At 32.4% G+C, this 71,814-nt stretch overlaps 1 protein-coding gene and 2 long non-coding RNA genes across 3 annotated transcripts in view; 2 read left to right on the plus strand and 1 right to left on the minus strand.

Annotated features, from left to right (window-relative positions):
• LOC128158707 (beta-1,4-N-acetylgalactosaminyltransferase bre-4-like) overlaps positions 1-17,005 on the minus strand; it is an 80,708-nt gene extending 63,703 nt beyond the window's left edge. The window contains exons 1-2 of the mRNA XM_052821649.1: positions 16,931-17,005; positions 16,562-16,791 (exon numbers count right to left, since the gene is read on the minus strand). Of these exons, the coding sequence (XP_052677609.1) occupies positions 16,562-16,747 (186 nt within the window). The 5' untranslated portion in view covers positions 16,748-16,791; positions 16,931-17,005. The remainder of the gene's footprint in view (positions 1-16,561; positions 16,792-16,930) is intronic.
• Positions 17,006-22,091: 5,086 nt separating this feature from the next.
• On the plus strand, positions 22,092-23,913 carry LOC128158710 (uncharacterized). The gene is made up of 4 exons (XR_008240033.1): positions 22,092-22,191; positions 22,466-22,606; positions 22,997-23,083; positions 23,447-23,913. It is a non-coding gene; the product is annotated as an uncharacterized LOC128158710 (long non-coding RNA).
• A 32,498-nt stretch (positions 23,914-56,411) lies between these two features.
• On the plus strand, positions 56,412-60,406 carry LOC128158709 (uncharacterized). The gene is made up of 3 exons (XR_008240032.1): positions 56,412-56,594; positions 59,339-59,390; positions 59,925-60,406. It is a non-coding gene; the product is annotated as an uncharacterized LOC128158709 (long non-coding RNA).
• Positions 60,407-71,814: the final 11,408 nt, after the last annotated feature.

Genomic DNA, 71,814 nt, shown 5'->3' on the forward strand with positions numbered 1-71,814 from the left:
TATTTAAAAATCTTCTTCTCAGAAACGAATCAGCCAGATGATTCTTTATAATTGTTAAGACTTTGGCCCCAGGACAGTTCTTTGGCCTCACAAGAAGGTTCAGAGTTTGATGTAGGTTTATATCCCATATATAAACTATTGTTAAGGATCTTTTTGAGAACTGCAATACTCAACATGCGATATGACTATAAAATCAATATAAAATCATCCTTTTAGAAAAGGAACTAATGATTATAAACATAAGAATATTTAGGGGGTAAAATGGATTTTATTTATACAGGATCTACATGTATTATTGTACATTGTCCAGGTAGTTTGCATTGTGACCCCATTTAGCTGATTTTATCATACCTATTGTTCCTCAGGTGAGCGATGTGGCCCATTTGTCTCTTGTTTTAGTTTTTATTGTTTTTCAATATTAAAAATTAAACATATGTAACATACGGTAATTTTCATGATGAGTACAAAACTAAAATCCGTTTTTAAATCGGACGATGCATAACAGATATCAGGGTTTAAAAATTAATTTTTAGAAATTTTGATTCTGCGTTTTTGGTTTCAAAAATAGCGTAAAGTTCAAACTCATACCAAAAATAATTCGAATTTTGTTAAGTACTTTGACACCTTCGGAATTATTTTTTTGTTAAGTCGTTCTTAGAATCGTTAAGGTTTTTGTTAATTCGTACATAGTACCATTCGTATTTATTTTTATCTTTTACTTTAAGTTGCTCTTGTTATTGATTTTAACACTCTGCTTCTTGCAGGAACATCAAGCTTTACTCTTGACATTAACGGAAGACCCACTCGTTGCTTTGCAACGAGCTTTACTCTAGTTCTATTGTTTCTTTTTTTTAAGGTTTCTTTTAAGGGTCTTCCGTCCTCGGTGGAAGACCCTTCTATTATTCTATTGTTTCTTTTTAGGGTCTTCCGTTTCCAACGGAAGACCTTCTTGTTTTTCTTCGGTTTCTTTTTATTTTTAATTTCTTTTTTATTTTTTTTCTGACTCATTCTCGGCTTTATATCTCAAAAAGTTTTCATCTGATTTCATTGAAATTTTCAGAGCTTTTGTAAAGTAACCGTGCCTCAACAATGTCAATGGTTCAGCATTTACGTCACTTCCGTTCATATTTGGCGGCCATTTTCAATTTTTTAAAAAGTGATTTTGTCCAGAAGAAATCTCCGTAAACTTTAAAGATATCGCTTTGAAATTTTTACTGATGATAGATGTATCAATTCTGTAATGTACTGGGGGGTTTAAAATTTTATTCATCAATTTTGCTCAAAACTGGAAGTTGTTCCAATTTTTGGAAATTTTAATTTTTTTTTAACAAAATTCTACAATACTCCAGTATTATAGAATTTGCCATGGTGAATTCAAATCTGAAATCTGTTTTAAAATCGGACGATGCAATGCAGAGATATTTGGGATTAAAAATCGATTTTTTTGGAAATTTTGATTTCGCTTTCTAGGTTTAAAAAATAGCATAAAGTACAAAGTGAAATTAACTCTTACCAAAAATAATTCGATTTTTGGTAAGTCTTACTTTTACATGTTCGGATTTTTTTGTTAAGTCGTTCTTGAAATCGTAAAGGCTTTTGTTAATTCGTACTCAGAACAATTCGGATTTTGTTAAGTCGTACCAAGAATTATTCAATTTTTTAATTTTTTTTTTGTTTAAGTTACCATTGTTATTGGTATAAGAACTCTACCCCTTACATAAACCTCTAGCTTTACTTTCGACATTAACGGAAGACCCACTCGTTGCTTTGCAACAAGCTTTGCTCTAGTTCATTTTTTAATTTATTTTTTTTATTACCGATTTTGTGCAGGCGATTTCTCCGAGATGGCTTGCCCGATTTCAGTCAAGTTTTCAGGGATGATGCCTCGTCATCTAAAGTTTGTACCGCCGAAAGTTTTTTTTAAAACATTTACTTCCGGTCGGAATTAAATCAAAATAACACATCTGCAAAAGATGTTTGTTCTAATCTCGCCGGAGCCAAGAATTGTCCTGTCTCTCCTTTTCTCCAATTTTTTGATTTTCTGACAAACATATTCATCACAAAGGGGTTGTTGGAATGTAGTAAAAATTGAAAAACAATCTTTCATTTAGATAAAGACACAAGACCCTACTGTTATTCCATTGTTTTCTTTTTCAGGTCTTTTTGTTATTAGGGTTATTATTAAAATTTTCTGCACGCAATTGCTTGAAAACCTTTTGACCGTTATCAATCATTTTTTCACAGATTATTGATTGTCATCTAAACTTCATAAATTATTTTCTTTTTTGTGTCGTCACTTCCGGTACCGATTTATCGGCTATTTTGTATTTTTTTTAAGACCTATTTTTTGCAGAGCTGATCTCAGAAACTATCAGATCTGACTATTAAATTTTCAGGATAGGTAGTCAATAGTTTGAAGTTGTGCACTATTATGTTGTTTTACGCTAGTGGCGCCATTTCTTGGAGCTCGCCTCGGCACGAAAATTGGGTACGAATTTTCATTCAAAATTGTCATACTTTTGATCTGTATCTTCTTATCAGTTGATATTTTGTTAAGATATATATAACAAAAATAGTAGATTATCAAAAGGTCTTTCCAAGAAAAACAAGAAAGAGGGGCTGGTCCCTTTTTTTAGGGGCCAAGCGACTCGTAAACTCTATTACAAATAACTTAAAAATGATAAAGATTTTGAAATGCATTATAGATGCAAAGTTGTTGATCGCAACAATATCTATAAGAAAAAATCATTGCCACGCCCATTTATTACGTAATTAGGAATTTTAAGGGGCCAAAGTACTTAAACTTTGACGATATATATTTAGATAAGTAGACATATTTTGTTAGACATCATAGAAGAGAAAATATTTGCATTAACGGTTTAAATTGATTTCACTTAACAAACACCAACGTCTGTCCCCATAAGGGATCTTCAGGGATGGCCTTTAAAATATTAAATCATTTCTATCTCAAAAATGAACAACAATTTTAGATTTGCGTAAGAACAAAACATATTAGAATTCTAAAGACCTTTTCAAAGAAATCATGAAAAAGGGGCTGGCTAATTTAATTAGGGGCCAAGACACTCGTAAACTCTATTACAAATTACTTAAAAACAATAAAGAATTTGAAATGCATTATAGAAGCAAAGTTGTTGATTGAATTGATTGTTGGTTGATTGAAACAATAACTATCAGAAAAAAATCTTTGCCACCCCATTTATTACGTAATTATAGATTTTTTGGTGCAAAAGTACCTAAATTTGGACGCAATATATCTAGAGAAGTAGACATATTTTGTTACACATCATAGAAGAGAAAATATTTGCATAAAGAGTTTAAATCGATTTCACTTATCAAAACACCAACGTCTGCTGTCAAGAGATCTACAAGGCTGGCCCCTAAAATATTCAATCATTTGTATCTCAAAAATGAACAACAATTTAAGATGGGTGTAAGAACAAAAAATGTTAGAATCTTAAAGACAATTTCAAAGACATAATGAAAAAGGGGCTGGCCCCTTTTCTTAGGGGCCAAGACACTCGTAAACTCTACTACAAATAACTAAAAAACAATAAAGATATTGTAATGCATTATAGAAGAAAAGTTGTTGATCGTAACAATATCTATCAGAAAAATCATTGCCACGCCCATTTATTACGTAATAAGGGAATTTTAGGGGCCAAAGTACTTTGAAGCAATATTTCTAGAAAAGGAGACATATTTTGTTAAGCATTGTAGAAGAGAAAATGTTTGCATTGATGGTTTTAATCGATTCTATTACTCAAAGCACCAATGTCTGTCCCGATAAGGGATCTACAAGGCTGGCACCTAAAATATTTCATCATGTGTATCTTAAAAATGAACAACAATTTTAGATGGTTGTAATAACAAAAAATCTTAGTATTCGTGTGACCTTTTGAAAGACCCAAGAAAAAGGGCTGACCATTTAAATTAGGGGCCAAGAGACTCGTAAAAATGCTTACACATACCTTAAAAAAACGATCAAGATTTTGTAAAACATTATAAAAGCAAAGTTGTTGATTGTAACAATATTAGTTTGTAGAACTCATTGCCACACCCATTGATGACGTAATTAGGGATTTTAGGGGACTAAAATCTTAATTTTTAAATGTGCTGTATGTGAAAAAGCAAAACACATTGTCAAGCATTTGAAAGGATATTGACAATCGTATACATTATCTGAAAGGGAGGGGTCGAGTGCAAATTCTAAAATTTCATTGATATTTTAATGGAATCGTATAAAAAATTGAACGGAAGACCTACTCGTTACTCGTAACGAGATCGTATCTAGTTTACTTGTCTCATCATTAAGGTCTTCCGTTTCCAATGACAGATCTTATTGTTGTCGTACTGTTTATTAATAAGATCTTCTCTTTCCAACGAAAGACCTTATTCTTTTCTTAACGTTTCTTATTAAGGTTTTCCGTTTTATTGTTTTCGTACTGTTTCTTATTTTTTCCCACAAATTTTGTGCACGCAATTTCTCAGAAAATATTCGGCCGATTTCGACCATTTTTTCACAAATGATTGCCAGAGGTCATAGTTCTAGACATTTTTGAAATCGTCACCATCGGTACCGAGTTATGGTCGATTTTCTATTTTTTTACGATATATTTTGTGCAGAGCTGATTTCAGAAGATATCAGTGTTATGAATACAAAAGATTCAGGAGAGGTAGACTAGAATTGAAAGTTGTGCACTATCATGTTGTCTAACGCCAGTGGCGCTATCACTTGGTGTTTGCCCGTGTGCGAAAAATAGTGAGGAATTTTGAAATTTTCCCCACCTTTTTTTTGAAAGATTTCTCAGAGATGGCTAAATAGATTTTTTAAAAATTTGCAGGGAAAATTGAACATGATATCTCAAAGTTTTTGTTTCATTTTTTTTTTTCAAACTTCGTTTCTTGTCGTCCGTTTCCTGTCCCTCGACAAAAAGCTTGTGACGTCAGGATAAAAAAAAATGATAAGAACTGGAGCATTCAGGCTTTGTAGGATGTATTATAGACCAATAGTTGTAGATGTCTTTAACCTATTTTGTTTTGTTCGCCAAAACTTTCCGTCATTACCACAAGTAATTAAAAAAAATATTTTTTTTTTTCGCATTTAATATGTTTCATATAGAACTGAAATTAAAGTAATGATCCTTGCATATGTTTTGTATCCGATGTTAAATAAAAACAAAAAATTCTACTTCCGACGAGATATCTCAATAGCTTTCCTTTTAACAAATTTGATAACAGTAAGCGATTGAAACACGAGCCTTTTATGAATGATAGACATTTGATTGAAAAATCGTTTAACGGGTTTTAATTTTGTCAACCATCAATTCCAGTACTAATTGGAATGGTTTTAAAAATTCATATTTTTTTTAAGGTTTAACCGACTTTCTTGGGTGTTTCATATAGCCTGACAAACAGTGATATACACTAGGAAAATGTACAAGAAATACCAGCTTTTATTTCCATTAATCACTTCCGTGCGTCTGTTTTCGGTCCCGAGACAAAAAACCCAGTTTCAACAAGATTTCATATTTCGCAGAGAATATCGATATTTCATCGTATCATATAAAACAAATCGGACGGAAGACATACACGTTACTTGTGACGAGATCTAGTTATTAAGGTCTTCCGTTTCCAACGGAAGACCTTGTACTGATTCTGATGGTAATTCTTCATTATTGTTATTCTTCTTTTAGCTTCTTATAGCTTATAGTGTTTAACCTTAATAACTTTTTTTTTGTTTTTTGTATGTAATTTGATTTCATTCAAATTTTCAGGGTGTATTGTAAATTAGATGTAGCTTTTAAGCAAAAAAAATGACAAATCGTAACTTCTGGGTTCGAGTTATTCCCCTTTTTTTTAATTTTAGGGGCATCCGTTTCCAGACAAAGGCTCCGAAATGGTCCGTAGCAAATAATCCAAACTTAGAATTTTTTAAAATGGACATTTTGAATGTTGTCTTCTGATTTTAGTATTTTATTTTTTTTTTTCAATTTTTCCACTTAATCTATATAATCGAAATCTATATCTCGAAATTGCTAGTTTTAACTCATGTTTTTGCTCCGTAACTTTTTGGTTTGCAATTTTTTCTAAATGCATACAGAACAAAAGTTGTTTATAAATTTAAGGGCTTTCATTTGAGACCAGAAAAAAGGGGCTGGACCCTTAATATAAAGAAGGGATCTAGGCGCCTTGAAAGTCTTTGCTGGATAACTAAAATACGATACATGCTACGATAATGATGTCGTGAAATAGTTGTTTTTCATTATCTTATCAATCTAATTGTAATATACTGTTGTTTGGATATTGCGTAATAAAAGAGTTAAACGCTTCACACGAGAACATTCATACCCGCTTTCATGTTGCTTGTGAGGAATAGCTCCCTGTGCGTAATAGTGTTTTAAAGTTGCAGTAAAGACTTTTCTTGTCTAAATATATACCCAACTTATCACAGACATGCCTTTATCTGCTTTACGAGAGATCTAACTATTCAATACTCTGCAGTCTTGGGGTAACATTTATACAGTACCCGCAACGTTATTTTTTACAATCCCATCCTATCGTATCGTGTATCAATCCTATCGTATCGTGCGTGTATACTGTTCTATCGTGCGTTAATTCTATCCTATCGTGTGTGTATACTGTTCTATCGTGCGTTAATCCTATCCTATCGTGCGTTAATCCTATCAGGTTTATCGTTTAATTTCAACAATTCTTCCGTTTATCCTATCGTGTTAATCGTTTCGTGCCTTTTCATAAGCAAGTACATTTATTACTAAGTTGCAACTCCTTCGGTGCGCCGTATACGAATATTTATCGAACAAGAATTATAAAACCCTATGCAACATTCCGTCAGGATGCAAATTTTTTTTTTTTTTTAGATCAAAATTAACCAATATTATATGTAAATCATATCTATTAACATTGAAAATGAAAAACGAAGTTCTTAGGAACAAGGTAACATATTTACCTGTATATCGAATATATTAAATCGTACGCAGAGTGCATACCTGCGTAAACATTAACTTTTATGCAATATAATATTTTACAGAAACAAAACTATCTATGATATAATTTACCGGTATATTTAATTAAAACCCGAGTTGTATTTTGAACCCGTTATTTTCCGTGTGATATTTTATTTCAGGCTGAAATGTTCTCGGCAATCAGCTAGGGTGTGTGGTAATGAAAACAATGTTAACAAATCGAACGCGGAATGTGTATCTGCGTAAATATTTATTTTACTTGTCTGTAATAATTCGTTTTTAATGCATCATTTTCTTATACAGAAAGAAATGTACTTATGATAGATTTTATATTTACTTTATACAAGAGTTGGATTTATATAATTAAACCCGCTATTTTCCGAGTGATTTAATCTCGGGCTGAAATATTCGCGGCGATCGGCTAGGGTGTTCGGTAATGAAAACAATTTTAACATTACAGAAAATTTATTGATCATTAAAGCTCATAATCTTAGTTGGAAAAAAAATTAACTGGTCATTTTTATAATTCTATAAATTTTGCAGCGATGATTAACAACTCGGCAATTGTTACTAAAAAGAAATTCCACGTAAAATAACACATTCTGCCATTATCAGTTTGTTCGTAAATATTGTTTTAAGCGTTCATACGTTTATCATGAACATCGTTTATCCTTTCCTATCGTGTATCAATCCTATCATATCGTGCGTGTATACAGTTTTATCGTGCGTTAATCCTATCCTTTCGCGCGTGTATACTGTTCTATCGTGCGTTAATGCTATCCTATCGTGTGTGAATCCTATCCTATCGTTTATCTTGTAAAAAATAACGTTGCGGGTACTGTACATAGAAAATAGTCAATCATGAATTAATTTTCAAGAGTTCAAATTGATTTTCTAAAGCCCTGATTGGTCAGAAATTAGAGTTGTGTGAAAATGATCTCCTATCAATATATGTCAGGCCCTGACAAGTGTAAGTAGAAGGGGATGGTGTTATAAAGACTGATTGACAATTCTTTCTTAACTTTAAGCTGTAACAGAAGACATCCTCGTTGCTTTCTACGAGCTCAGCTCTAGTTATTATCCCCTTTTCCATACGTTTTGTGCACGCAATTTCTCAAAAACTGTCCAACCGTTTTACACCATTTTTCACAGATGATTGGAAGTGATCTGAATTTATTTTGTTTTTAATATTTTTGCCGTCGTCACTTCCGGTACCGATTTATCGATGATTTTGTAACTTTTTTGTGTACGCTTGGTATAGAAAAAAATCAATGATATGAACATGAAATTTTCAGGATAGGTAGACCATAGTCTTCAGGTGTTCCTATTGCTTTTTTTAACGCCAGTGACGCAGTTCCAAAGAGCTTACTATGGCTTGAAAATTGGGTACGAATTTTGTTCCCCCTTTTTTGTACAAAAGATTTTCAGGAGTAATAGAAACAATTTTTATCTCGAGTATCCATGTTTCATTTTTTCAAAGTTAATTTCCTGTTGTCCATTCCCTGTCCCGCGACAAAAAACTTGTGACATTGAGATCTCAAAAATGATAAAGACTTGAGCATTCATACTTTGTAGGATTATAGACCTATAGTTGTAGATATCTTAAAACTATTTTGTTTTGTTTGTCATAACTTCTGGTCGTCACCGGAAGCACTTCAAAAAAATTATTATTATTAATTTTTTTTTGCATTTAATTTGTTTCATATAGAATTGAAATCAAAGTAATAATCCTTACATATGTTATGTATCCAATGTTAAATAAAAACAAACAAAAAATTACTTCCGGTGAAAAATCTCAAATATCTCCGAAAGCGTTTTTGTAATGAATGTTTTACCCCAAGATCTCAGAAAGTCAAGTGATCAATACATGAAACTTATAGAGATAAAAAACATTCGATAGAAAATGCGTTTAATCGCTTTCATTTGTCAACCGTCACTTCCGGTTCTTACTTGAAGGGGTCAAACAAATCAAACTTTTTGAAAGTTTAACTGTTTTTCTTTGACAATTTTAGTAAAATTGATAAACAGTAAAGTACAAGTGTCTAGTGTTCACGAAATGCTTTTTACTTTCACTGAGCATTTCCGTTTGTCCGCTTTCTGTCAAAAGAAAAAAAATAACCACTCCACGAGTTCTCAAAAACAGTGATGAATTGAACAACACAACTTTGTGGGATGATAGCCTTAATTATGTATTTGTGTTTACATTATTTTGTTTGAATCGTCGTCACTTCAGGTCGTCACCGGAAGCACTTTTTTCCTTATCTTTTTAACATCGAATGAATACCGGTATATCATTACACGATCTTATATCTGTTAAATAAGCAAACATATTCTACTTCCAGTGAATTTTATCAAATACCTTAGGTACCTATCTTTTTTACAAATTTGATACCCGAGAGATTTTAGTCACTGTAAGTGATTGAGACACGAACTGTTATCAATGATAGACAATTGATTCAAGATGTGTTTAACGGGTTTTATTTTGTCAACCGTCTCTTCTGGTACTCAAAAGAAGAGTTCAAACAATTCATGTTTTTAACAAGTCTAACCGATTGTCTTTGGTGTTTCATTTAGCATGATAAACAGTGATGTACACTAGACAAATGTATAAAAACAGCCTTTAATTTCATTAATAACATTTGTTCGTCCGTTTCCGGTCTCGTGACAAAAAACCTAGTTTTACCAGGATCTCAGATTTGGCAGAGAGTATTGATATTTCATCTCATCATATAAAACAAAATCGGACGGAAGACCTACACGTTACTCGTAACGAGATCTAGTTATTAAGGTATTCTGTTTTTAACAGAAAATCTTTTTGTTATTGCTTTGATTCTTTTTCCCTATTATTATTATTTTTTTGTTACATTTTCTCAAAAATGCCTCAGCCCATTTTTATGAAACTTTCAGATCTTATTTATGACAAAATTTGTAAGAAAATTTCACAAGTTTTTTTGGTCGTCACTTCCGGTCCGGAGATAATAAAGATTTTATGTTTTTTGCTTGTTCACGACTTTCCTCAAAAAGTATTTAAGAAAGAACCTTCAAATTCTCAGAAATGGTAGAGAATTAACGGCTGCAGCGCGTTCACATATCCAAACCTCCGCCGTAACTTCTGGTCGTCACTGGAAGGAAATAAAATTTTTGAATTTTTTAAACCTGAATTTCTTTTTTAGTTTTTATTCGATAGAGACGCTCTCAAAACTTCCGAATATGAAATTTGTTTTAAAAGCGATCCATACATTCTCGAAATGTTGGGCTCCAAAGTCCTGAAGCGAGATTCCGCGTACCTCAGTCGTTAGAGTGTTGGACTTGTGCCCAAGCGAGCCGGGTTCAGTCCCCAAATGTCGATTATTTTTTCTTCCTTAATTGTTTTTTTTTTAACGACTTTATCTTTAAAATGATGGATTTTAATGTTTTCCGTTTCATCTTTAGTATAAATAAAAATAATAGCGGTTTTTTTAATACAAATATAGAGCTCGTTTCTGTCACTAGTTCAGACGCTCGTCGCATCGCCTCATCAAAGATATGCCTCTGAAGTGCCCCTGCAGTACGGCTGCATGCAGTAGAGTTCACTGGGTCGCTTTGTCGGCATCAAAGAAATGCCGCTGTAATGAGAAATAATGACCCCCGTAGAATAATGACCGGGGTCATTTTTCGACGTAGAATAATGATCCCCTTTGCTGTAAAATAATTGGACTTTTCTGAAGAAAAAAGACCCAGGGGTCATTTTTCATGTGAAACGTAAAAAATGACCCCCGTAAAAAAGTGACCCCGCAGTGAAAAAAATAGAAATTGATTACCCAGTATCCCGACAAGGTGTATGACTTTAAAATTACTGGAATTTTTACTCTGTTCAGTTGATATATTGAAGTGATAAACACCGAACTTGTAAAGAAATCGCTGTATATAGTTTTTCATATCCATAGCAAACATACACATAAACACACTAACATTGCCACATATTGATTGTTAACAGTTACGCCTCTTCTCTCGTCGAAATATGGCCGGAAATAACGCTGCACGTGTGTAGAAATTTGCTGAACTATACTTGATTCTTAACCATGAATAATTATTAACAAATCTTATATAGCTTTATTATTTAAAGACGATATTCATTTACAAAATGTATGCACAGCTTGCTTTTTATATCGTGATTTTACAATTGAATCGGCAACAAATTGCAAGGTCTGCACATGTGTGTTTAGAAATCTCTCCAGGTGGTGCTACTGGAAAGCCATTCCGTAATAAATGGGCGTGGCATTGATTTTTTCTGATAGATATTGTTACGATCAACAACTTTGCTTCTATAATGCATCACAAAATCTTTATCGTTTTAAGTTATTTGTAAAAGAGTTCACGGGTGTCTTGGCCCCTAATGTACGGAGCCAGCCCCTTTTTCTTGAGTTCATTCAAAAGGTCTCACAAATACTAACATTTTTTGTTCTTACACCCATCTAAAATTGCAGTTCATTTGTAAGATACAAATGATTGAATATTTTAGGGGCCAGCCCTATAGATCCCTAATGGGAATAGACGTTGGTGTTTTGATTAATGGAATCGATTAGAATCATCAATGCAAACATTTACTCTTCTACAATGCTTAACAAAATATGTTTCTTTTTCCTGATATATTGCGTCAAAGTTTTAGATCTTTTGCCCCTAAAAATCCCATATTATGTAATAAATGGGCGTAGTAATGATTTTTTTCTGATAGATATTGATAATATCAACATATTTGCTTTTATAATAGATTACAATATCTTTATCATTTTTATGTTATTTGAAATAGAGTTTACGGGGATCTTGGCCCCTAAAAAAAGGGGCCAGCCCCTTTTTCATGATTTTTTTGGAAAGAACTTTTAATTATTTACTACTTTTGTTAGATATGTTTTTAGATATGTTTTTACAAAATATCAATTGATAAAAAGATACAGATCAAAACGTATGAAAATTTTGAATGAAAATTCGTACCCAATTTTCGTACCCAGGCGAGCTCCAAGAAATGGAGCAACAGGCGTTTAACAACTACATGCTGCACAACTTCAAACTATAGTCTACCTATCCTGAAAATTTTATATTCATATCTCTTATGGTTTTCGAGTTTATAGCTGCAAAAAATGGGTCGTCAAAAATTACAAAATGGACGATAATTTAGTACCGGAAGTGACTATTAAAAAATAAATAAACATGTATGAAAATTAGATCACGTCATAACATCTGTTAAAAAATAGTCGAAATCAGTCGAATAGTTTTTGAGAAATCTCGTGCACAAAATTTGGGGAAAAAATGATTAACTAGACATGATCTCGTTGCAAGCAACGAGTGGGTCTTCCGTCCGATTTTTGAAAAGATTAGATCAAACTTATCAATTCAAAGATAAAACCGTAGATCTAAGCGAAAAATTTGCGGCACTCGGGGCTTGAATAATAATAATAAGAAAAGTGAAAAAGAAACAATAAAATTATAGAAGGGTCTTACGTTTCCAACGGAAGACCCTAATAAGAAACAGTACGAAAATGATAAGGTCTTACGTTGGAAACGGAAGACCTTAATAAGAAACAGTACGAAAACAATAAGGTCTTCCGTTGGAAACTGAATAATAAGACTGAATCTCTAGTCAGGTGCTCTACCAACTGAGCTATCTGGCACTGGTATTCAAACCGGTCTGATCGTCACATATATAAAGAATTATTTTAAACAATGTTGTTCAATAAAAAATAACACTCGGAACCTTCAGTTTTTGTCTGTAATTAATCAATATTGGCGTACGATCAGTTCTTGCCGAGTACCATTTCTCACCAGTGCATTGTTACGTCATTTTATCAACACATAAAATTATATACGAAAATATGATGTAACAGTGCACCAGCGAGAAATGGTCCTCGGCGAGAACTGCTCGCACGCCAGTACTGCCAGTAGTCAGATTAAAAAAAGAGAATAAAAAATTACATTAAAACATTAACAAGGACAATTTAAGTACACATCATAACTGCTAAACAAGAAAAATTATGTGAACTGGTAGAATGGTAGGCATAGTTCTAACTTGTAACCTACATGTACAAGTACATGTACCGGGTACCCGTTGGTCTGCTAAACCTCTTTAATGATACAATGATCGGCATCATAAAGATATTAAAGTCATGTTTTAACTCTGAAGTCTGAAGTATACAATTTTATTTACTTGAAGTTATGTCTACAGGGTATTCATGACTACATTTGGAGTCTTCTGCACAAGAATATATGATATGTTTCTAATTAGACCCTGCTTTGAATTTTGAGTTGAAAATTCACAATCTGTTATTTTTTTAAATAGATAAATTCAGTTACCCTTTCCAGTCCCCCATGAACCTCGAGCGAGTCTAAACATCCATGAAACATGTAAAAATTACACGTTAGTAAACAAACACCCACACCATAACAAAAACATTTAACAGTGTGTACGTACTTCAATGTACATCTATACTATATACTAAATTTTAACCAGTTAACAAGAAACTTTAAAAGGAGTAAAAGCCTCACCTTCATCAGTAACATCCACATAAATCACACACTTTAATGTCCATCTTTTCTCCTTTATTACTCGTAGCTTATCAATCGTTCATGTACGATTCTCATATATTTGTTTTATGAAATTTGAAAAAAAATATAGCACAGAACTTGTTTAATTTGATACCAAATGACATTATTTAATATATTAACAATAACTGAATTAATTTTTTTTCATAAAATGATAACGATTTTTGCTATCAGAAAAATACGTATATGAGCTGCTGACCCCTAATTATAGGGGCCAGCCCTTTTTCCTTAATTTTAAATGAAAGCTCTCGTTATTCTAAACAACTTTTGTTCTATATGTATTAACAAAATATTTTTAGTTTAAAGGTTATAATACAAAAAGCAACAAAATTTCAGCCCCGAAAAAATCTTAAACTTTGGCGACAAATAGCTCAAAAACTAACAAAGAAATTACCAAAATTTTCATGCCAGCAAAACTATAAAATGTTACCGACAAATTTCATGCATCTATCATCTGTAGTTACCGAGATGAACTCTGGACAAAAGACCCCCAAATTTTCAATTAAAGGGCAATAACTCATAACTGGAAGTGAATTTTAAAAAATTGAAAAAAACATTTAGAGATATTAATATCATCTACATACCCTAAAAGTTTCATAGCAATCAGACAAAAAATATTCGAGAAATCTCGTGCACAAAATTTGCGGGAAAAAGAAATAATAATAAGAAACAGTAGAATAACAGAAGGGGTTTCCGTTGAAAACGGAAAACCCTAATAAAAAGAAACAATAGAATAACAAGAGGGTCTTCCGTTGGAAACGAAAGACCCTAGAAAGAAACCGAAGAATAACAAGAGGGTCTTCTGTTTTCAACGGAAGACCCTAAATATATCCCTCCTTAATATACAAATACGAAGTAGTGTTCCCGGTACATGTTCATGTGCTTCACTGTGGATTGCAAGTGCACGTGAACGTACAACATGTACGGCGAAAAAATTCACAACTTCTCTTCTGCGTTTCGGCATCCATGGCTCTGTCTTTTCCATAATGCTGTTCGTCGCTGTTTATATTTGGGGTTACAGATAGGGGTCCCCGACATAGATTTGTTCTGCGCGGACACATAGCACGTTTAAATAAGTAGTTGTGAATGTTCATTGCATTTATAAATGATTTAGATAAACAGAATAAAACCGTGAAATTTAATCAGAACAATAACAAATGCTACGCCCGGAAGCGGCATTGTTCGCTTGTGTGTCTATGTAGACAATATTAACTCGTTCATGTACGATTCTCGCATATATTTTTTTTTATGAAATTACAAATAAATATACCACAGAGCTTGTTTAATTTCATACCAAATTACAAAATTTAATTTATTAAAAGTAATCTAGTTATTTTTTTTTCCATAGAATGATAAAATTTTTAGCTATCAGAAAAAAACGTTTATGGACTGCTGACCCCTAATTATAGGGGCCAGCCCTTTTTTCCCAATTTTAAATGAAAGCTCTCGATATTCTAAACAACTTTTGTTCTATATGTTAACAAAATATTTTTAGTTTAAAAGTTACAATACAAAAAGCAACAACATTTCAGCCCCAAAAAAATCTTTAACTTTGGCGACAAATACCTCTTAAACTAAAAAAGAAATTTACCAAAATTTTTATGCCAGCAAAACTATAAAATGTTACCAACAATTTCGCCAAACTTCATGCACCTATCATCTGTAGTTCCCGAAATCAACACTGGACAATGGACCCCCCAATTTTCAATTAAAGGGCAATAACTCATAACCGGAAATGAATTTTTGAAATATGAAAAAATAGTTTTCAGAACTTAAAATCATCTACATACCCTGAAAGTTTCAAAGCAATCAGACAAAAAATGTTCGAGAAATGGCCTTCACAAAATTTGCGGGAAAAAAAAAAATAACAATAAGAAACAGTAGAATAACAGAAGGGTTTTCAGTTGAAAACGGAAAACCCTAATAAGAAAAGTAAAAAGAAACAATAGAATAATAGAAGGGTATTCCGCTGAAGACGGAATACCCTAATAATAGAAAAAAAAACGAACGTTAACAATAAGGTCCTCTGTTGGAAACGGAAGACCTTAATAATAAGGAAAGAAAAACCGAATGAAAACCGGAAGACCTCAGTTGGGAAAAAGAAACCATACGAAAACAATAAGACCTTCCGTTGGAAACGGAAGACCTTAATAAAGAAAAAGAAACTATAGATTAACAAGAGAGTATTCCGTTAATATTCCGGAATATCCTAACTAGATTGTTCTCGTTGCGAGCAACGAGTGGGTCTTTCCTCCAATCTTTTAATATATGAGATAAAACCCATCATTTTAAGAATAAATCATAACTATGAGCAAAACATTAGTTTAAAAAAGCCTTTTTGGCACTCAGGGCTTGAACCCGGGTCACCTGGGCACTTTTCCACGACTCTAATGACTTAGCTACTCGGACCCTCGCCCTCTCTTTTTTTTCTTATTTTTGAGAAACGTCGCGGACAAAATTGACTTTAAAAAATCGTTTAACGACGATAACTTCCGACCGGTTGGTCGTTGGAAACGGAAGGCCCTAAAAACTAGGCACGATGTCGTTGCGAGCAACGAGTGGGTCTTCCGTCCGATTTTAGAGTAAATCAAATAAATCCTTCACTTTTACGACAAAATTATTAATCTACACAAACAAATTGAAAAATAAATTTCGGCACTCGGGGCTTGAGCCTGGGTCGCCTGGGCTAATGTCCAGGGTTTTGACGACTAAGCTATTCTGACTCTCGCTCCAAGGGTAATATGGAATAAGATCTATTTTTTTCAGTAAATCATGATTTTTAAATCTTACTGAATATTGTGTAATTTAGGGGCACACACTTGGTATAGGTATTACTGTCTTATGAAAGTATCTAATTTAAAATGTGCGACCACATTGAATTTGTTATGGTTGTTTACTCTTTTTTTTTAAATTCGCTAATTCATTATGGATTTTTAATATACATGTAGCTAGCTTTTTGTCTATCAATAAAAAAAAATTACCTGTTCCACAACGTATATTCCATATTGTAGTTGCTGCCTCATGAGAAATGGGTGCATATGGTTAAGGAAAATTCTTAGATGACTTTCCCTGTCGCGGAATGGAATGAGTATGGCTACATTCTGTCGAGATTTACAATTCTTGGGTTTATATTGGCCGTTTTGTATCAGACTATAATTCCTTTCCATATCTTCCCAAGTTGGTGGAGTTTTGTTGACCTTTCTATTCCCAACTGTAACACAGATAATATCACATTTAATAACATATTAGCGTAAACTATGTTATTAAATGAAATTAAATGTATAGAAAAAGAAAATGTTATGGAACGAGAAAAATTCCATTCGATAGATTGAGAATAGCATTACTCATACCTAGACCATTAGGAATAAGTGGACAAAGCGGTTTACTTTTCTCTGCGTTCTCCTCATATCCGTTTGCGTAGGTCATGTTACCATAGGAAACTAAAATATTTCGATTCATGACTCTTCAGGCATTTATGAACAAACATTCGTTTCGGCACATAGTAATGTCTAAATTTAAAGCAAATGGAAGTAAAAGTAGCGGTAAGTTAAAGTCACTGGGCCAAAAAAAAGAAATAAAATGATAGCGGTATAACTAATAATAAAGATACATCATTTAATCTTTTTTGCACTAAATGCCATCAGGTTTTGGTTTAAACAATTTAATTATCTGGTATTTTTTGTCTATTCACCTATTTTTAATTCTGATTCAAAGTTTTTAAAACAGTGATAATTTGAATTCTTCCTAGATGCTTTGGACAACATGTTCATAAGAGAGCAAGTATACCTTTAACTTCAATTTCACTGTTTATTTACTTGTTTTCCATTCCATTTTTTACATGGTCTCATGAAAGTGGAGAGGGGGGAGCCTGTTTATTCATTTTTTTTGTATGCAATTTTAAGAAACATTTTTGCTGCACAAAAAAGTGGGGGTTGCATCTGGACATGAATCAAAGTGTTTAATTTTTCAGTTTATGCAATATAAATCTTTTTGCAAGTCTAGTTTCCAATGCTTACTGAGAGAAAAGTGGTAGTTACAAATTCGCATTACACAATAATAAAAAAACAACATGTTTCATGTTCTTTATTTTGCATATCATAAACCGGTTTCTTATTCAATATCGTATGGTTTTGACATTAATTGTTTAAGTTAATCCATTTTCTTAAATCGTGTAAATTTTTCTCAACCCTTGCAGTCACAGGTTAATGTCTACGAAATTGAGCTCATTTTCGTATATAACAAAAATATTCTTTTGCGAATAAACGCGTTACTTTTGCGAATAAACGCGAAAATTACGCCGACACTTTTACGAATTAACGCAAAACTATTGCGAATAAACGCGAAACTTTAGCGAATAAAGGCGTTTCTTTCGCAAACAAACGCGTTACTTTCGCGAAAATTTTTTAAAGAGTATTTGAAAGGTGAGATTAAAAAATTTGAAGAGTTTGAATGAGTTAAATTGGACGAGATGTTAGGCATCTTGTACATGGCTTTGCATGCATCATCGCTATTTGTGAATAAATATGACGCTTGATAATCGTCGGGAAAACAAAACACTTATTAGGTTAGTAACTAACTCAGTACGGAAATATATTGGGTTAATCAATCACATAGACGGCTTGGCTTCCCCTCGCCATCAGTGAGATTGATCAACCCAATATATTTCCGTAGTGAGTCAGTAACTAACCTGATAAGTAATAATGATTTTACGTTGATACGCGAAAGTTACGCGTTTATACGTGAAAGTTTTGCGGGTTTTTTTGGCAAAGGTTTCGTGTTTATTCGCAAAAGTTATGCGTTTATTCGCGAAAGTTATGCGTTATATATTGCGAACGTTACCCGTTTATTCGCGAAACTAACGCGTTATGTCGCGTATTTTTCGCGTTTATTCACGACAGTTTCGCATTATATCGCGAAAGTTACACATTTATACTCTAAAGTTACGCGTTATATCGCGACAGTTTCGCGTTTATTCGCGAAACAAATATTTTTTTACCTACGAAAATTAGCTCAATGGGCTCTCGTAAATGTCCTCTATAGTCTATACATAAATATTTTTGCAGCGCATTTGGACGATTTTTAAATTCTCATACCTGAAAAAGAATTGAAATTGAAATCGATGAAAGAAAAAAATATCAAAGATATCTTCATTGACACATAGTCATTTTTTACTCGAAAAAAAATCCCAGGAACAAAAACAGATTTTATACAGAGATTTATAATGGTAAATGTGACATCTTTTCTTTATTTGGAAGACACTCGGAATATCTCGCACAATTTTTCAGCATTATAATACGGGTCCTATCATTTCTTTCGCAATGCAAAAATCTCTTCTAGCAGTGCATTCAAGCATGACAAATTACGTGTAGAGAGGTCGTTTCAAAGAAGATATCTTGTGATTTCTTCATACTATTGAATGAACATCGTTTAAGCCCTGAGGTATTATCGAATAATTTGAGAAAATGTGTGGCAAAATATCTTTGAACAGACTATATTTTTTTTTAAATTATCTGATATTATTTTGACATTTTTTTTTGCTCTGGGAGTTTAACGTACATGTACCGCCAACTTAACGTTGTTATGCCAAACATTTTCTTCTAGACGGTATTATTATGCGTAGCAGATCAGTAGTTTGTACATATCTGCATGACGATCCAGGAATGGCGAAAATGTTTGCTCTGAATCAAAGCGTATTGTAATTTAATATAAACATTAAACCTAGATCAGCAGCAGCATCAAGAATGCCTTGTCCAAGATTTAGTCTACTTCTTTTCGATTCCATCATTTCCATCATTTCTGAAAAATATCATAATGAATTAAAAATGTGACAGTCTGAAATTTATGTACTTCCAAGAAAGTTTTATTTTTTCTATCCTTTCTCGAGAATGCGTGGACCGATTTTAAAACATATTTCATATTTTGCATTCTTTAAAGTGTCTCTTTAGAAAAATGACAAAAATGTAAGAACTAGCAGACTAATTGTTCTTGAACAATTAGAAGTCTTTTTAACTCATTATTTTTTATGTTTGTTTCAATATAATTAATATATCATGTTCTCTGTGTTACTTTATAAAAATGTACAAATTGTGTTTGACCTTTGACCTTTATGTCATATTGACAGGTAAAACTCAACATTTCAATTTAAAGTGGCTTAATGGCCCTACGATGTAAGGTTCAAAAGTTGTGTTTTTAACAAACTTAAGAAACTTTGGGGCCATAACTGCTAGAAGGGGACTTCGAGCCCTTTCAGTATGAATAGAATGAAGAAGCCAAAAAATGTACTGAATACATTAGTAAAAGTTTGATGTCTTTACCTCTAACGGTTTATGAGAAGTAGCGATAACAAGCGTTTCGTACCATAGGGACAACAACTCTATAATCGCTTCAAGGTAGGGGCTGAAGGGTTATATTTTGAAATGTCTTAAGAAGTCATACTACATCCATGAAAAAGATTTTATGTACCACCCTTAACAAAAGAGGCCTAAAAACTCATTAATTAATAGATTTTCAAATAACCTTGACCTTTGAACATCATGTCATTTTGTTTAGCCATGGTCGACACTTCCATTCCAAGTGGTCCGACGTCTCTACGACAAATAATTAAAAAGTTAAAAGTGATTTTATACAAATCTCAATACTTTCAGGGGCAGTAACTACTAAAAGAGGCCTCGGATCCTTTCGGAATGAATAGATTGAAGAACCCTCTAACTGTACTGGAGACATTAGTAAAAGTTTCAAGTCTCTTTTTCTTTTGGTTTATCAAGCAAAGGGTCATTTGGTACAATAACTGTTAATGCTCAATAACATAAAGAATTTTTTTTTTATATGCGTTAATAAAAACGTAGATCAGCAAAGGGTTCTGTGTCGTGCAAGCACCTACTTAATAGATTGTTACACGGTTCTACAACGATGACAATAACGAAAAGGCAATATTGTGGGTGAAGGATGAGTGTGTAGTTTGTCTTTTGGCTTTATTTTTTATAATTACATTTATCTGGATCAATTTTGTTGGATGGTTTGTTTTTTTTAGTGAAAAGGGGAATAAAGAAAATGAGTAATTGCCGACATGAAGTCAAGCATATATTTTCTTATTATCATAGACATCAAGCATGTCGGAAAAAAGAAATATTGTATCAAGCAGTAATTATGCGTAGATCATGCGTTCCTCCATGATAGTTTTCACAATTTCATGTATCAGTTACTATACGTACTTACTTAAGGAGAAATTCATTTCCAAAGATATGATATCGGTAGCCTATTGTTAACAGCTAAGTTCCAACTTGTCTTCCGCCACATGCATCCTGATTAAAAAATAGGTATCATGGCCGAGGGGGGGGGGGGGGGGGGGGGGGGGGGTTGTCATCGCAACAAAACTGGTACACAGCTAATTGTGCCACATACTTTTCACATATGTTTGAACTTAACACACGTACAACATACGTTAAACATACGTTACACACATGTGAAGTCAAACCGTACGTTACAAATATGTTGAAAAAGGCATGGTTAACATACGTGTGTTAACATACCTTCAACATCACATATGTTTAACATACGTTATATTTTACATATGTTAAACATATGTGAACCATATGTTTTACATATGTAGATCTCAACCACATGGTACACATATGTTAATAAACACATGGTTAACATGAGTTCTAAAAACCATATGTTACACTTGTGTTAATAATATATATGTTTTACATATGTGTGAAGGCATGCATTTGAATAACTTTACATTAAAATTATCTGCAAGAGCGGATCTAAGGGGGCGGGGGTTGGAGGGATCTCTCCCCCGCCCCCCCTGGAATGTACATGTCTGATGGTGCTTTATATTATCACTCATGTCTCTGAAATGAATGCATGTGAACATGTGTGAAGAAAAGCCTTGCTACTGTGCATGTTTATTGGTTTAAACTTTTTATGTAGTTATGCATAAATAATGTTGTTTCATTAACAGAAGCCAAGCGTCCTCTTAAAATTAATTCGATAACGAATCCGGAATTAATACAAAATCGGTTTTAGTTTTGTCGATGACAAAATATATGTCACATTTTTACGTCACGGAGGCAGAAGATCGAACTGCAGGATGAATTTAGCAGAGGAAATGATTGTCAAGCATTCGTTTTTATTTACTTGCATTTGAAAATTATATCGTATAATTACTGATGTCAAAAGAGTAAACATGTAGCACGGAGCTGTAAATGTGTTCTCCGGGAAAATTCGGGTTGAATTAATGACGATAAAAATGATGTTTCCCCAGAGAGCTACAACTAAGCAGCTATTTGGTTAAGTTAATTTAGAAGAATCAATACTTATTAAAACCCATAAAATATATGTCGATCTTTGATAAGACGCATTTGAAAACTGAAATATCTGAAAGTAGAGAAAAACTAGAGCAAAGCCTATACAAAGTAACGAGTAGGTCTTCCATTGCAACCAAGTGAAATGATTATTGAATTGCCTCTATTAAGTTGTATTCTCATTGCATGGTAATTGAATTTTTTGTATAGGCATGCATTGGCTGCTTGACATATCCCTGGAAGAGGACATCAACTAGCTAACACAGTCAATGACAAATGTCTCTTTGAATTGATAAAATCATAATGTAAGTACTCATACCATTGCATTTCACAATTTAAACATTTTTTAAGGGTCATCAACACCGCTGAGAAAATTTTTCCATACAAACCCAACCTAATAAACAACTCAAAGGCATGGATTTCTATGACATACTTCATTAAAAGTAGAAGTCACTGGGTGTTCAGGATCATTAATGATAATCTGTTGCATGGCACCTACATGTACATTTGTATTTCTTAGTAAGTAAGTGTAAAATTTTGATATATCTATTTATCTAATGCATGTATTATATTTTGTAGCAAATAGATATAATACAGAAGTTTCAAAGATCTGTTTTGATGTAGCCTGAAGATTTTGTAATGAATGATCCAGGAACCAAAAAATCTTCGCGGAGTTCAAAGACATTTGCCATGTGGTTGCTAATTTAGTGACAGATTAAGGTAATTCAATTTAGATAAGGATTAATACAGACATGTATTCATCCCCCCCCCCCCCTAAACCCCATACCCCCTATTTTTTTTTTGTTGCAGCAAAGATTTTTCTTGAATTTTCATATAAAAAGTGAATTATCAAAGAGTTGCCCCCCCTCCCCCCCCCCCCCCCAATGCATGCACACAGACACAGACACTTTTCTGGGGACTATGTGAAACTACATGTATGTGTAAGTGTACTTTAGAATATCATTTCACCCAAAGGATTCAAACTTATTTGCATAAAAAAATATTTACCTGTATACGTTGTTTTCCGCTTACAGGTATTAATTATATTTTTTATCGTGTATTTAAAAACTCTAATGATTGTATGTACTTAAGTTTGTATTAATATTTTAGAAAGAAGTTCAAACAAGCATTGTCATGGGAAAAAATTAAAAAGGAAGAAGTTGGAGGTAAACAAAAATCAGGATGAATATACTAGAGGTAAATAATTATTTTGTCAAATTAATACTTGTGATTGACCTTCTATTTTCTCTCTCTCTCTCTCTCTCTCTCTCTCTCTCTCTCTCTGAGAGCTTGCAAATAAAAGAAAAAAATTATTAACAATTGTAAACGTTCTTTATGATGTATTTGCAATAAAATCTAAATGGATCCTGTTATTCTTTAACAATATTGTTGAATAAAAAAGCAACCGAGGCATTTGTAAATTTTACTTAATCATAAAATGAAATTTAATTTAAAATTCTTTGTTTTTTTTCCCAAAACTATTAAAGCACAGAAGAATGACAACAATATAAATCTAAATGTAATCATTCAACTGTCTTTTTTCTGTAACTCTAATTTTAGATTTACAAGTGGCTGGAAATGCAAAATGAGTATTTCCAAAGATCCACTGAAGTTACTGAGTAATCAATTGAAGTGATTCAAGCAGCAAGATGAAGTATATCAAGAATGAACTGAAAAAAATTAAAAATATTCAAGTAATTTAATTTTAAGCAATTTACATGTGATATATATGTAATTCATGTGAAAAACGTACGTTGGATCCACATACGTAAAACGTATGGAATGTATCACGTATGTCTAACACACGTATAACATACGTTTCACATATGTTCATTAACGTACGTTAAACACACGTGGTACTTAAATCACGTTAAACGTACGTGAGGTCACATACGTATCACACATGTTTAACGTATGTTTAACGTATGTGGCACATTTTGCTGTGTAACTAGCGTTTTACAGTGTACATCGTTAATTAATAATTGATGTTTATTATTATTTACAAACAAAATCGTAAATTTATTATAACATGCAGTCTGGAAAGTTTTAAAAATGGAAGAACAAAAATGCCAGGGAGTTTTGTTTTCTCTATCTGCTGGACGATTTCATTTGTCCTAAATTAATAGGGTGTAAGAATGTCTGCCTACTAAATACACATGCTTACACGTCAACCGATTAAAAATGACTGTATATTGGATTTATAAATTGTTCTAAAACATTTTATCTGATATATCGTTGTTAACAATTCAAAACGTTGAACGATTAAATCGGTTTTTATACCTACTCCGACCTCACGGAAGAATCCATTCTGACCAATGGAAATTTCATTTACAAGACTCCGCACAAGAATGTCTCATTCATTAATTTTTTCGCACTTATAGGGGACGAGTCCAGAGTCCAAAATAAGGACTTTTGAGACACATCATACAATGTGAACATATACCGTGAATGCAGTTTACTTTGTGTCTATTTTCTATTGAGAGTCCTATTTATCATTGCTTGAAAATGACGGAAAGGCCTTGAATATCGTTAATCTTTATGTCATATAACATGTGAAGCTGTTTTCATTCCACCCACAAGCTTGAAATAATGAAATAATTTTAATGAAAACAATATAAATAGACTTTTCAATGAATTTATGAACAGCGGCAAATTCTAAAAAGTATTTTTAAAGGTAATGTTAGCTGCAAGTCTGTAGCCCTAGTATGAAATAGTATGAAATTTTTTTCCAAACCGAGAGCTACATAATTATATGCAGCTAAGGTAACTAATAATGCTTCCAATGAAATACTTTGTTTAGTAATGCAAGCTTTTAAGAAAGCAATACTTAAATTATTTGTTTAAAAAATAATGTACCCCAATACTTCGTCTTACATTCGCTCTTTGTAGAACAAGCAGAACCAGTATCAGTCCGACCCTCACCTTATACATTGTTAGAATTTAATAGCCCTAGCATTGCATTGCTTTGCATGTACACAATTATTATCTTTTAAAAATTAAACACTTTAAGTGTTTATCTATATGGCTATTAATCTATATGTACACATAGCGTGAATCAAAATACCCAAAACGGACAACGGTAAAGAATTCAGCCATTGAGTCTACATTTTATAGAATTTTTTTTAAAACGCAATGCGGGTCTGAGTGTTTGTTAATGTGTCAATCTATCAATATACAGTTTGTTAATTATTTTTGATTGCCAAGACTGCAGCGTATTTGATTAACATTGAAAAACATTTTTTCCACGCAATTTCTTTCCACGGAAGATAGCGAATACAATTATATTTAATTACCTCTTTAAAATTGTGTATATAATAAATAATTTATAATTGCTGCTGAAGGTTGTTTGACATTTTCGTTTGTAGATGTTTTGCAAATAAAAAACGAATTACCGTAACTTAAAATTAGCGGCTTTGGAATTAAATATTATCGTATACGAATATTAAGTTTACTTTTCCAAATCATCTCCACGATGATAAAATTACTTTCATCGTGAATCAGTATTTCGTTTTGCTTCAAAAGAAATGTTCTATCGGAAGCAATCCCGTGTTCGTTTAAATTGCCAGCGTACATTTGGCATGTCAGTAATACACATTATACGTTATATGACGGCCGTGTATTGTAGAAAAGTTGAATTACCATGCATTGGAACGATTTTATTAACACATCTCTCAGTACTGAAACAATTCAAAATGTCTCCATTACAGTAAAACAGTGGGGCGTTAAACATGTGCACGTCCAGCTCTACATGCACAGGCACTGTCGTCTGGGCGACGGCCTGAATACAGCTAGCGACTCTGCTAGCAGTCTCGTAATGCATCTAAATATAGAAAGGGGCACAGTTATGAAACAAACAACAAAAATAAGGTTATCTTTATGAAATGAAAATGTAAATATGAATTAAAACATTTGGAAATTTTATGTGGAATCATCTTTACGCGCTGCATGTATCAGTTAGTGCATTAATTACAAGAAGCCCTTTCACAACTTCCTAAACGTGCACACCCCCACAAAAATTGACCAAAATGACAATTTTTTTTTTATAAAAATTCAAATATTTGAGACAGTCATTCTAAGACGAAACTGCGAAACCTTTTGTCTTTTGGAGATCTACAACACTACTCTTCAAACTGACATCATCCGGAAAGGTTTCTTACTTGCAAGTGTCACGGCTTCCGAGGAGTGGCGATAACAAACTTTTACGTGCGCGAGTCAACAGTAACGAAACCTGAGTTGTTTTTAAGACGCAGGGACAAATGCCCTCATCATTTTAAAAAAAGCAGTACGACGTGCCTGAAAGCGTTTCGATAAGTCGCTAAACAAAAATGCCATTGCGCTGAAAGACTGATTGTTCTCAAACAATTAAAGGTTTTTCCACCTAAATATTTTTAATGATTTGCTAGATTGCTCAATAAGGTACACAAAAAATTGTTATACATATGATATATGTTGTATGATAAAATGGGGAGACCACAAAGCCCTAAAATGATAAATAATTTCTAAAGAGGTTTTTTTAATTATTATTTCAAGCCATTATTTTATGAATTCCATGTTCTACATCTTTTCTGAATTTTTTTTCCACCTACTCTGAACAAAACTGTGCCAAGTGAATATTCTTTACACAATCATATTAACATAAAACGTAACAGTAGAAGAGTGTTTTCTGGAGGCTAGCTGTATTTGTACAAAATGAATAGGTTGACTGTAAAACCAAGTTCCACTTGAGTAACCACAAGACTTGATGTGATACCTTGCTGACCCGATTGAATACCTTATGGCACAATCCAGCAAGCTATTGAACCCCCTTATATAATTCTGTATTTCAAAAGATATAAAAATTCATAAGTTAAATGTGACAGATTTCCTAATGACAATGACCTTTAACCTTTAAGTCATTTTGTTCGGCCAAGGTAGACGCTTCTATTCCAAGAGGTTTGAAGTCTCCATGATAGATAGAAAAAAGTTAGAAATGATTTTAATGAAGTTTCAATACTTTTAGGGGCAATAACTGTTAGAAAGGGGCCTCAGATTCTTTCGGTATGAATAGATTTAAGAATCCTCTAAGTGTATTGAAGACATTGGTAAAATTTCCAAGTCTCTATCTCTTATGGTTTCAGAGGAGTAACAATAACAGGTATTTAGTATAATAGGGACAATAATCCTGTAATTAAAAGTGTGAGTCAAGGGGCTATATTTTTAAATTTCCTACGATGTCCTACTACATCCATGAAAAAGTTTTTCTCTAGCACCCTAAACTGACCTTTATGTCATTTTGTTTGGCCGAAGTATTACTCTTCTATTCCAAGAAGTCCGAAGTCTCTATGATAAATAATAAAAAAAAGTTGGAAGTGATTTTGAAGAAATTTAAATTCTTTCAAGGACAATACATGTAACTACTAAAAGGGGGCATCAGATCCTTTCGGTATGCATGGAGTGAAGAACCCTCTAAGTGTAATGAAGACATTGGTAAAAGTTCCAAGTCTCTATCTCTTATGGTTTCAAAGGAGTAGCAATACCAAGCTTTTCGTTCCCATAAACGAAATGATAAGCAAGAGGCACATGGGCCATATCGCTCACCTGAGGAACAATAGATATGACAAAATCAGCTTTATGGAGTCATAATACAAACTATCTGGACAATGTACATTAAGATATGTAGATCCTGTATAAATAAAATCGATTTTCCCCTTGGATATTCTTATGTTTATAATCATTAGTCCTTTCTCTAACAGGGTGGTTTTATAGTCATATCACATGTTAAGTATTGCAGTTCTCAAAAAGATCCTTAACAATTGTTTATATATGGAATATCAACCTCATCAAACTTTGAACCTTCTTGTGAGGCCGAAGAAATGTCCTCGGGCCGAAGTCTGAACAATTATAAAGAATCATCTAGCTAATTAGTTTCTGCGAAGATGATTTTTAAATATTTACTCTATATATTCCAATGTAAAACTTTGATCCCCCCATTGTGGCCAAACCTACCTCCGCTGCCAAGTGATCACGCTGGATTTTTTTTAAATTGGCTAAAAAAGATATCCAGATCTGTCGAAAATCATTTTTGGCGACTTCTCCTAATGTGTAACATTCGGTCAGTCTGTGTTAATTCAATCGCCACGTGCGGCCGAAAATCTTGTGTTGCTTCAGCGCACAAAGCTGAGAACATATATATCCCCAGCTTATTTATGGCTGCAGATCATCAATTGTTATGTAATTGTGTAACAATGTATCGAAGGTTATCGAAGGTTATCAAAGGTTATCGAAGGTTAATTGGTATCGAAGGGTGCTTTCACTACAGTGGTCAATTGTAAAACAATAAGGCTATTAAGCCAATCATCTTCACATTAAAGGTGAGAGATCGTAATCTGAGAAAGTGGCAAATAAATTAACCTGTTGAACACGCTTAACTTCTATATAGTTTTGAGCAGAGTAATATATATTATAATAAAAAGTTTTAAGTCAAATGAAATTTGTTTCTGGGATTTAGAAGTTATGAAATACGACTACATTATGCAATGCAGTCTGTCACCATAGAAATCATCAAAGGACTGCAAGTGTCGACAGATTTCTTCCATGATAGTTCACTTGACTAACAGACTATAATATTGCGACAGATCTGCCTCCCAAAAATATATGCGCTTTTCAAAGTTACACTTAAATGAGATAGATATGTGTTCTTGGGGATTTTTAATTATTTATTGCTAATAATATGAAAATTGAAAAAAAAACCTTTTATTGAAGTTGCATAGTATGAGGTTGTAATGTAACTTGATATACTAACAAGATTAGCTACAGACAGTGCAATACTAATTTCAGGTAAACAATATATGAATACCCAATCTATTAAAATAAAAGATGAATAGTTTCCATAACTATAATAATATGCATGTATACATGGATGTTGCACCCTCATTTGTATGGCTGTAGGTGAGGAGGTAAACGTGTAGCGATGTAAATACAATGTATGTATGCATATACGGATTCCGAACCGTGGCTACAGACGATACCCATTGACAGTCTTTCAATACATCTATGCGCAGTTTGACCTAGAAACTGACCAGTTTCATAACTTCTTCGAATTTCTCTAACACGGACTGTCTAATTCTTCTACAGAATTCCAATTTATGAAAGCGCAATTGAAGTTTTATTCAATTTAATAAGTCAGTCCACGGGCTGAATGAAACCTAAGCAGAATATTTTATTTTTGTAAATCTGAAATAGTCTAAAACAGAAGCAATAATACCTTTATGGCTTTCCCTACATCTTCCTATTTATTTGTATTTTTAACCTCAAATTTATAACTGTAGGAATTCAGTTTTAAAACTTTTCAAAAGCTTTGAAAACCACACTAATTAGAAATCATTTAGATTCAAATTGACACAAGTCATTGAGGAGACATCGTCGGAACCCACAGGTCTCTTATCTGTTACATTGCTTTCAATGCAGTGTAATGGAAAAAAAAACATGTGGGTTCCGACGATGAGAGGAGAGTGCAAATGTGCATACAAAACATTGGTCACTACATGCATATTCAAAAAGTACAAAATATTAACTAAACCAAACATTGCTTTTTGCAAATATCGTGTCCGATCCATATCATTTTTTATGAAAAAAAAAACATTGAACGTTCTTTCTCACACAAAGATTGCTTATGACCTTAGTGTGTGTTATGATTTTGTTCCAAGGTTATTTTGTCAGGTTTATAATTTGTGTCTGCTTTATACTGTTTTAAAGGAGAAACATTGGAAGTTGCTTTTTTATTTAAAGATTGCTGATGACCTGAGGATTTGTCATGAACTTGACCCAGGGTCAGTTGTGCAAGTTCAAGGTCATTTGAAAAAAATAGCTTTTTTCCTGTCTGTCATATCTTGCATACATGGAAATGATTAGAAGCTAAAATTTGACACAAAGATTGCTTATGACATGTACTTTAATATGTCCTGACTTGAATTTTTATCATTTGTGCAAGTTCAGTGTCACTATAAAAAAAGAAGCATCCATTTTTTTTTCTAATAGAGAAATACTTTAATTATGATTTTTTTTTAGTGGGGAGGGGAGGAATTAGTTGTGAGGTTGCTCACAGAACCGCCAGTTGGTCCACAGAGAGCACTCTCCCCCTTTCTCGCAACCAAAATTTCCCTTAAATTAACATAAAAGAAATTGAATTTTGGAAAATTGTCCCCCCCCTTCCCCATCACACATTTTAGTAGAAGGCAATATGAATTTGTATGGCAAATTGAAAACAAAATATAGTAAACAAAATAAGTTATAGCTGCCTCACAACTCCCCCCTCCCCTACCACTACCACGAATTAGATTTTGAAGATTTTAGTAATTCTTTCTTTTATTTCCTTGTTTAACTTAATGCATTTCGGATAAAGGACTATGTGCGGTATGGTCAAATATCTGCCCCCGATTTCAACCAATTTTTAAATAGTATTGTTTAAAAATAAAATCTTCACAAATCATTGTATAAAGGATGCCTATAACTTTAATCTTGATTTTAGTCATCATTGCTCATTCGCTGTTTATCTATGACGTCACCTAAATGACCTAATTTCCGCAAATTTGCAAACAAATGAAAATATGCTCATATTTGCTCTATATTTTGCATTCGGAAGTATAGAGCGCAGGTCTGCTCAAGTGCGATTTTAACATATGTTTTTCGTCAGATAGTTATACACATTATACTAACATATGGTACTTGAGCAAGCCTGCGCTCGTTGTTTCCGAGTCGAAAAACAATCGGAAAACACCCATATTTTGCTACAAAACATCAATTTATCAAAATAATGCAATCTTCATGACGTCATTTCTCTGTTATGACGTCACTGTGGTGATAATCTTTTAAACCTGTATTTCCAATATGATTTTTACTATCTTTCACCTTATTTTTAAAGCTCTTTCTAAAACTTTGATTTTGGGGGCAAAAAATGCATAAAACCGCACATAGTCCTTTATTCCCCGAGGCAAAAACGATGCTGAGTGCTTGCATGGCCAAACATTATACAAAGAGTTGTCCCTTCCGCTGAGCACCTCTCATACAGCGCAGCCTCAGGTCATATTGACAATCGAGTCTGATTAAAATCACCACCCTTCTGCTTACACTCATCAGGGTCTGATAGGTATCGATAAAAGGTCATCTTCATATGACCTCCATATTTGCACACAACCTAAATATACTCTCAGTTACCAAATACATGCCTTTATTTGTTAATGAGAGGTGCAACTCTTCAATACTCAGTTTGAGGGTTACATAGAAAGAAGCCATGAATTAATTTGCCTGTGTCCATTTAAAAAATATGAAAAAAATCCAATAAATTTTCTAAAGCCCTGATAGGTCAGAGGTTTAGGTCGTGTGAATATGACCCCCTATCAATACCTGTCAGACCCTGTAAGAAATAGACGGGTGATTTTAATCAGACTGATTGACAATCCTTTTCCGACAGGAAGCTGCAACGGAAAACCTATTAGTTGCTTTGCAACGAGCTCGGCTCAAGTTATAATTATATTTTTAGATTTAAGAAGAAAAAGGGCATTCTAATATGCTCTCGATAATAAGCAGGAAATCGCTTAATTTGTAAAAAGTCATCTGAAGCAAAGGAATGTAGTTGTTGATTAAATGATCTTTAAAAATGAAATAAATATGTTGGGGCGGATAGAGGTGGGGTGGGTAAGTTATTATATGTAATGATTGTATGTTTTGGGTTCGGAACACTCCGGATTTCAATTTCCATATTCTGTGTACATGTATATTTTTTTTTTAAATGGAAAGATAACATTATAATTTTCCCATAATATGCAATTAATGCTAACCCCAATTTCTTGTTTTTCGGGAGATTTTTATTTAGTGCAATCCATCACCCCATGCCATTTACTAAGAGGCGAGCGTGTTTCCCGTGCGGGGTTTCACAGTCAATAGGCTCTACCCTCACCTGTATTTACCTACGGTGATACCAACTGATTGAAAACCGCAGTCTTTTTTTCTGACAAACGTTATACCCGAGTAATCTAGTAAATGAAATAATCACTCTTTAAATCAATAAGTTTTGAGACAGTTTGATTTTAACTGGATGAACACTGCATGTAGACCTTTCTTTTTTTTTAGTGAAATCATTTTAGACGTTTTTTAAACTGAAATATCTCGCTTGTTTGTTGACATATTACATTCAAATTTTCAGGATATATTGCAGATTACAATTTTGCAACACCAAATACCAACACCAACCGAGTTATTCCCCTTTTTTAAAAAGATATAGGCATTCCTGTGCACGCAAAGGCTCTGAAACCGCTCAAAGCATGTGTTACAAAGTCACAAATCTTGAAAATAGATATTCTAAACGTTGTCCTCCGAGTTTTGTTTTTACAATTTCCCTTTAAAGTTTCAAAATATTAATTTGAATTTTGTGCTTCAAAAAATGCTTATCTATAGTAGTGTTTTTGTCTCGTAGCTCTTTAGTTCAAAATTTTCTCTAAACACAAACAGAACAAAATATGTGCAGGACTTTCATTTGACACCATTGAAAAAGGGCTGGCTCCTTCAAATAGGGGCCTAGAGCCCTTAAAATTCTTCGTTTTATCACTCAAAAATGGTTAATATTTTGCTATAGCTGTCGTTAGAAAAGTCGTTTATTATGGTGTTATCAATGTGGTTACAAAATCATTTAATACCAATTTTGCTTAATATGAGTGTTAAAAGCTTGTCTTGTTAACATGTACCTCTTTTCATTTGGCAAGTAAGCGAATAGTCTTCGTGCGTATAACGGACATAAATTAACAGCTGAAATTGTACCAGCATTTTTATACGGGATGCTTTAATTCATTAGAAAAAGTTCCTTAAAAATATACATGTACATGTTTTTCTTACAGCCTTTTTTTTTTTGGGGGGGGGGGGGGGGTCACCTCTGTTTAGGTCTTATAGTTGACAACCGTTAAGAAAAACGAGATAGAGAAAATATAAATGCTCTTTTTATTTTCTAGTGAGAAACATAAACTGGATTAAAAAGATTTAAGTTGCTTTACTGCAGGCATTTCAAATCGACCTAAATTCTTAGTTGTGTGCGTCATTACGTAACTCATCCCTCACCCGCAGCCGAGAAAATCGGTCGCCATGGTCGCGGCTAGAATACCTAGCGGTAAGCGGTTATCTAGTACACAAGAGTCGCGTCTGTCATATGTGATTTTATTGAGCCGCAAACACAAGAATCGTTTGAATATTGATAGCGAGCGAAGCTCGCCGGCGCGCAGCGCCGGCGCGAAGCGAGCTCTACCGGCAAGGTGTGTGTGAATTTAAAATTCGGACTATTTGCACATTCATTCAACGGATTTTTTTTGGCGTCAGTAAATCGGACCAGTGATGTCTTGTTTTAATCGTCCCAGTAGTTCCTTGTTATTATGGTTTCCCATTTCACACTCTCACGAGAACAAGATATAAGACTATATACATACATTGTAAATATACTGCTGACACAACGCAAATTCCATTACATAAGACTAACGGAGTTTTCGTCCTTTCGAGTGACGTCACAATGGATTTCTTACACATTGATCCGACAGAATTTTTCGGCGTCAGTAAATTTCGACCCACAATGCAATTCCTCAATGTCGGTCGATCTCACTAGACTGGATACAATCTCGCGAGAATTTGAGAAACAGATAAATTGTGTAATTTCAAGAACATCAGGCTTTTAAGTAAACAAAACAGTATATTTCGCGTAAGTTTTTTTTCCAGTGTGTTTTCAAAGAGACAGACGACACCTGACCGACGTGAACTTTGACGTCACAATAAGGGGAAATTAGTCTAAGTAGTTATTGTAAATCTGCTGAAATATAAATACCAAAATCTTCTCAAAATCTTGCAGAGCTAACGAATGGGGACATTACTTCAAAGATAGGAAACAGCTGTAACTTGCTCTCATTTGGATGAATGCTCACATTTATTTTATTCACTATATTTACGGTAATTTCCAGGAATGTTTTTTAAAAGGGGGCGTGGCAACATCATTCATAACATCTTCGCAAGCAAAAAGAAAAAGAAATTCTCAAAATCAGGAAAATTCTAATCCAGGTAAAGAATTGCGAGTGCGTAGTATGCCTTTAGTTCTTAAGCTGCTCAATAGTGTCTTTATTTTCACTTCCATATATTACATGCTCCCGGGGGATCCATTTTCCTTAATATGATCAGCAAATTTTTATATACGTAAATTTGATCTTTTTTTAAAAAGGGGGAGGGGGGACTCTGTGATAAGTCAATTTTCAATATGTAAGTTTAAGAAAAATGTCTGCTGCAAGAAAAGAGAAAATAAATTGTAATGTACATTATGTTAAAATCTTTATTATTCAACAACATTTTATCTGAGATAAATTCTATAAATAAATAGAAACAAAATCTTATGAATTATGAATAATGAAAATTTACTGGAAAAATAGGCATGTTTATTTTATTCTGCATTCAAATTCATTTATTTACTTTACGTCGCTACTTTTATTTTTATTGTTTTATCATGATTCATTATTCTATCACATGCTGCGCTTGCCACAACGGTCGCGCCGTAATACATATATATTAACACATTAAAGCTTATTTACTCTTCTTAATTTAAATTAAATGATAGGATGTCAATTAAGAAATCGTTCTGTTTATTAATAAAAGCAATGCCATTCTCAAACTGAAGCAGTATCAGACAGATATATCAACTGTGGGGTTTAAGGTTAAAAAAACATAATCTTAATCAGAGTTTAGTCATTATACTGTAAACATTTTAAATCATCCTGGCTCTATGTCACCCCTGCGAATGTAATTGTCAGTAAAATTTTAGACCACGTGGTTTTATTTGACCCTTTCAGTTTCGCAGAAAAAAATAGTGCATCGTGTTTATAGTCTATTTCACAGAATCTAGGTACTTAGATTCAAATATAAAATTTAGAGGTTTATTGATCTTAAAATTTATCTTCTTTCATTGGTGGATAAAATGTCCTCTAGAAATAAATGTGACAATAAAAAAAAAAAAACCCAGTTTTTGTCTGGTGCTGCAACAATTAAAAAGCTTAGTAGAGATCCACCTGAGGATTAATTTTCGATCGCGCCTGACCTAGTAATAGCATCAATAGTGAAACAGACTATACTATTTTATGCAGAAAGTTCCTTGAAAATGGCTCGATATAATAAGTTTTTATGCAAAACAGACTTCCATTATTTTTTTTTTAAACATGGTATTGCACACCACAAGCATCAAACATTGCAATGATTTTATTAAGCAACCCAGTGTTTATATTTTCAACCACTCTACACGTGGCGGAACACGAACGATAACTCAGTTCTAAATATATCATCGTTGAATATAAATAAATGCTAGATTGTGAAATAAGACCTACACCTTAAAAGATTTTCACGTTTTATATGAATGTTAATCAAAGTAGGATATAATATGAAAAACAACCAGTACCTACGTATTTTGAGAATATTATCCGAACACTTAAAGACTTCCGCTCGAAATTTCACAAGTATGAACCAATCTCGGTGAAGTCTCGTGAACTTTCATTCGAGCACCTCTGGATTTATCACGTACATAGCAACGATATAGAAAACATTCCGAACACATTTGCAGGGGTGTTTGTGTATTGTACCTTTACGTAACTTATCGCTCGTCCGCGGCCGAGGAGATCAGTCACGGCTGCACTACCTATAGCAGTCATCGGTTATCTAATAACAAGATAAACTTGTTTGAGTTAATATACAATAATTGTTTTAATTTGATCTTTTAAAAGTTTGTTCATCTTCAACTTATTTAGTTGAACATTAGAATGTAAATTAAGAAGTCGTTCTGAAAAATAATAAAAGCGATATCATTCCAAATCAGAAACATCGTCATACATAAATCAATGGTGGATTTTTAAGTCTAAAATGTTATAAAAACTATACTAATAATGGTTTAGATACACAACGAAAAAACCACAAAGATTAAACCTTAAAATGATGATCACCCCTCGCACATAGTCGAGGAGATCCCGCACGAGTGGACAAGTGATCCGCGGTTGCTTCGTGTTAATCTACATGTATTTTATCACACGTGCATGTTTATAATAATTGATATTTTGTACGATCACAACTATTTGTTTATTTAAGATTTTGACATGTAATATCGACTTTTAATTATTTACCCACGAATATTTCCACTAAATACTGCTGAGAGGTTTTACAGACATCGTAGTGGAAACTAATTTACGTTTTCTTAGAGTTGCACAAAAATGAGAGAGAGAGAGAGAGAGAGAGAGAGAGAGAGAGAGAGAAATCAAAATTAGAAGCATTATTTAGCAGACTTTAGAAACTGAATCACTCTCCATGCGTTCAAAGCAGGATAAAATCAAATATCAACTGAACTCATGCCGTGGCTATAGAGGCTGGCACAATAATACTTTTTCTATTTAGATTTTAGCGGTTACATGATCACAGTGCAATGGGCTTTATTTTTTTTTTTCAAAATGTGGCGAAAATCAATTTTTGGCGACTCTATCATAATGGAAATTATATAGAAATTGGTAAAAGAACATGCGTTAAAAAGACAGCGTATGTTTATTTATGTTCATGGAGAAATGTGTTATTAAGTCCAGTGATGAGCCTGTCGACGCCAGGTCAGAAATCTAAATAAAATGCTACTACTGACCGCAGTGCGTCAGATCATTAGTATGCACTTGATCACATTTACTTATTAGGAGGAGAATGTTGTAGCGCAGTGTCCGTGCGTATAAAATGGGTGTGCGGGAAACACAGCTCTCCAATGGTCATCTGGAAGCTGTCTTTCTGCCTCCTCTTTTATACAGGTAAGATAAATCATAACGCTTGCGCGCACTCTCAAAAGTAAAGTTAATAGATTCAGAGGGTACAACTAATATTCTATTTTCAGAGATTTTTGTAATAAATATTAATGCTGATAATTTTCATTGTAATTAATATTGATATTTATTGTTAAAATGTCATATTACATGTAAATTAATAAAAAGAGTAGTCATCTGGAAGCTGTCTTTCTGCCCCCTCTTTTATACAGACTGGGACACGGGCTACTCCCCAGGTATAGGAGGAGACATTCAGGAAACACCTTGGCTAGGGCACCCGCCAGGAACAAAGATCTCGAGGATCTAAATAAATTAAATATCATAACACTCCATATAACCCCAAGTCGACTTTCATAAAATAAACTGGAGGAGTAATAATATAGTGGTGGACATTATGACAGTGGTGGAATCCGGGTTTCCAACTTGTCCCAGCCACGCCACGGAGGAGCCATCAACGACCAAACGAACACGATCGGGCCACAACCGTAAAGCAACATCGCCGCCACAGCATTGTCTGATCATTACCCCGGACGCAAACGACGCCCGGGATGCTCTTCAACACCCGGGACCGAAGCGATTCCCTGGACGTAATCAACGCCTACAGCATATCAACGCGGACGGATACAGCATGGTTACAAAGTTTTACGCAGTGGGCCAAATTTCATGATTTACCTGATTCAAAGAAGGTTAATGCGTTTCCGTTTTATTTAGAAAGTCATGCCAAAGTATGGTATGGTTCTTTACCGTATGAACATAAAATTAACCCAATGTTAGTAACATCTCTTTTCAGGAAAGATTTGGAGAATTACAATTTTTTTTGGATTTGTCAATTTTACAATTGAAACAAGATAAAACAGAACCTGTTGAAGATATTTTAACAATACTTATTAAAAAAGGAACTATTAATAATATTCCCGACAACATTTTACTTTCGGTTGCAATGAATGGTTTAAGATCTGAGATAAGAACGTATGTTGTTACCCAGAATCCTAATTCAATTGAACAATTGAGGAAAATTGCTCTTTTAGCTGAAAAATTTCAACCAAGTCAGAGTATAACGTTGGAAAATTACGAACGTTTGTTAACACAAATTCAAAATTTAAAAGAGAATATTAAAACACAATCAGAAGTTAATGATCTAAAATGTTTTGAATCCCAAGACCAATATCAACCTCAATATTTTGCATTGCAATATTGTGAAGAATTGCCACCGGTAGAAAATCACAGGGTTAGATTTCAACAAACACCTAATTATATGCCAAGAGGCCACAATCTCAGAGTTAAAAGGTCAAGAATGGCTAGGTATGAACTGCCCAAGGTCAATGTAACACCAACTGCACAGCTGCAGCAGCTAACACAACACCCCCGCATGATCGCTCCTCAATGTTATTTTTGTTTAGGCATGTGCATGAATAGGTCTAGATGTCCAGCTCTAAATGCCTTGTGTTATAATTGTAACAAAGTTGGTCATTATTCAAGGGCATGCAAACAATCATGTTTTGTTCAACAAAAGAGATTTGCCCCTATCTCCAGAAAGTGCCTTTCAAAATCTCAAAATTTAAAATCAAATCAACAATCTAATCGCAAACAAAAGAAAAGTCAAAATAATTCAATAGAGTTGCAAGAGATGGAATGTCGCGATGCTTTAATTTCTTTTAAAGAAAAATGTTCTATTCCAGTGTTTGTTCAAACCGCTAGGTTTAACGCTCTTTTAGACACAGGATCAGCAATTTCAGCCATTAATTTAGAAACCTTGAACAAAATCAAAATTCATGAAAATAAACTTCAAAATTAAGAAATTTCATTTATCACTGGTGCTGGGGGAACGACATATTCAGTTGATGGAAAAATTGAATTGGAATTGAAAATAGGAGGTCTTAAATTAAGCAAATATTTTATGCCATTCAAGACTTGTGCAAATCTTTAATTTCGGGAACTGATTTTATGAAAAAACAAAAAGCATGCATTGATTGGGGTACGAAAACATTGTATTTACAAGAGTTTTCTACTTATGTTAATATAATTAACGTAAGTAATGGTTTGGCCAGAGTCTCAAAAACAATTACCGTACAACCAAACGGATTTTGCAAATATTCCAATAAAACTCTCGCGAACTCGGAAAAACCATACTGTGTTATTAGAACCGACTGACAATACACAAAAGCAGCTCGCAATCGCAAAGTGTCTTATAATTAATCGGCCGAAGCGCGTGTTTATACAAGTAGCCAATGCATCCAATAGAAACATATGCTTGACCGCGGGCACGATAATAGCTACAGTGAATACGATCCATACGCAAGCTATTCCATAGACGAAAATAACACAACTAGAAAATCAAAATATAAACATGTACCGTTTGACTTAACATCAGCTGTGTTATCATATCAGCAAAAGCAAATATTTCAAGAATTTATCAATCAAAACAGTGATGTCTTTGCAAATGATTTATCAGAATTAGGTAAATGCAACAATTATTATCATTCCATTATAACAGAAACTGTAAAACCTATTCAATCGCAGCCATAGAGAACATCGCCAAAAGCAAAGTTAGAAATTGAAAAACAAATTAAACAAATGTTGCAATACGATATAATTGAAGAAAGTACTTCTGCTTATGCTTCTCCGGTTGTCTTAGTTAAAAAGCCATATAACCCCAAGTCGACTTTCATAAAAAAGACTGGAGGAGTTATAATATAGTGGTGGACATTATGATAACTCCTTAATATGTGTAACTTTTTCACCTAAATGTGCGTCACTTTCCCACCCATGTGTAAATTCAATCCGATCCACGTGCGACCGAAAATCTCGTGTCGCTTCAGCGCATCCAGCTCAGAATATTGCCCAAAGGATGCATATCATCAATTTTTACATAACTGAGTAACACTTGGGATGGTGATTTCACTGCAGTGGTCAAGTTTTCAACTATAAGTGTCATATTGGATGTCAATCATTGTCACATTAAAGGTACGATATCGTTATCTCAGAATATGGCTAATAAATTAACCTGTTGAACACGCTAAACTTTTATAGTAATGAACAGAATAAAATATATATTATCAGAAACATGTATGACATAATAAGTTATTAATATCTCTGATGTTATAAGCTAAAAATTCTAAGGGTAAGATCTTTGTTCTCAAACCGCTAAAAATTTGTTCTCAGGATTAGAAGAACTCTCCAATGTTTTAAAACACGTTACAAACTTCCAAAGACATGCAAACCCTAAAGGAGAGAGAGAGAGAGAGAGAAAGAGAGAGAGAGAGAGAGAGAGAGAGAGAGAGAGAGTGAGAGAGAGAGAGAGAGAGAGCAATATACATATATTCCCTGGGTTAAGCTTTGTATAAATGCTATTATAAATGCTAGCTGTTAATTTTAATGATTTTGGCAAAAATATTTTAATTTTGGAATGCATTTTTCAGACATACCTACTAAGATGAACTGACAATTTAACAAATAAAATGATTATTAACTGATAATCATTTGTTCTTTGTTCATATTTTACATCATATTTTACAGTATATTTCTTTTTTCAGAGGGCAATTTTCATAAAGCAGTTCTAAATATAGAAAAGAAAATATTTAACACCAATCTTTCTGTCTTTATTCTTCTTAAGCAATTTAAACATTTTTATTTAAACATTTGAATCAAAATTCAATAAGTAAGCACGTGCACAAAAACAAACTTTGCCAATTATTTTTGTTTTACATCAAAAAGATTTTGCATGATTAAATAAATTAAGAATGTGGCTCTTTTATTTTACTGTGTATATACACATGGCCAATGTAGCTGCCTTAAAAGTTAGGGTTTATTGTTTTCTCTTACCTTCCGAATTGCATGGAATCTATAGCAAACTAACAATGTCAGAGTCTAACTGTCCACTAGTTTATGTAATTGACAAACATTTATTTTAAGGCTGGAATTTGGAGGTGGGGCTTATTTTGAACTTTGAACTCATGAATATTCATTTGATATGTAATTTAACTTATAAAACATCCGATAATGGTAGTTAATTACTTTTTGGATTTGATTTCTTCTTAAAGAGATTTAAATCAGATATCAAACCCCTCACTGTGCAATACTGTGGAATCATTAAATTTCGTGGGGGCCAATTTTCGTGGATGACTTAAATTTTACAGGTTCGTGGGGACGTAATTTCGTGTATTCATATATATCTACAAAAGGGAATATGACTTTATTACCCTAATTCATCAATTCGTGAAGGATGTTATTTCATGGATGAGAGGTACCCACGAATTCCACGAAAAATGAGCCACCACGAAATCTAATGATTTCACAGTAATGACCATTATTTACTAATTTTCAATGAAAACATTATATAACTTAGTGTGTGCTGTAACCACAAAGTGGTGTACGGATCGAGATGTGTTTTCCTATGACCACATGTTGTAAATAATAATGAAGTTTTATTACTTAACCAACGCACTAGTATATCATTTTGTTACACAAAGGATAATATATCAATACTTTATTTGCATATAATTTATTATTTTATTCTAAAGAATAGTTTAAGAGTATTTAAATCCCACTTGTTGAAAACGTCTTGAACAAAAAAAATGGCGATGGCAATTTATCAGCTTTTCCCCATCAGACATGAGAATTTACCTGAATGCACAACCTTCCAGTTCCACATTGATTATTTAATCAGCGACAATATACATGTACATGTATCAATGTAGATGATAAGTAGTGCCACTGTGTTAGACTATGTTGGCATATTTACATGGACTGGTATATGATCAATATTTTTTTTTTTTTTGGGGGGGGGGGGTTGCATGTGTACCAATTAATTAAAAGAAATCATTTTTACTCTGACAAATTGCTCTGAAGTATCACTTCTGACTGCTGATCCATGTGGCTTCAAATAAAATGTTACTGCTTAGCTTGTTTACATTGAAATTAAGGAGCCTAAATATTTATTTAGAATTAACTTCAATATAACAGTGTGTCATAATTAGTTATATTACCAGTATATGTAATAATTATGGTCTAGAATAAAAAAGATGATACAATATAGGGTAATTCCTGTGAGAATTATTATATCTAATATTGTATGGTTTTGCTGACCTGTCTTAACTATCAACATGATCAGGTTTTTTTAACATGTTTAATTTATTAGAACAATTTTTAAATGAAATTATTTGTCAGGCGCGTTGACTGTCTTGCAGATAATTAAAACATTTTTCAAAGCAATACAATTATCCTTGTTAGGTAGCATTAAATTGTTAATGGCTACAACTTTTATGTAGTGCACTGTAAAATTTTGCCTTTATTTGTTTACATTGGCCGGAATACATAACCTAGAAAGAAAAAGAGTGATAACTTTGATGTTGCAAAATATGAGGTGCTATGTTTTGTCTTTCACACCTTTATTAGCTGATCGCCAGCCTCAAAGACTGCATACTAATCAACTATTACTTGTATCGCTGCATGAAATCCGAGTTCAAGTCTAAATAACTGGTAATTTGATTATTTCATTTACGCCGTAGCTTATACATGTACATGTACTTTATTTGTAAACTCCTATACTATTTGTGTAGACAAGGTGAAAGAGGGATAAAATCTTTATATGAAGTAGTATCATCATTACCTTATGTCGTAAGATGATTATGTGCAGTGGTTTATTCATTATATGCTATGAATAAATCTATATATGATATCATAAACTCCTTTCATAGAGAGATAAACTCTTAATGAGCTATTGTTCAATCGTTATGTTATGTGGTACACTCTTCATGTGCAGTTGCAAAATCCTTTTAGGCAGTGCAAATGCTTGACATTAGGTGATAAGTTCATTATATGCAGTACTAACATCATCACAATAATATATGAATTGAATGTTTATTTATAAATCCTCTCGTCGACAGATAGACCCCTATTTGTCACAAGATTTCTACATACTTTCCTAAGGGAAACTAAAAAAAACAACAGTCCAAATCCCCATTTTCGGTGGCTAAATCACCCGCAGGAGGCACAGAACACCATCATGTCCCGTTATCGGCAATTTAATCGGTGATAATTAGTTTATTTATTGTTTAAATCTAATCTAATTACAAAGATGGCTAACAGCACCTTCTCGCTCGAGGTCGCATATGACGTCACTCATCATGGCGGGTAAATCGAGAGAGAAAATATGCATATCGCGACATTTGAATTTCATCGCTTTCAAACTCACGAATTAGGCAGAATATTTTATGAAAACGTTAATAAACTTGATTTTAATGAGTATAGAATGATTTTATTTAAAAAATTCCGAAAATTGAAAAACATGCGATATGTCCTTTAAAGATTCTAATGTTGAATTTGTTTTTACATTTTCCAAGTATGACTCTTGTGATATGACTAGAATATTAAGAACTGTAGTTTCATTCAAGAACTGTGGTTTTATTCATTTTCATTGGCATACAATTTGTAGAGAATGGAAAAAAAAAAACAGTTTCAAGAACACTTGAATTAAGGTAGTCTACTTCTGTGTCTATAATGAGAAATCGCTGATAATTTGTAGTAAGGTGCCTATGTGTAAATACTAGAAAAAAACTGATGCAGTGTCTGCGTATCTATATTTGGAAACGCTGATAATGCATAGTGAGGTATATGTGTGTTTGTATTTGGAAACACCCATAATGCATAATGAGGTATATGTTTTCTATATTGGGGAAACATCCATAATGCATAGTGAGGTATATGTGCGTTTACATTGGGGAAACATCCATAATGCATAGTGAGGTATGAGTGTGTATATTGGGGAAACTCCAATAATGTATTGTGAGGTATATATGTCTATATTGGGGAAACATCCATAATGCATAGTGAGGTATATGTGCGTTTACATTGGGGAAACATCCATTATGCATAGTGAGGTATATGTGCGTTTACATTGGGGAAACATCCATAATGCATAGTTAGGTATGAGTGTGTATATTGGGGAAACTCCAATAATGTATTGTGAGGTATATATGTCTATATTGGGGAAACATCCATAATGCATAGTGAGGTATATGTGTGTATATATTGGGGAAACACTGATAATGCATGGTGAGGTATATGTGTCTCTATTTGGGAAATTCCCACAATGCATAGTGAGGTATATGTGTGTCTATATTTGGGAAACACCCATTATGCATATTGAGGTATATCTGTCTTTATTAAAGAATCGCTGAAAGTGCTTATTTGGATATCAGTAATTTTTTTTTTATTTGAGAAACACTGTTAAATTGAGATACATGTAAATTCATATATATTGGATTTATTTATGAACTTATTCACAAGTACCTCACTATTCATCATGAACTTATACCCTATACTCATTTGTTTTTCTACTGTTGATTGAATAAATGAATTCAAAAATGATTTTGCATTTCATTAAAGGTAAAACTGTATGTCGACTAAAGGAAGAGGAAGAGGAAGCAAATTCAATAAAGAAGCCTTGCAAGAATTGTGTTTTTAGGACTTATTGCAATTGGTTTTTGTTTGTCGTCATGTGGTGTGCATTTTGTGCTAACAATTAAATAATTTTTACTTCTTACAAACTACATGTACATGGCCTAATGTTTCGAAATTTGTTCGATATGATGTATGATTTGGGTAAGAGGAACATAAATGGTAATTTCATTTCTCTTCCACACTGTTCTAGGTCAACAGGGCCAAAATGCAAATCTATACTTCCACACATTTAAAAGAAAACCGAATTCAGTTGTAAATTGTATATTTTTTTTTACTCCAGAATGTAGTTAAATTACATGCATATATAAGATTCCTTCATTGACGTCTGTGTCTAGGCTAGTTACTCAGGTGACCGTTAATGCCTGTTGGCCTGTTTGGTTTAAAAACAAATCAATTTTATACACGAAAAATGGATTTTGTGTTAGAACTTGAAGAATCACCTTGCTATTTTTAGTGTGTGAACATCACTGTTCAAATTTATTGAAATTTTCGAAAGATTGATTGTCTTTAAACTGGGAATTAATTCCTTTGAAAGATTGTTTTTTCATTTAAGAAAGCTGTATTTTACTTACTGATAAGTGAAAATATATTGGATAATTTTCTTTTCGTTGCATGTATGTATTTTTTTTCTATATAATGACAGAGTGATTTCAATGAATTAATAAAGATTTTAAAAAACCGGGAATTAATTCCTTTGAAATATTGTTTATTCATTTAACAAAGCTATATTCTAATTATTAATAAGTGAAAATATATTTGATGATTTTCTTTTCGTTGCACGTATGTATTTTGTTTATAATTACAAAGTCATTTTAATGAATTAATAAAGACAAAAAAAAAAAATGTTTTACTTGCTTCACAACAATATTTTGACCTTATTATACTTTTTGCAAGAATTTACAGGGTAAACAGATTTACTCTTGTCTGTCAAAAAGTCCATCAGTCCTGGTTGTTAATTTTACTTCTTAAGGAGTTTGTGTTTAGATCTCTAGAATCATTTTTTTTTATTCGCAGATATGTTTAGTTATTAGGAAGTTAAAATGCATATTCACATTAAATTCTGATTTTGTTAGATTTTGAATAATGCACTTTTAATGTAAAAAAAATATGACCAGTATTGCAGAAATTAGAGAAAGAGTTTATTAAAGCAACTCTTATGATATTCCAATTGAGATTTTCTTGAACCTTAGTAATGAAAAAGGACATGACTGTCTACATTTGCAGTTTGACAGGAAATCCTCCATTTATCATCTGGTTGTGATACAACGTCTCTTTAAAAATATGTACTATTTAGGCTCGCTGGTCAATAGATTACATGTAAACATCTTGCAGTATATCTTTACATTCTCCAGTGTCTTTGCCTATTATAACATTACGTATCGAATTTGTACTATATAACCCATATAACTTCAAATGACGCCAAAGTAAGGTATTAGGTAGGTTTGCTAATTTATATTTAAATATTTAATCGTACAATGGCTAAAAATTGTATAAATATAAGTACCTAAGTACTGCTGTTTTAAGTATTATCATTCAGTAATAAGGATTCATTCTTTGAATATTATGAAGTGATAATTTCAGTCGGGGCGTGATCGAATTTATCAAAAAGCCCTTTGGGCATTATTGGATTTGATCACGCCCCGACCGAAATTATTACCTCATAATACTCAAAGATTGATCCTTTATTCATTAAATAAATGAAGTAGGATTAAACAAGTCGTTAAAAACTTTAACTGTTTATTAGCATACATATGTTTTCTGTAAGAAATTGAGATGATACATAAACCACCCCCCCCCCCCCCCTATTTACATTTTGCGATATTACATGTACATGTTGTGTTGTTGATCTCGATGCAAAATATAATAACGCAAAATGTTATGATAGAAAGTGGACTAACTATAGCTTAATTTGTAATTTGTAAATATAACAACATAATGTACCAGCTAATGTTGATCACATATACCAAAGGAGACATCAACAACGAATGTGTCACTCTTGGTCTCAGTGAATGCATACTGATCTAAATTGAATCAATCTTTATACTGTATACTCATTTTGAATATATTTTGATTTTATAGAAGATGAGAGGGAATAAAATAACATTTGCTGTAGGATGAACACGTTTCAGGTCTTGAATTTACTCCATATCAGTGTAACTTTTATTGTACGATAATCTTTAAATTATAACTGACATGTTCTCAAAATTAACCTTGGTATTGCCCGATTCATCATGATATTTGCAACTAAAAAAAACCCCAAACAAAGATTTATTTGCTGTGCATTATACATCGCAATTTTGACATGCCATCAAAATAGCTTTTGCTGGCCATTTTCATTCAATCAGCGGTCATTACTATATAATGATGACTAGCTCCAATCAAATATTTTTTTGTTATTTTACAATATCAACATAACATCAATAATTGCACTCGTGGTTACCTCTAATATACCCATTCAAAAATGGATTCATAAATACATTGAATAGTATTATAAATAGAAAATAGAAAACTAGTATATTCTGGAAAAGAAGCCCAAACTTTATTACATTTTGCGCTTATCTCAACGCAAACTGTAATAATGGGAATTTATTACATTTTTTCGTTATTACTTTTCGCGTCGCTACAACCCATTCTGAACAAAACATTAAAATTGCTGCCCTTATAATTCTTCAGTGCTATTAAATTTCAGCTTGTAAGCGTTTTAGAGTATCATGAATGCCTATTTTGTGTATTTTGAGAATATTGCATGCATAGTCAAGACTCGGGGATAGAAAACTCGTTGGATAAAAATCATATACCATCGCAAATCCTGAGAGATTCTATATTTACCTGTCTCTATATTACAACCTGTATTAGCCCGAAACACCCATATTAGCTATTAGATCTTCGGCCCTCTGATTGATATTAGTCGAAGGTTGATACAGGGTGTAATATGGAAAATGGTATGTATTATTATAATATGTTTTACGGTGCTACCGTTCTGGCGAGCGCAGCAAGAATTACACATACCTTGCATCAGAGATGTTATTTATGTCTCTGCTTGCATCATTGTCAACTTATAGTTTTATTTCGGTATCAACGAACGTCAAAGAATTTTTGAGAGAGTATGCCAAAGGTACTAATTTTAATGGTTACATTGTAATACATACAGCGCAACCCCACAGAGAGAGAGAGAGAGAGAGAGAGAGAGAGAGAGAGAGAGAGAGAGGGGGGGGGGGAGAGAGAGACCGATTCCTGTTTGTTGGTGTGTAATTTCCCACTTTTAAATTTGATGGTCTGACTATGTGCAATATCTACATAAATTGTTTAACTGTTTATTTTTTTTCATTATATTCCTTTTTATTTAGCTCAAAATGTCCTATTGTTTATTTCCTCCCTACTCATATACTTACCTGCCTACTGTACACGCATGCACATTTAGCTTAAAAATGGATCGATATGACAGTAAAGTATTGCTCTTGCTAGTATATATACATAAATCTCTATATAAAAAAAAAATTGAAAACAAATCATATGTCAATGAGGCATGAATCGCAATCTATACTGAAATAGCCAATACACTCATTACAGATGTTTGATCCACCTCTAAATTTATCGCAGGAAATATAGCGCGAGTGCACTGTGACGTCATCCATGACTTTGTTCGTCTTTGTTTACGTTTCTCGACTCAATACGGAGGTATGGAAGCATGTAACAAATCTTTTGATTCTCGCCAAAGCATATGCGGTACTCAAAACGTGTCTTCAAACTTTAAGTCACCATAAATTCCGGGTTAAAAGTCGGCCATTTTTGGCATAGCAGCACGGGTGAAAACATTAGAGAGCATTATGGGACGAAGACAAACAATTTTATTTGATGAACTGTAGGTTTAGCTCGTTCCTTTTCCCGCGCACACTGGTTCTTAGAGCTCGCTTCGCTCGCCGGCGCTGCGCACCGGCGAGCTGCGCTCGCTTTTAATACATTCTTATAGAGAAAACATATCAAAGAATTTTCTATGCCGAATTTAATGAAGACGTAATAAAAACGCCTGGATTACGTCAGACGTTTGTGTGTGACGCTATGGGTCATTGCTTAAATTTTCTACGTGATTATGATGTGGAAAAAATCAAAGGAGTTCAAAGAAGGGTGCGATACAGATAGGTCCTACCTATAAGCCCTGCAGAATCCGTATCATCACTTGAGACTGATACGGGTATCATAAAGTTAGCTGTATCGCATGTATAAAAACCCTGTATTTACTACTGAGTATGTAAGAGTTATATAGTGAGAATATACTAATGGATATAACAAAAGATTTTCTTCTTAGGATATTTTGAGATGATTGTACAAACATTACTTACTTGAAATCTGGCCATTTGAATAGTAACGCATGGAAAACAACCACGTGCAGAGACACAACACTTGGAGAATAACAACAATAAAAAATACTTTTTTGGCATCTGTTGTCATTATTCTTCTCTACCGACGAAATATATTAAAAATTATGATTAAACTGTGAAGAATATCCAAGAAATAACCAGTTCAGGGTAAGTCCATATCGTTACTTTCTTCTATCACGCTTTAAAAACTTAAATGTACATTAAAATGATATGACGGGGAAACTGTTTTCTTGTTCAACTCTTGACATTAATTACCAGATCCCCTAATCGAATCAGCACCCGTGTTTTGTCTTTTATCATCCTACTTTGTGTTCGCCTGATTGCTATTTGTCAATCATGTAGGTCATATTTTGGTACTGAATAGAGAAGTGTTGAAATGCCTTGTGATTGGTAAAATTGACAACAACAAAACTCAACGCTGGCGAGAGACTCAGTGGGGTGTAACACATTTCAAATATACTGCAGAAATGACAGTGTCATGTATTCAAGTGTTTTGAGCAACACATTCAGGAGAATGAAAATAAAGATTTGCGTTAACATTCTGATTCTTATAAGCGGTGTGATTATACTTGTTACAGTAAGACATACTTTGAGAGGCTTCAAGAAGATTCCGATACCGACGAAGTATTCTGATGTGATTCATACACAGAGTGACTCCAACAGTAAACTAGTGGAAGACCTCTTATCTCTTGTACTTATTATATCTTTTATGCACAACAATTCAATTTTGGAACAAAGGATGCTGATCAAAAAGTAATATCATCGTTGGGAAAAAAACTCACAAAAATCCATCCTAAAGCGACAAAAATTCCATCAAATAAATTCATAAATTCATTCTAATGTGAACAGTTCAATGCAAAATAGTACTAAATTTTTAAGATAACATTTTACATGTATATGTACGAGGGTCAATCAAAAAATACGAAGACTTTTGTCATAGCTATGTTACTTAACGTCATATCATTACTAAATTTGATAGACATAATTTAGCAACAGTTTCAAATAATTTCCAAGAAAAAAAGTTAATAGATTCCTTTATTTCTAAGAATTATGTAGAATCTAATCCTGCAAAAATGAGGTCACGGCGCACGGTCAAAATTTGTGTAATGTTAACAATAATCCATATAATGTTAAAAATAATATCTCTATAGATTGAGCTTAAAAACAAATGATATTGAAACCTCAAATTAAGTTTTGTCTTGGTATTCTAAGTTCCAAACAATGACAGGATATATTGTTTTGTCGAACAGATATTATTAACTAAAGACAGATAGTCCTCTTTAAAATTGACTAAAAACATTGACGTCGCAGGACGTCACAGCGCAACGAGAGGTACAAACAAAATGGATTTAACATAGGAAAAAGCCGACACAAGCTGTGAAAATGCTCAATGGTGCATAAAATAAGTCAACAATTATTTGCAAGTTTGTATTTAACTGTAATAAATTTTGTGGGGGTGGTGATCATTGTATTTTGAATATAAAACAGTCCGAAAGAGAGTAGAATATCTGTAAATATTTGGTCAAAAAAAAAATAAGTAACGTCAACCGACTTCTAGGGTTATCCTTGCTGTAAGCTAAGAGATACACGGTTACAAAATGAAAACTTTGAAGAACTAACTTATGATTCTCAAACAGATGTGTGCAAGTAAGATGTTAAGTAGTTCAGTGCCATTTTAAATTGTAAGGAGAAAGACACAAGAGACTAAGCGTGGTAAAAAGATGGGGTATATCTATAAAATGTGCGTGTTTAATCTTGACATCGTGTTTTGAACGGTACCGTGCGCCGTGGTGACAAAACATGTTGTTTTTAAAAAGGGGTAACAGAAATACCGTTTCATCAAATGGACTAAAACTTAGCATATCAATAACATAAGTGTTGGTGCACAGATTAATCTGTTAAGTATGACTTTCATTAAAAATATATGATAGACAGCCACATTGTCTTCGTATTTTTTGATTGACCCTCGTATATAGAGTGTGAGTCAAAAATAGTTGCAGCAAGCCACCACTAACGCGGGTTATGTATTTTTTCTGCAATGTCACTATCTTCATGTCCAGCCAAACAAAGCATTTTATTGTTTGATTGATTATTAGACCAAATTATCTGTTAATTGTTAAGGTTTATTGTTGGTCGCACCGACCAGAAAGTACGGGAAATGTTAACTATCACACAAAACAACAAGTCATCAAAAATGCTAATAATAAAGAAATTTCCGATTGTTATGGGTACCAAAACATTAAACTACATTAAAAATTTCCTATGCATGCAACTTGGTGGGCAAATAAGTCCAACAACGATAAATATAAACAACACGGTGCACTTGTCGATGTGACGTCATATTGTACATTTTGACGCATATTATGTGTAGAGAGAGGCGGATCAATCGTTTTAACATGAGACAATTCATTTTATACATGAACAGAGCATAACCATAAAACAAATTATTATACCATTAAATCCTATCTACTATGCTTGTTTTGATTCGGCGTGTAATTATTTTTTTGACGTGTGTTATTTCTTTTCTAGAGTGTTTAATGTACAAGTTCGATGTGTTTCACATGCATCCGGAAGCCTATTTAAATCCGCTTTTTACAAGGGCATACACTTAAGAGATCATTTCGATTGTTCTTATATAAATTAAGGGAATGTTAAATTTGTTTAAAAGTGCTGGTGTTTCAATGAAAGCCACAGAATGAATTAATAAATACGTAAAATTTTAAGCAAACGTCATATAAATTCCAACCTTAGTTTATTTCTTTGATATTTATTTTAATGAAAGTCTATACAAAGCAGCAGCGCTTTTTAGAATCTACCAGAAAAGTAGAATTTAATCATCATTTTAATTCAAATATGGGTATGCCCTTGTAATATTGAAATTTGTTGTTATGACCTCCATTCGGGAGAATTATCAAGTGACAAATGGTTTTCTAAAAAAATTATATTTGTTAAAATCAACGCCTTAAACAATGTCAAGTGCTAAACACAATGTACCGAGTAATTTTTTTTTCATTCACTGAAACCAGTACATTGGTATATTGTATCATAGCAAACAAGATAATTTCTATCTTCTATACTCTCTCTCTCTCTCTCTCTCTCTCTCTCTCTCTCTTTCCATGCTAACGTACAAATATTTTAGTATTTGAATAAAGTACCACCGGTAACATGTATAGTAATATTGACAGCGGCTAAATGTACATGTTGGCATCAAGAAATTAATTCTAGTTACCGGATAATGTCCATGAATTCAAATGATTTGAAGCTCGTCATTGAATGATTGTCTAAACATTCATAATGAATGAAAGTCATCGCTAAAAAGTATTTTTTTATATCGACGATGTATTGTCTCCTTCTTTGTGTATGTCTACAGATAAAAATCTTTTGTCTGTCTGGGAACAACGAAAAACTCGGAACAAACAGAAAAAGGCGCAGACTATATACACGCGACCGGTGTCGTATAATTAAAGGTCCGTCCCGTAAAAGGGTCCGGCCGGACCTTTAATCTTAACATTTAAGGTCCGCCTTTGCTATAAAAAGGTCCGGCCCGTATAAGAAGAGGTCCGCCTAACATAAAAGGCCCGGGGTATACATTTCATTTCTATCTTTTCGATTTCGAGAGTTTTAATTTTAATTCAATTTTAAGTCCCAAAGTGAAGGATATTAATCAATTTTTCATTTAAATTATCCATGTATACATGTATTTTTATGATTTCTGTTACTTTGATTAACATATAACATGTAACATATTAGAATCAACACCCATAATCAACCCAACCACCCAGCCCGAACCATTACATTATATGCTCTCTCTCTCTCACTCACTCACTCTCTCTCTCTCTCTCTCTCTCTCTCTCTCTCTCTCTCTCTCTCTCTCTCTCTCTCTCTCTCCTGGTATTTCCATCATGATGATGTGTCTCTCTTCTTAACTAAATATTCATGTGTAATATTTGATTAATTTCAGCACTTAAAAGCAACTTTACGGGATAAGTATGGCTTATTCTATCTTCTTAATATTCATTTTAACAAAAAAAGTTTCTAATATTTAACACGTTCATTTTAGGTCTTCGACATTAAAAATGTAGACAAAATATTTGTTTACATAGCAAAGAATTGTAAGCTCAGTAAATCGCTGATAACCTAACGAATGGCACTCGAATTTTGGCTGCCTATCAAAATTGCCTTAATGAAGTATTGTATACATTAAAATCGGAAAATTAATTTTTGACCAAAATCGTGACCATGCCCCTTTAAAAAGAATAACATACGGAATTTGACATATGAACAGAAAAAAATACTAGCTAATTAATTTTTTTTTTGGATATTTGTACATGTAAATTGTACTAACTGTCTCGAATCACTCAGATATCCCCTAAACATTAGTTTTCATTTTAATATTGTCAAAGAAAATTGAGAGGGAAGTTAAGATATACAAGTATAGATGAAAAACCATAAATATATCTTATAAATTATTGTTGTTAAAAGAAACATCTTCTCAAGGGAATTCAATGCATTTCTATCTCTTACATTAGGATTTGAGGCAAACCATTTGTTTTGCTTGTCGTTTGTTTTAAATTTTATCTTTGTTTTTATTTTGATAATTTAATCATGATAATTAAGGATAGATGACATTTCATTCATATGAGCAAAATAAAAACGATATCCCTAATTTTGAAAATATTCTAAGTTTTTCAATTAAGTATTAATATTCATTTTAACAAAAAAAGTTTCTAATATTTAACACGTTCATTTTAGGTCTTCGACATTAAAAATGTAGACAAAATATTTGTTTACATAGCAAAGAATTGTAAGCTCAGTAAATCGTTGATAACTAAACGAATGGCACTCGAATTTTGGCTGCCTATCAAAATTGCCTTAATAAAGTATTGTATACATTAAAATCGGAAAATTATTTTTTGACCAAAATCGTGACCATGCCCCTTTAAAAACAATAGCATACGGAATTCGACATATGTACAGAAAAAAATACTAGCTAGTTAATTTTTTTTTAAATGTTTGTACATGTAAATTGTACTAACTGTCTCGAATCACTCAGATATCCCCTAAACATTAGTTTTCATTTTAATATTGTCAAAGAAAATTGAGAGGGAAGTTAAGATATAAAAGTATAGATGAAAAACCATAAATATATCTTATAAATTATTGTTGTTAAAAGAAACATCTTCTCAAGGGAATTCAATGCATTTCTATCTCTTACATTAGGATTTGAGGCAAACCATTTGTTTTGCTTGTCGTTTGTTTTAAATTTTATCTTTGTTTTTATTTTGATAATTTTATCATGATAATTAAGGATAGATGACATTTCATTCATATGAGCAAAATAAAAACGATATCCCTAATTTTGAAAATATTCTTAGTTTTTTAATTAAGGATTAATATTCATTTTAACAAAAAAAGTTTCTAATATTTAACACGTTCATTTTAGGTCTTCGACATTAAAAATGTAGACAAAATATTTGTTTACATAGCAAAGAATTGTAAGCTCAGTAAATCGCTGATAACTTAACGAATGGCACTCGAATTTTGGCTGCCTATCAAAATTGCCTTAATGAAGTACTGTATACATTAAAATCGGAAAATTATTTTTTGACCAAAATCGTGACCATGCCCCTTTAATAAGAATAACATACGGAATTTGACATATGAACAGAAAAAAATACTAGCTAGTTAATTTTTTTTTGAATATTTGTACATGTAAATTGTACTAACTGTCTCGAATCACTCAGATATCCCTTAAACATTAGTTTTCATTTTAATATTGTCAAAGAAAATTGAGAGGGAAGTTAAGATATACAAGTATAGATGAAAAACCATAAATATATCTTATAAATTATTGTTGTTAAAAGAAACATCTTCTCAAGGGAATTCAATGCATTTCTATCTCTTACATTAGGATTTGAGGCAAACCATTTGTTTTGCTTGTCGTTTGTTTTAAATTTTATCTTTGTTTTTATTTTGATAATTTAATCATGATAATTAAGGATAGATGACATTTCATTCATATGAGCAAAATAAAAACGATATCCCTAATTTTGAAAATATTCTTAGTTTTTTAATTAAGGATTAATATTCATTTTAACAAAAAAAGTTTCTAATATTTAACACGTTCATTTTAGGTCTTCGACATTAAAAATGTAGACAAAATATTTGTTTACATAGCAAAGAATTGTAAGCTCAGTAAATCGTTGATAACTTAACGAATGGCACTCGAATTTTGGCTGCCTATCAAAATTGCCTTAATAAAGTACTGTATACATTAAAATCGGAAAATTATTTTTTGACCAAAATCGTGACCATGCCCCTTTAATAAGAATAACATACGGAATTTGACATATGAACAGAAAAAAATACTAGCTAGTTAATTTTTTTTTGAATATTTGTACATGTAAATTGTACTAACTGTCTCGAATCACTCAGATATCCCCTAAACATTAGTTTTCATTTTAATATTGTCAAAGAAAATTGAGAGGAAAGTTAAGATGAAAAACCATAAATATATCTTATAAATTATTGTTGTTAAAAGAAATATCTTCTCAAGGGAATTCAATGCATTTCTATCTCTTACATTAGGATTTGAGGCAAACCATTTGTTTTGCTTGTCGTTTGTTTTAAATTTTATCTATGTTTTTATTTTGATAATTTTATCATGATAATTAAGGATAGATGACATTTCATTCATATGAGCAAAATAAAAACGATATCCCTAATTTTGAAAATATTCTAAGTTTTTCAATTAAGTATTAATATTCATTTTAACAAAAAAAAATTCTAATATTTAACACGTTCATTTTAGGTCTTCGACATTAAAAATGTAGACAAAATATTTGTTTACATAGCAAAGAATTGTAAGCTCAGTAAATCGCTGATAACTTAACGAATGGCACTCGAATTTAGGCTGCCTATCAAAATTGCCTTAATGAAGTACTGTATACATTAAAATCGGAAAATTATTTTTTGACCAAAATCGTGACCATGCCCCTTTAATAAGAATAACATACGGAATTTGACATATGAACAGAAAAAAATACTAGCTAGTTAATTTTTTTTTTGAATATTTGTACATGTAAATTGTACTAACTGTCTCGAATCACTCAGATATCCCCTAAACATTAGTTTTCATTTTAATATTGTCAAAGAAAATTGAGAGGGAAGTTAAGATATAAAAGTATAGATGAAAAACCATAAATATATCTTATAAATTATTGTTGTTAAAAGAAATATCTTCTCAAGGGAATTCAATGCATTTCTATCTCTTACATTAGGATTTGAGGCAAACCATTTGTGTTGCTTGTCGTTTGTTTTAAATTTTATCTATGTTTTTATTTTGATAATTTTATCATGATAATTAAGGATAGATGACATTTCATTCATATGAGCAAAATAAAAACGATATCCCTAATTTTGAAAATATTCTAAGTTTTTCAATGAATTAATATCATATTTTTATTTAATCTTTCTTATAAAAAATTGTTTGCTTCTAATATAAACATTTAGGAAATTTTGGAGTAAGTATTTTTTTTTGTATGTAGCATATACTATATGATTAATAAGTCAATAACTTTATTTAACATATAATGCTCTTAAGGTGGAATAACACATCATCACAAAATGGCTGACCGCTGATCGAAACGACATTTCGTTTTATCAATACGATTTTATGGACTGAAACATGTAAACGCAGGACAGATAAGGCAACACATCGTTTTGATATGCTAATGAAGGGATAATGAGTAATGACGTCATAATATACGCCCCGCCTCTGTATTACCATATATAGAACATATACCGAAAACAGCAGTTTAAGCATAAAATACGGCTGATTCGATACTTCATAAGCAAAATATAACTACGAATCACTCATGTGTGTTTTATAAGTTTACAAACATCAGAATATACGAAGAATTTCCATAACGCATCTGTCGTATGGGTGTGAATCTGCGTCCTAAAAGCGCCCGTCAGACGATGTAAACACATGTAGCTGGTATTCCCGATGATAGCGATCTTTTGATGATTTATCAGGTATGTAGAATAGATATACAGTGTATTTGTAATGTACCAGATAGCTTAATAACTATTTTATTGTGGTTTTACACAGTTGATGAATTTCTGTTCGACTTAATGTGTTGTTTCGTTCAAAACATGAGGAGAGACTGCATTGTTTACATTTAGGCCTTTACAATGTACACAGTACATGTAGTCCGTTAAATTGTTGATCATTTTCATTTGTACCACTCGAAATGAGTTAGTTCATAGTACTTGTACTGACAGTACTTACCTTTACACAACTGTTGTTTTTTTTTTCAATTTGTAAGTAAACAATACAATTTTAGGCAGTGTGAAAACAGCTGATTTGATTTTCTGAAAACAAGTACAGTACAGGCTAAAAGATTATTATAAACAGCTGATTTCATTTTCTGGAAATTGATGAACAGTTGATCAAGTACACCTCTCTACTGTGTTCAAAATTCTTCCATGACAGTTCATTTATATTTTTTACACATTCATCCAGTTGATATAAGATGTTCATGCACATTAATTCTTATTACTAGTTTTTTTTATTACTCAGTATATATTACAGACCCTGAAACGTACTACTACACCAAAAAAGCGTGCGACTTTCGTGCGAGAAACGTTTCGTGTAAACCGTTTAGCGTTTCGTGTAAACCGTTTAGCGTTTCGTGTGAATCGTGAAGCGTTTCGTGTAAACCGTTTAGCGTTTCGGGCAAAGCGTGCAGCGTTTCGGGCAAAGCGTGTAAATCGTTTCGGGCAAAGCGTGCGAGAACCGTGTGAAACGTTCATTAGATTTCATTCGGAACTCTCTGACAATTTAATTGTTTCAAAATAGCATTCGTGTTAAACATTACTTTAAACTGTTTGTGATTGGCAAAACTCCTTTGAGATATTCTCGTGAAAAAATCTATATGAAATGATATACTTATCTTTTTACAAAATTGAATTAATTGCAACAAACAAAAGAAAAGTACGCGTATTGAAAGAAGACTAGTTATTGAGACTATTCGGCTGTGTACAACCAGTACACATAACCTCGGACATCGGGTAAGACCTGCACCTGGCTGAACCTGTCAATCAACTCTGTGTATTCGTTTTCATTGGATGGTCACGCGTCTCTTTTTTTGTCAATAGCCAATGAAAATTTAATGACTTCAAGGTAGTCGGAATCAGTATTTGGTGATGCACACAATTTCAATGATAGATTATTTAACATTAATTTGAACAAAATTAAATGTAAACATAGAAAGAAAATATACTGTTCATTTCTATGAAATGCGGGAAGTAAATTCTTCTGAATCCCAAATAAAAATATTTCTAGTTATTATTTTGATTATTTAAACACTGATAACGGAAAACAACAAGTAATTAACACACTGAAATTTTTCTAAAATGTACACATGCAATTAATTATTATGGGAATCTATATGTATGGTACTTAATTCAAATAGATTATGATAGATATATTGTACGCCGTTATGCGGGGTGCGGTTATGTATACGGATATTAAGACAAAAATCTAAATCATTTTTTATTTTTTGTTCTTTCCGAAATCCGAAATAGTAATGACAACTTTCTTTATTGTTTAATCCATTGATTTTTTTTCTGTGATATTATGTACGGAACATTTATTTACGCGAATGATTCGACATAAAAAAAAATTAATCGGTTGTTTTATAGCATTTTTCTAACTTATGTGACTAGTTTTATTTTATATAACTTTCAAAATTATCAATGTAAATAATTACAGGTTTATTTATAGTTGGTATTTTTACATCGTATTCTCTGAAACCAATAAAAATATTAATGTGAGAAGAAAAAACAAATCCTGCCGAATACCGAAAAACCGATTTCAGTTTGTAATCATACGAATTTTATTTTTGGTATTGAATATTGTGTTACGGTAACTTTTTTCTCTGGAATTTTTATTATTTACGGGACTAATAAGAATCATGGATATTTCTGTTGAGCAATAAATATATTTATAGAAGTAATATTTTTCGCTAATTCTGAGAATAAATATTTTTTTGCTTTAAATATAAGCAGCAAATTAATTTAATTAATCAATTCAATACTTATGTACATATATGTTTCTAATATCAGTATTTCTATTATTTCGTGTTTTCTTAAAAGTAATTCTTACTTACAGAGTCAGGGTAAAAATCCGAGAGGGCCCGAATCGATCAGGATAAAAGCGTGTCCAAAGCGTGTGAAAAGCGAGCAAATCGTTTCGTGCGAGAATCGTTTCGTGTAAACCGTTCAGCGTTTCGTGTAAATCGTTTAGCGTTTCGGGCAAAGCGTGCAGCGTTTCGTGTAAACCGTTCAGCGTTTCGTGTGAACCGTTTAGCGAGCGTGTAGCGAGCGTGCAGCGAGCGTGTGGTGTAGTAGTACGTTTCAGGGTCTGTACTATCATAACACTGTTTGAAATCTTCTCATCTGGGTTCATATTTATGATTCTGTAATTGGTATTTAAAAAAAAAACAAATAATAAATAAATGACTGCATGCATGTCTCCATCTGATTTTCTCTAAAATTAATGAGGAATCTACATGTACATGCATGGTCATATATGGTATTGTTTGTGTAGAATGTGTATGTGTATTTTTCAGATATTTAAAGTGCTGGTCATTTTACCTATCCATGCAAAATATATATAGACCTTTCAAAAAATGTTCAAATTACTGTTGACATGTCCTATGCATGTAAATTAAATTGTATGACTTCCCATAATTATTAATTTTTGTTATTTGCAGAGTAATTTGAAAAGTGTCACACTTATATGAAAAAAAAAGGCTTGAAGAAAATGTAAGTAAATAACATACATGTATACGTACAATAATTTTTCATTGAAATAATGACAAATCTGATAATTCTATGAGACAATTCCATTAGAAAAAGCATTTTATGTTCAATTTCATGTTTTAAAATGATTGGCAGAAACCCATGTTATTTATAAATCTACAATTTTGAATAGTTCATGTTTACAAACAGAGAGAGAGAGTGAGAGAGAGAGAGAGAGAGAGAGAGAGAGAGAGAGAAAGAGAGAAGCAGGAGCACTTTTAAGGTCAGGTTGGGTAAAATAAAGGGGTGCAATTAAGCTACCATGCACATATCAGGGGTGAGGATGCTAATAGTTTCAAATCGATCAAACCGAAAAGCTATTTTAAAGCTGTATTAGAATTTGTGCAAAATTTAAATGCACATCTAAACATAATGAAATGTTTATTAAGATAAATAAATTCCATTGTCTATCAAATTGTACAAAATACCCCATTTCATTCTTTTAGCCATTTTTATCACAAGTTAAACTTACTGAAATATATATTATTTTCATTTTAGCTGATACCTGCTTTGTTTTGGAATTAACATGAATGATGTTCTTATTGGTGACAATCTACCCGCACTCTTATTCTGGAGTCATATAAAAGATGAAATGATGAAAAGAAAAACCTGAACTCTAAGAACAGGAGGACTGTGTTTTTGAAGAGAAAAGAGAAGCAGAACTAAGAAGTCATACAATAAACACATTGACATCATATAAAGAAATTGCAATTATGAGTTTGCAAGCATGTGTCAGATTTAAATTATGTCAAAGAAATTTTTTTTTCTTCAGAAAGTCTTTTTATCTTCTTGAATTAATAAAACAAATGAACCAAATATAATTGTTTTTAAATTCATACATTTGTTTGAGAAGTGGAGGAACAAGCATTTACTTAAGTTAATATATTGAATTGCTATATGCTGCATGTATTAAGGATGTAAATGGGTGGGAGAGAGAGTCTCTCACATAGGAGAATTTTGACTTATTTAAATTCTATATATTGATATGAACCAAAAATGGCTTTTGATGGCCTTGTCGCAGGAATTTAACACACCCTCTTTTCTTTCTCGGTAATGAGAAATGAGCAATTACAATTTATTTTGTGAGTGAATAGATATGCTAACCCTCCCCCTCTCTTGAATCTTAATCATTCGTCATGTGTTGAATTAAAATAAAAGTAAATTTTAATGAGTGTTAATTATATACATGTATTAAAAGTGTAATACAAAGGTGAATACCCTGTTTGATCAACTGCTTATGGGGGATGGGAAAAAATGAGCAGATCTACATGTATAGTCCCTGTGGAAATTTCTAATTTAATTCACAATTTAAACACCATATGGTACCTGGCCCCTGGCAAACAGAATAAAGTTATTCCTTTGAACCCCCCCCCCTCTTCCCATAATAATATTAAATTTACAGATCCATGCAGTGCTATAGAATCTGCATTATGCAGTCATTGGGCAAACGCAGCACATGGATTCATCTGGCATTAAATCATAGTGAGAAAATACTCCATGTTTTATATTTTAATATGTATGAGGACAATATTAATTATCAGGGGCTTAATTGACATCCAACCCATCAAATAATTGTGTACAATTAGCTCTGATATATTTTTCTCAAATTCCTAAAAAAATATTAAGAACTCACTAACTCCGCGAATGCGGTCAACCAAGAAAACTGATACAAAGCGGGTTTTTTGTTTGCATCCATGATGCGACAGAGGGAATGCGGGCGATTCATCGTTACCTTCCTGTCTCTTTAAGAATAAATAAAACATAAACACTATGTTTAAATAACAATTCACATAATGTACTGTTGAAATATATCTTAAAATTAATCAGGATTAAGTGATAAAATGATATCGCGCCTATTTCAGAAGCGTTATCGCTCAAAGAGTTACATCCCCTTTTGGGATCACTTGTGCGTATGAAATGTGTATTGATTCGAGACACCTTCAAGATTGAGATTAAATGCAAAAGTTCAAGTGCAAGACGGCTATAGATATTATTAAACTTGGTATGATTTTCTTCCCCTTTTCGAGTTCTGTATGAAAACTGATGCTCATTTGTTAAGAGACAAAGGTTTACTTTGTTGTTTTAATCAAAATATACAAAAATGCACTATTTTTGGAACAAGTAGCCAGTTTTTTAAGAAATTTACATAACTAGTAAACTTTACAACTGAATGAGCATTGATTTCTATAATGTATGGATAATTTTGAATATGTTGTCATAATACGTACTCTAAACTTTCTTTGCCTTGCCCTTGAACTTTTTGTCTCAATTTAGCATTGACGTTTTTTGTCTAAAAGACGCCCACGTGACCCTAAAAAGTCACGTGACCGACGAATTTAGACATGGTCAAGTTAAGGTGACCCATATATTTACAAAAACATCCAAAATAGTGTAGAACTATTCATTATGCACAAAAGAATAGACAAAAGCAAAACGACCTCCTTTTTCTGCTGTTTAAAAGCAAAATTTGCCTTAACTGTCCTGCGAATTAATCAATGGCCGAGTGGATAAAGTGTCGGACTTGTGATCCGTATATCCCAAGTTCGAATCCCGCAGATTTTTTTTTTTTTGTTTTTTACTGGAATAATTATTTTATATATTCATTTTTTCGCATATTTGACATTTATACAGTTTATTTATCATTATATATTTCATTATCAAAAAAATTCCTTTTAATTCGAGTGACTTTTTCCAGGTGTGTTATTCTACCTTAACAAGGTGAACAAGGTCTTCGGAAACAAATATCGTTTTGCACTAAAATTTTCAGATCTAAAGAAATATATGTAAATATAATACACTTCAAATTTTGTCATCACAGCGAGTTTTCATGATTTTATTGCAACTGTGACACTACTTTTGGAGCAACCCTCGTATCAATCCCACAGTGTTGTGTATTTGGTGATCGGAAAAGTGTAAATGTCTCCGAATGTTATTCATGTCTCATTTAACGTTAAGTTAGAATGATGTAGAGGTTATTTGACTGATAATTTTTTTTTTCTTTGATCACTAGCTCCGATCAAAGAATGTCATAATTTTTCTCCACTTTTCCCTTTAAACTTAATCATTCTTTAATTTTTCATGTAAAGAAATGCATCTAATTTTGTGAGGCTTTGAAATGTGAAATAGTAAAACAAATTAATATGGTGCCTTAAAGGCGCTCAGATTGCAATCTGAAGATAATTGCTAGACAGTTTACAAATATATTTCTGCATCAAAACGCTTTGTATCATAGCACTTTTATCACAAATAATATACCTTCTATCTATTTTTGAAACCTTAAAAAGAGAGAGAGAGAGAGAGAGAGAGAGAGAGAGAGAGAGAGATTATAACTTAATAAATTATCAGACTTTTAATCCTTTTTTAAACATCTTACCTTCAGTCACTCAAAAGATACTTTTTAATTATAAGTATTATTGTACATGTATCATCTAATTAATTTCTTTTGTCTTTTCACGCCCTTATAGTTACCACAGTTACGTATACACTACTAAGTATATTGTGAATGTATACCCTCTGTCCAGGTAATGCACATGTGCGACCTTTTAGTAATTACCTAAAATAATGATGAACTCTTCCTAAAGACGTTTGAAATATTAGTATATTATCAAACGTTCCTGATCTATTGAAAATTAAACAAAGCACGAGAAAAAAAGACAATATTGATTGTGCAGAACACTACAGTGGAGCCTTTTTTCTCTCTCAGATTTGGGGTTTATTCTGATTAGGTAAGTTGTGAATGCCTGCAGGGCTTCATTTACCCGTGTGTACGTGTCGTGAAATCCTCCGCTAATCCGTATACACCGAAAGAGATTTAAAAACAACGGGACTACGTGTAAATGGTGTGTTCAAATTATTGTAAAAATACTCATGTTTTTATATTTTTTTTTACTCCGATTCGCAAACAATTTGTCAAAATCTAATCCGCTATCAATATTTAATATTCCACAACATAATTTAGTGATACGGCTATACTGTGATGTACCATACGCTAATGGCCGAGTGGTTTATATAAACAAAGACATATTTTAGATACATGTAAATGGACATGAGCAAAAAGAACTAGATGCTGTCATTAGACAGTAATACCCGCACCATGTGTTTGCCCCTAAATAACACTGTTTTGTACGAGTTTAATTAAAAATGAAGGTTACATGCAAACTCCGGTAATACATTTAAAAATTATAATTTTCATAATTGAAGGATGAGATCCCTGCCCATATGATAATACACATCGTGACATGAGCAGCACTTTATGTGCAATTTGGGGTAGAACTGTTTGCAGTGAATTTTCAGTTAATAAATAATCTTAACATTTTATGTCATAGGAAGTATAATGGTCTATATAATTATTACAAACAAAATTAAAAATTAAATTATGCCCCCTCCCCGTGGCGGTTGCCGGTTTTAGATTTGCTTCTGTGTGCCTACATGAACATCATCGTGTGCACAGATTTAGAGAAGGGGTGGGAGTGAGGGGTCCAGACCCCCCCCCCCCCACCCCCCCGTATGAAAATTCGTAAATTACCAAAAATACACCTTGGACCCCAATGCTCTTACAGACATGTAAACGCTCTAACCCATTGCGCTTCAATGTTAGGTAACATTATTTGGGGGATAAATATTTAATCAATATTCAACATACTTTATTGTTTATCTCAATAGGAAGTATACATGTACATCACAATATGCAGGTGTCCTGCACCACCTTAAAATGTTATTTACCTAATAAAATAGTGCAAGTGGATTTGAAGAATAGGTCATAAAAATACATGCAAGTTACAAATGACTGATCTTTGTCTGAAGTTACGTACACAACACAGGTTTGCATGTCTCATTAGCGGGTTTATCTGTAAACACTTTCTGATTTATAATTAATTTACTGCCTTACTTTAAACCAATTAAAAATGAGAAATGAAAACATTTCAGATCAAGTTTTTTCTAAAAACATGTGCTGTTGATGTGCTACAGTAAATAACAACCCCATATTACCGGTGACTCGAATAATTTGGACTTCAGCTATTTATGTAGCAATAAATAAACAAAAAATCACTTTTATATTATAGATTATAGATAAATGCATGTACAAACTATTGTTAAATTATATTCAAGCATTGTACATGTATTAAAAATATACCCGCATTTCATAAAATAATTTTCAACTTTATTTCCGTATAGTTCGTAATGGCCTCGTGATTTCACATGAAAAAATCACTCGTGCGATGTACGGAAGCTGATCAGATACACAGCATTGTCTTTCATCTTGGGTTCTATACACAACATGTGTTATTGTCTGTCTTGTTAGGTGTCATTGGAATTTACAACTAACTGTGTGTATATTTGGACGTCTGAACAGGTGTACTCAGGATGCCGTTATTCACACCTTTCCGCGAACACCTGTTTGGTAACTCATCACAAGCCGTCGTGTGTATGGTCTGAATCTTACTTCTACTTTGTTGGTTCAATGATTTTTCATAATCTCTAACAAACAAAAAAAATTGTCTGTAGATTTGTATACACAAACAACTACACGTAAGACTATCGGCGTGTGGATCCGGGGAAGAATTCAGCAAGTCTATAAATGCGGGAATTTCACAAAGTATTAACCTGCGATAAGAAATTATTTACCGGGTACACATACATGTATGTACAAAAAAACCTGATTGATTAAAAAGATGAATGAGATAATACCGGAAACTTTTTGCAAGCATTTAAAATAAACACAACTTTACTGATGTGAAATAGCGTCGAAATTTTAACGAAAAATCTTATTACATCGTGAACTTTACAAACTTTAAGTCATTGTGTTGAAATCGTTATTAAAACCATGGATCTAAAATAAATGAATTCAATTCATACAAATAGAACTCTTATAATTCTAAAATAATTCTAAAATGATTGCACAAAAGTACACATACAGAGAGAGAGAGAGAGAGAGAGAGAGAGAGAGAGAGAGAGAGAGAGAGAGAGAGAGAGAGAGAGATTTTACAACTTAATATTCCAACCCTCATGCATGCAGTATAAGAATGAATAAACTTAACATTTCAAACACTGAATACATCATTGTTAAACATTTTTCTATTTTGCGGACTTAAAAAAACAATAGAACGACATTTTTTCCATATCATGGAAGGAGCACGTGGTCTATCTCGCAGGCTGATTTGATTGACAGTGATAGCACGTGGACCCTGACTGCATATATTCTATCGCAATTTTAGGGAAAAGGTTTCAATATAATGGAAACTATAAATCTAACTTAGTACACTGAATTAAAAGTAAAATGTACTTATATTAAACTCATACTGGTATTCTCTCTCTCTCTCTCTCTCTCTCCCTCTCTCTCTCTCTCTCTCTCTCTCTCTCTCTCTCTCTTATATGACGATCATTAAACAATCAAACAGTTATTATTGCAATACTGAGGAGTTTCTTGAAACACAAATAATTTCTAAACTCAAGTTGCTATAATGATGAAATAAAAAATTATCAAGTACCGATCCACGGATTCTTAGCGCTATGAATATGTACCGTGTGGTACTATATGGACAAGTACATCACACATATGTATAAAAGAAAGCAAATATGAAAATATTTTAGATATAAAGCTGTATAATTATATTATTTAGAGAAAGTACATTTGTTTTCAACAACCCGTTAGATTTGTTATCGTTTAATAGAGTATAAGTGAGAAAAGATCACAGTTATGGTTCTATGCACTATTGAAACTGCCAAACTACAGTAACTACGATTACTACTACGTTTAAAAACGGACTGAAACAAAAACTTATGGAACCGTTTATTTGAATTTTAACACGGAAAAGAAAGTGTTAGTGTTTTAATTGATCAAACCTTTATGTGGGCGATATCGATTTTTAATATTAACAAAAATCAACCTTGTCAATCGCATACGCCTGAAAATTGCGTGCATAAAATTTTTATTTATTTCTATTTCTTTGTCTTTTTCTTTGATTCTCTTACGTACATCAATAAATATTTTATTCTTTATTAGTTTTATTTCTAAATCCTCCTTTTTTCACAGGTAAATACCGCGGGTTACACCGTGTTATTGTCCGTGTTGCATCGCGTTGCACCGCGTCGCACCGTGTTTTTTATCGTACTGTGGCTGTAACAGAGAACAATAGATCAAAGGTACCGACACTTCCACGCTCAGCGTGGACTTTTAAACACGGTGGTCGGTGTTTTTGTCGGGATACTCGTGAGCTGTACTGTACACACGGGTAAATGAAGCCCTGCAGGCATTCACACCTTACCTAATCAGAATAAACCCCTAATCTGAGAGAGAAAAAAGGCTCCACTGTAGTGTTCTGCACAATCAATATTGTCTTTTTTTCTCGTGCTTTGTTTAATTTTCAATAGATCAGGAACGTTTGATAATATACTAACAAGTCATACGTCTTTAGGTAGAGTTCATCATTATTTTAGGTAATTACTAAAAGGTCGCACATGTGCATTACCTGGACAGAGGGTATACATTCAAAATATACTTAGTAGTGTATACGTAACTGTGGTAACTATAAGGGCGTGAAAAGACAAAAGAAATTAATTAGATGATACATGTACAATGTACTTATAATTAAAAAGCATCTTTTGAGTGACTTAAGGTAAGATGTTTAAAAAAGGATTAAAACTCTGATAATTTGTTAAGTTATAATATCTCTCTCTCTCTCTCTCTCTCTCTCTCTCTCTCTCTCTTTTAAGGTTTCAAAAAAAGATAGAAGGTATATTATTTGTGATAAAAGTGCTATGATACAAAGCGTTTTGATGCAGAAATATATGTGTAAACTGTCTAGCAATTATCTTCAGATTGCTGTCTGAGCGCCTTTAAGGCACCATTTTAATTTGTTTTACTATTTCACATTTCAAAGCCTCACAAAATTAGATGCATTTCTTTACATGAAAAATTAAAGAATGATTTAGTTTAAAGGGAAAAGTGGAGAAAAATTATGACATTCTTTGATCGGAGCTAGTGATCAAAGAAAAAAAAAATTATCAGTCAAATAATCTCTACATCATTCGAGCTTAACGTTAAATGATACATGAATAACATTCGGAGACATTAACACTTTTCCGATCATCAAATACACAACACTGTGGGATTGATACGAGGGTTGCTCGAAAAGTAGTGTCACAGTTGCAATAAAATCATGAAAACTCGCTGTAATGACAAAATTTGAAGTGTATTATATTTACATATATTTCTTTAGATCTGAAAATTTTAGTGCAAAACGATATTTGTTTCCGAAGACAACGCATATAGAGCGTTAAGTAAGGACAGTCGCCGCACGCCTGCGACGTTGTTTATTTATTTTTATCTGTAAAATCCAGTCGTCCCGGGTACCAAACACAATTCTATGTTCTATTATTGTAATTTTCAATAGAATTTTCCAGATTGTTTTTAAAATATTACAGTGTTGAAATGGCAAATACTTGAAAAGTGCATTTCTTCTGTTAAGATATTTCAGATCTTATTGAAATGTTAATTTTCTGAGTTTGTCCGGGCTTGATCTCAATAAAGTCTAGTGACTGAACAACCAATCATTGCTATAAAAATAGACCTTAACATGTAAATGTGCAGAATAGATATTTGTATCAGTTATTAGTCCATCACTTCAGTAGTCGCCAGAGATGACACCAAAAATCGACTTTTTTAATGAAAAATTCTATCTATTTTAGATCCTTTCAAATGAAATATACGTTATCCTTATTTGAGATATTTCAGATATCTATTTGATATGTTTCTTTTCTGATTTTGTACGCGCGATATATCAAAAACAGAAAGTGATTGAGCAACAAATCTGTGCTTTATGATAGACCTTTTCATGAATATGTGCAGAATACGTATCAATTACTTGTCTGTCAGTTCTGGTCGTAACCAGAAGCAAGCAAAATTGTACTTTTTGCTTTTATAATTTTCGATAGAATTTTCCAGACTTTTTTTTCAGCGCATTATTGTAATGGTAAATACATGAGTATTGCTTTTTTCTACTGAGGTATCTCAGATATTTTAAAAATCTTTTCTGATTTTGTCTGTGCAAGACTCAATAACGGAAAGTGATTAAGTAACCAAGATTTGCTATATGATAGACCTAAACATGTAGATGTGCAGCAAAGGTATCAATGATTTATCCGGCATGACCAGTCGTCACCGGAACCAAACAAAATTGTATTTTTTAAAACTTTCTAATTAATGATAGTATATATTTTAGATATTTTTCAAAAAATCAACCCAGGATTAAAATCTCATGGTAAATCATCGAGATCATTACCGTATTGCGTTTCTTATGTTGAGATATCTCGGATATATCATTTAGATGTCTCTTTTTTTGTTATTTTCGTGTTTTATTTGAAATGTCAGAGTATCAACAGAGGAACACGTTTTCTTTTTTTTTATTATGGTTTTCCGCTTTGCAATTGCAAATGCAACGAAGTGTTTAATGACAACTTTTGTATTTTAGAGTTTAGGTTTTAAAATTCGTGTATGGAAGACCTATTCGTTGCTCGGAACGAGATCGCATCTAGTTATATTTACTTTTCAGTTATAGAAGTGGGGCCCATTGCATGTACATGCATTGTATCCCCAAAAATACAGAAAAATTAGTGTTATTGAATTTAAAAAAAAGAAGTACTAAAACATATTTTGTAACTAAATTTCATCAGCCTTTTTTTTTAAATTGTGACAAACCCCTGGAATTAATTTTCAATCGATTGTCCGTCTCCTTGAAATAATCTTAAAATAAGGTAAATTTGTGTGACGGTTTTGATTTTCATCTAATGACCTTCTTATCTTTTTTTATAATGGAGGGGCCGGCAAGAAATGCATGTTATGATATTTGTGAAAAAAAAATAATGATACACGTATATGCGAGTGTAGAAGATAAGACAATTAGATAATTAAGGGGTCCTCTAAGGGGCACAGGTATAGAGTATACCTATGTTCACCTGAAAAGTACAAGAGTTGATTATTAATTATTACTTTCGTCATATGTTGAATTCATTTTTTTTTCATTTTAAAAAGTTAGAAGGAATGAACACGATTTCTTAAACTAAGATGTCACTCTCCTTGTTAAGGTAGAATAACACACCTGGAAAAAGTCACTCGAATTAAAAGGAATTTTTTTGATAATGAAAGATATAATGATAAATAAACTGTATAAATGTCAAATAAGCGAAAAAATGAATATATACAATAATTATTCCAGTAAAAAACAAAAAAAAAAACCTCTGCGGGATTCGAACTTGGGATATAGGGATCACAAGTCCGACACTTCATCCACTCGGCCATTGATTAATTTACATGTTTCAGTCCTTAAAATCGTTTTGATAAAACGAAATGTCGTTTCGATCAGCGGTCAGCCATTTTGTGATGATGTGTTATTCCACCTTAAGAGCATTATATGTTAAATAAAGTTATTGACTTATTAATCATATAGTATATGCTACATACAAAAAAAAATACTTACTCCAAAATTTCCTAAATGTTTATATTAGAAGCAAACAATTTTTTATAAGAAAGATTAAATAAAAATATGATATTAATTCATTGAAAAACTTAGAATATTTTCAAAATTAGGGATATCGTTTTTATTTTGCTCATATGAATGAAATGTCATCTATCCTTAATTATCATGATAAAATTATCAAAATAAAAACATAGATAAAATTTAAAACAAACGACAAGCAAAACAAATGGTTTGCCTCAAATCCTAATGTAAGAGATAGAAATGCATTGAATTCCCTTGAGAAGATATTTCTTTTAACAACAATAATTTATAAGATATATTTATGGTTTTTCATCTTAACTTTCCTCTCAATTTTCTTTGACAATATTAAAATGAAAACTAATGTTTAGGGGATATCTGAGTGATTCGAGACAGTTAGTACAATTTACATGTACAAATATTCAAAAAAAATTAACTAGCTAGTATTTTTTTCTGTTCCTATGTCAAATTCCGTATGTTATTCTTTTTAAAGGGGCATGGTCACGATTTTGGTCAAAAATTAATTTTCCGATTTTAATGTATACAATACTTCAATAAGGCAATTTTGATAGGCAGCCAAAATTCGAGTGCCATTCGTTAAGTTATCAGCGATTTACTGAGCTTACAATTCTTTGCTATGTAAACAAATATTTTGTCTACATTTTTAATGTCGAAGACCTAAAATGAACGTGTTAAATATTAGAAATTTTTTTTGTTAAAATGAATATTAATACTTAATTGAAAAACTTAGAATATTTTCAAAATTAGGGATATCGTTTTTATTTTGCTCATATGAATGAAATGTCATCTATCCTTAATTATCATGATAAAATTATCAAAATAAAAACATAGATAAAATTTAAAACAAACGACAAGCAAAACAAATGGTTTGCCTCAAATCCTAATGTAAGAGATAGAAATGCATTGAATTCCCTTGAGAAGATATTTCTTTTAACAACAATAATTTATAAGATATATTTATGGTTTTTCATCTATACTTGTATATCTTAACTTCCCTCTCAATTTTCTTTGACAATATTAAAATGAAACTAATGTTTAGGAGATATCTGAGTGATTCGAGACAGTTAGTACAATTTACATGTACAAACATTTAAAAAAAAATTAACTAGCTAGTATTTTTTTCTGTACATATGTCAAATTCCGTATGTTATTCTTTTTAAAGGGGCATGGTCACGATTTTGGTCAAAACTTAATTTTCCGATTTTAATGTATACAATACTTTATTAAGGCAATTTTGATAGGCAGCCAAAATTCGAGTGCCATTCGTTAAGTTATCAACGATTTACTGAGCTTACAATTCTTTGCTATGTAAACAAATATTTTGTCTACATTTTTAATGTCGAAGACCTAAAATGAACGTGTTAAATATTAGAAACTTTTTTTGTTAAAATGAATATTAATACTTAATTAAAAAACTTAGAATATTTTCAAAATTAGGGATATCGTTTTTATTTTGCTCATATGAATGAAATGTCATCTATCCTTAATTATCATGATTAAATTATCAAAATAAAAACAAAGATAAAATTTAAAACAAACGACAAGCAAAACAAATGGTTTGCCTCAAATCCTAATGTAAGAGATAGAAATGCATTGAATTCCCTTGAGAAGATGTTTCTTTTAACAACAATAATTTATAAGATATATTTATGGTTTTTCATCTATACTTGTATATCTTAACTTCCCTCTCAATTTTCTTTGACAATATTAAAATGAAAACTAATGTTTAGGGGATATCTGAGTGATTCGAGACAGTTAGTACAATTTACATGTACAAATATTCAAAAAAAAAATTAATAAGCTAGTATTTTTTTCTGTTCATATGTCAATTTCCGTATGTTATTCTTTTTAAAGGGGCATGGTCACGAATTTGG

The sequence above is a fragment of the Crassostrea angulata genome, chromosome 8 (genome assembly GCF_025612915.1).
Source record: "Crassostrea angulata isolate pt1a10 chromosome 8, ASM2561291v2, whole genome shotgun sequence".
Taxonomy (NCBI): Eukaryota; Metazoa; Mollusca; class Bivalvia; order Ostreida; family Ostreidae; genus Magallana; species Magallana angulata.